The sequence below is a fragment of the Urocampus carinirostris genome, chromosome 8 (assembly GCF_059441175.1).
Source record: "Urocampus carinirostris isolate Australia breed hairy pipefish chromosome 8, RoL_Ucar_1.0, whole genome shotgun sequence".
Classification (NCBI taxonomy): domain Eukaryota; kingdom Metazoa; phylum Chordata; class Actinopteri; order Syngnathiformes; family Syngnathidae; genus Urocampus; species Urocampus carinirostris.
In genome coordinates this window covers 3659016-3731104 of record NC_142356.1, presented here as the reverse complement: position 1 = coordinate 3731104, position 72089 = coordinate 3659016, and the positions used below count along the sequence as shown (strand labels likewise).

Genomic DNA, 72089 nt, shown 5'->3' with positions numbered 1-72089 from the left:
CTCTACAAGAAAACCTGCCTCACTTGCGGCCATGAACTCACTTATGAAAAGATGTAAAGACAACCGAAACCTTTTTCCACTTACTCCTTTATCACTGTTGGCATTTTCTATTAAAAACACTTGAGGAAACCCGGGGAAATGTTCGAGGATTAAAGTGTTTTTTAGTGTCCTCGATAACTATTTTGGGATCATTGTTTATGAGATTAGACATGGCACTCCGAGATGAACATGTAAAAAAGAATTTACATACAAAAATAAGATAAAAAAAAAAGAATACTACGAACTATAAGCAATATTTGCACTTGTGAGTGCTATGAATGTATAAGCTTTTTAAAATATGAATATTCATTCTCACTCCAAATGTCAGCCATTTTTTTCACTGTTTTGTGTGCTTGTTTAGGGTGGTGATGGCCCTGGTGTCTCTGACACTATAAATCCTTGTTTTAAGGCAGTCATGTCCAAAATCAGACCCCAGGGCCAGCTACGGCCCCTGATCAAATTCCCAATGGCCTCGGTCATAGAATTAATAATATACATTTTTACCCCCAGAAATTCACCATTTCACCAGATGATGGCAGTAGCCCTTCAGCCACCTTGCTTATAGCTTTCTGTGAGAAATTTAGACCACCCAATTTCTAACATCCATCCATCCATTATCTGCACCGCTTATCCTCAGTAGGGTCGCAGGGGTGCTGAATCCCATCCCAGCTATCTTCGAGCAAGGGACACCCTGAACTGGTTGCCAACCAGTTGCAGGCACACAGGGACAGACAACTCACTCGCTCATTCACACCTAGGGACAATTTGGACCGGCCAATTTACCTAACATGCATGTTTTTGTAATGTGGGAGGAAACCGGAGCACCCGGAGGAAACCCATGCAAGCGCGGGGAGAACATGCAAACTCCACACAGGAAGGTTTGATCTCACAACCTCAGAACTGTGCCGCACACCCGCTAACCGCTGTGCTGCCCCCATTTCTAACATGCATACTGTAAATTAAAAAAGAACAGTTGACTGTGAGGGCCGCTGCATTCAGGGCAAGTGGAAATGGGAGTATTTTTTTCACTGAAATCCGAAACAACTGCGTCTGCCTAATTTGCCAAGAGACTGCGGAAAGTAGAGAGGAGGCGGACTCGCTATTTACGTGAACACGTGGTGGTGTAACCCTGGGCACAAAGATTTCCGTCTGCTGCAGGGACGTCGAACTTTTGGACTAGCGTGTGATGTCATCCACTCCGCTGTTGCTAAACTACAACACAGCACCCCGAGGCCATCCTGTTAATGTTTTAATATTCAACACAAGGATACTGCTGGAAGTGTAAATTTCCCTCCCGGGATGAAAAAAGTATCTATGTATGTATGTATGTATCTAGACATCTATCTATCTATCTAGACATCTATCACATCCGGTTTATCAGACTACAACTTTAGGGACATTCCAAGCAAAATAAACAGGCAAAGCACTAATTTTTTCGAAAACATTAAAATAAATGTCTTAAAACTGAATCCAACCGTAAGTAATATGGTTTACTGTTGATTAAACTAAAGTATTGTCTCCCTGTTTATTCAACTCCTTTTGTTTACCTTTCAGTGATGCATTCACCCAAAGCTTAAAAAAACGGTAAAATTAATGTTTGTGATTCTTTTTTTCGATTTAGACATACCAATCTTTAAAAAAATATCGCATACTAATAAAAACGAATGACAATCTTGTTTTTTTTTATTCAAACGACTGATAAATCCTGACGCCATTGGAATTATCTTACGTTTTTATTTCTATTTCATTTACCCCGTCGATTGTCTGAATTCCGAGGTACACTAAATCTAAAAGAGCCGTAGCGTCACACCCACTTTAAAATATTAACTGTGTATTGTTTTTCGACTTTTTCATGCAATTTTGTTTAGTTTTGCAATGTTTATTATTTTAAAATCGTTCCAAAAAAACAAACAATAAAAACTTTCTCGTCAGCATTTGATGACGTCAGCAAAGGCAACAAACACACACAAGATGGCGGCGTTGGAAGATGAGTTTGAAGACGCACCAGATGTCGAGCCCTTAGAACCGACATTAAAGAACATCATCGAACAAAAATCTCTGAAATGGATATTTGTGGGTGGAAAAGGTGGTGTCGGTAAAACCACTTGTAGGTAAGCAGAACTTATCTCATCTTAAGCCTCAAATAGTGAGTCACTGTGCGTCTTGCTAGCTGACATCGATTTAAACGAGTTTGTTTCCTTCTTCCTCTTAAATAATCTATAACTGGTGACTTGGTTTAATTTCACTTCATCGTTTTATTTTATTTCTGTAACAATTGCTGTCATGTCATGTACATTCGTACAAGACCTTTAAATAGTGTGGCTACAAAATGCCGGCTAGCATGCTAAGCTAGCGTGACGTCACAATTTTAATGCATTTTAAGTCAGAATTCGAATAGTCGTTATTGTCTTTGATCACAACATAGTTAACATTGTATACAAAAGGTTTAGGCGTGGCACTCCAGGATAAACATGCAATTAAAGACTTCAAGGAATATAAGGATAGCTATGGACTCCGGTGCTTGAACACTCTTGCTGCTGCTGGACCTTTGTGCTGCCTTTGACACTGTGGACCATAATATCTTACTAGAACGGTTGGAAAAATGGATTGGTTCTCACAGGAACTGTCCTTTTATGGTTCAGATCCTACCTCTCAGATAGGACGCACTTTGTCAAATATGGTGAAATGTTACCTGTGGTGTTCCGCAGGGTTCAGTACTTGGCCCCCTTCTTTTCAGCATTGACCTGCTTCCATTAGATGGATGTATAGATACTTTATTCATCCCCGCAGGGAAATTCACATTTCCAGCAGCATCCCTGAGCTGAGAACAATACAATAATAAAGCAAAAAGAATACAATATACAAATACTTAATGTGACGTGCAAATGCCCACTGTAGCGTGTTATATAGAATATCTAAATAGTGCTACACAGAATACATATTGCAATAAAATTCGGTAATATGCATTGTAGGGGGTGTGGTTTAATGTGGGCTTTTACTCTGCCGGGTGATATTATTCGAAAGTATAATATATTTTTTTTTAATTGTGGAAATGTGGAGGCCTGCCTCACTGAGATAAAAGAATGGATGTCACTCAACATCTTAAGCCTTAACTCTGAAAAGACCGAAATGTTATCTATTGGTCCATCTAGATGCCGTGACTTGTTCTCAAAAACTGCTCTCAACATTGACAAATGTAATATCACCCAGCGTGACTCAGTCAACAATTTACGTTTCATATTTGACCCCGATCTGTCCTTTCAAACACACGTAAAGAATATTTCTAGAACAGCTTTTTTCCATCTTAGCAACATTGCTAAAATTCGCCCTATGCTGTCTCAGTCGGATGCGGAGATTACATGACTTGACTATTTACAAGGTAGTGCTTCTGTTTCACAACCGAATGCATCAATTCCCACCCCCCAGTTGTAGTTTGGCTGTCCAGCTGGCTGCTGTCAGAGAGAGCGTCCTCATCATCTCAACTGATCCCGCTCACAACATCTCCGATGCCTTCGACCAGAAGTTCTCCAAGGTGCCTACAAAGGTCAAGGGCTATGACAACCTGTTTGCTATGGTAAGTATGCAGTTAAGTCTGCGAAAGATATGCCAATAGATGAAGTGGCAGCATTATATGTTGCTAGGATAAAATAAGTCTGCATCACAGAGACTTTTGGGGTAGGGATGCACTGAATCTTGTTTTTTTTAGTTGGACGAAAATTGAGAATATTGCAATTTCAGTTTTGGCTGGAACAAAAAACAACCTGGCTTCCACTCGTGGCAGAGTTTCTGCTCAATGTGGCGGTTTATTTTTCATTTTTCACCTGAGGAAAAAATGGGAGGAAGCCAAAACAGGAGCAGCAAGACGTTTTCTCAAAAATTGGTGTGTTCCACTGTATCTGTGTTTTTCTTGGCTGCTAACCGGACTATGGCTAATGTTTACATGCCAACACGACAAGAGCAAATTTACTGTCAAGTCCTGTTTATTTGTGACACTCTTACTCACAAGGAGTCTCAAAGAGCTTTACAGACCACAGATTATTGCAAACCACAGACTATTATGACACCATCCCCTGATCTAAAACCTACATGAGAGTTAAGGTACCGTAGATTATTAAAACTCTTTTTGTATACTGTCTTTTCAATGTCGGCACATGTGGCTTAAAGTCAGGTGCGGCTTATGTATGGACAAAATGTTTTTCCCTTTAAAATGTCCTGGGTATGGCCCTTTTAGTCTGAATTTTACGGTAGTTTAATCTGATGTTATTGCCCGCTCACTCTTATTTTGTATTTATCTATATCAAAGCAGTATGACAATTAAGGCAAGTTGATTTTTAGTCATAACTCCAGTTGGTTCAGATGTTTACTGCCACAATCCGGGTTTGATTCCCATAGCATCCATTACTGAGAAAACGTGGTCAGCAATATTTGCCGACTGACGAATCGTTGCTCAATTTCGGTGATATACTACTCTAAAACCTCAGTACAAGGCGCATCCAAACTTTCAGTGTTCTTTGGGGTAAACAAATAAATGCGGTTCAGCAACCCAGAAACACGTACTTTTATGTGTGACATTTACCGTATTTTCCGCACTATAAGGCGCACCGGGTTATAGGGCGCACCCCGAAAAAATAGTTTTTGGTCCTATTTTTGACATAGATAAGGCGCACCGGATTATAAGGCGCTACAATGGGAACGTGGACAAAACAGTCAGATAGTTCAGTCAAACTTATTACCCCCTTAACATTCCCAAGGCTTGCAAAGACGCAAATACGTGTCGAGAACACGTGCGGATGCGGTGTCCGTACGATGTCACTCAAATACATCGTTCCAAATATCATTCGGAAGGTTAAAGTCTTGGGATTCAAGAAATGCCAACCATTCCTTAGTTTCTATTTTCTTTTTCGCTCGCAACTTTACTGTATATATGACAATAAACACTTGGAATTGAGTTGAGTTTAAAAATAGACACTCCATTCCATCCATTATCTGCACCACTTATCACAGAAACATCGAGTTCAGTCTGAAACAAGATACAGGGATAATATATATAGCCAGAGTAGCTCACCGAAGTCGTTGTGTTCATGATAATGTGCAGCCGTGGTCCTCTTATATCCGTGAGTTTAGTAAATCCAGGAGAATAAAATATTTACAAATACAAAATAGTAAAAAAAATGCTTTCTGTATGCCGTCAGCCACGTGCTATACGCATTCATCTTTTTCGGCCAATTGCAGGCTTTGTTTTGCCGTTTAAGCCAATGCCAGCCTGTAAATGATAAAAAGGATCCTCCCCTTGACCTCCGAATAACTTTAGCCAATAGTGATCCATTCAAATGATGATTGACACATTGGTTAGCCAATGAAACGCCGGTAAATAAATCCCAGCATACACCGTGGACTACTTGGCGTTCGGGGGAAAATCGAGTCGGCGGCTGCAAGTTAGTTGCAAGACTTTGCGAATTAATTTTGTTCCATAAATAAGGCGCACTGTATTATAAGGCACATGGTCAGCTTTTGAAAAAAATAAAGGCTTTATAGTGCGGAAAATACGGTAATCAGTTCGTTCCCAAAGTTCATTGGCTGTACTAAGCTATGCACCGCGAGAGTTTAATTTTGCCAAATATGCAAGTGTGACTTGTGTCACCATTATCACCACCTGTTTTTCTGTCACTATTCACTGTCCTGTCCAGCTAAAATGAACTTCAAGGGAAAGGGGGAAATAGTGTAGTGTAGCTATTTATTTTTTTATTATTATTAACAGCACTTTACTCACAGTATAATTAACTAGCTTGTTTATCATTTTTAATTTCTCAACAAGTACTTTTTTGGTTTCTTATTGTACGAGTGGATTTTTTTAAGCACTTAGATGTCTTTTTTTTGTTAGAATTTATGAAACGAAACACTTAAAACTAGTATCTCGTAATATGACTGTCAATTATTTATTAATTTGTATTGTATATTTTTTAGCAAGTCAGTGTAAATTAGTATGTATGTAACTGCGGTGTAGCCGTCCCACCAAGGATCCACATTCAGGCTGGACTGGATGATGAGGCTTTAATTTTAGTTACGTTAGTAGCACGCTGGAGACTAAAATAAGCGACACAACATACACACACAATGTGGTTAGCACCTTCGCTGGTTTTCAACATCGTTAGCAGCGCACTGGATACTGCTCAAAGCATATCAAACAAACAGTTTTCTTTTCAGTTGACATACAATATAGTTAAAAAAATCAACCTTTACAATAATTTTTACATACATTTTAACAAGATACTTTTAACAAGTGATCTTATAGTGGTTTTAACTTTTACAATGAAATCAACTCGACATATTTTTCAATCTGAATTTGAACCAACATCATCCTTTTTATATATTTGTGAAAACAGAAATAATTACAATAACAAGATGGCGACAGAAACAAAACGAAAATAAATCCAAACAGCTTGACAACATCGATTATATTACTGTGTATGTTGCAAGATTTGTCAGTCGTGTTTTTTTTTAATGTTGTCAATTAAATTTTTGCGGAGCACCAAAAAGTCGTGGTCTACCGTTAGCAGCGCGCTGGAGACTGCTTACAATGTCCGCCTTCAGGTGTTATACAGGTGTTATGCCGAGAAATGCATCCCTGCCGAGATTTGGATCCCCTAGCTACAATAAGCACTTTTACCTCTCACTTTTATATCACTTTTCGGGAATGTGATGGCGAACATATAACTAAAACCACTTTGTCTTGCATTTGTTGGGAATGTAATAGAACTTAAACCATTCCTTCTTTGTATTTGTTCTGAATGTAATCGAACGGTAACGCACACCGTATATAAATCACTTTTGAGCAGGTAACCTGTTTATTTTGCCTTTTTCTACTCAAATCGCTCGTATTGAAACTGTTGTGCACTCTACCATAAAGCTTATTTCAGCATAATAAGCTTTATGGTAGACCATAACAGTTCTTAAAAGTGATTTTTATACGGTGTGCATTACCGTTGGTTTACATTCCCAACAAATGCAAGACGAAGTGGTTTTGGTTATTTGTTCGCCGTTACATTCCCGAAAAGTGAGATAAAAGTGAGATAAAACGAGGTAAAAGTGCTTATAACACCGGTCATAGAATCGGAGGCTAAACTAAACCTTACCCCTTACCAGCAGATGGCACTGTTGGACTCGTCATTGCAGGAGACTTATACACAAACTATACAAACATATTTCAGCAGGATTTTCAACAGAACAAAAGTTATTACACCAGTTACATGTAATTGACTTATTGTCAGGTTAAAAACGATATCCGGATGAAATAAACGTTTAAGTTCCAATCAAACTCGTTTATTAAAGAAAAGGAAGCACATTGAAACAAGGACAAATTGCGTTCTTGAATTGAAATGAAATACTGACTGAAGTGTGCGCCTCCTTTTTATATGGTCTTGTGGATTCTGATTAGAGGACACCATAAGGTTTCTGATTGGTTCAAACTGGAAATGCAGTGTATAATGTTAGTCGCTAGATAGCATGCGAGTATAATAAATGAGCAATAGGGATAGTGAACTCTGTAAAAACCTAAGTTTCTGTGGGGGGCAAAGTAAGCTCCACTTGGAATTTGAAAGTCAAACTCTCCCAGAACAGAACGTACCCAATGGCCTTCAAGTTGTAGTTGTTGTAAAGGAGTTCCGTGCACTTGTTTGATAACAGATAGTAGTCTACCAGTGAGCGCTTGAATTCTAGCTTTTAATGAATGAAAACTTTATTTCGAACTTTAAAATAAAAACAAAAACTCAACAACAAAATAACGTTACATAATATGTTCGAAAAGGGATAGTAAGAAGCAAATTGCTTATATTCCATACCCCTTCATCTTCCCTATTAAGTACATTTTACAGATCCTCTTCTCCTCTTGTGCCTAATATAACAAAGTCTCATGGATATACACATTACATAGGTCAGATATCAATAATTATAATAATAACAATAGTCACATATTTTATACACTAATCTTCGTAGTACCCATCCCTTAAATAGATAGATAGATACTTTATTCATCCCCGCAGGGAAATTCACATTTACAGCAGCATCCCTGAGCTGAGAACAATACAATAATAAAGCAAAAAGAATACAATATACAAATACCCAATGTGACGTGCAAATGCCCACTGTAGCGTGTTACATAGAATATCTAAATAGTGCTACACAGAATACATATTGCAATAAAATTCGGTAATATGCAATGTAGGGGGTGTGGTTTACTGTGGGCTTTTACTCTGCCGGGTAGAGTTAAAGAGCCTCATGGCATGAGGAAGAAAAGATCTCTTCAGTCTGTCCATAGTACAAGACAGTGACAGCAGTCTGTCGCTGAAACTGCTCTTTTGGCTGGAGATAATGCTGTGTAGTGGATGTGATGGATTGTCCATGATTGACCACAGCTTTTCCAGTGCCCGGCTCTCAGCTACTGTTGTCAGGCTGTCCAGCTCTGTGCCCACAACGGAGCTCGCTTTCCTCGCCAGTTTATTGAGACGAGAGGCATCCTTCTTCTTGACGCTGCCTCCCCAACACGCTGTCGCATAGAAGAGGGCGCTTGCCACAACTGTTTCATAGAATATTTTCAGGAGCTTTTTGCAGATTTTGAAGGAGGCCAGCCTTCTGAGGAAGTAAAGTCGGCTTTGCCCTTTCCTACATAGAGCTTCTGTGTTGGCAGTCCAGTCCAGTTTGTTGTCCAGCTGCACACCCAGGTATTTGTAGGTCTGGACAAATTCTACACATTCTCCTTTGATGGTTACAGGAACCGGGTGAGTTCTAGTTCTCCTGAAGTCCACCACCATCTCTCTGGTCTCGGTGGTGTTCAGGTGCAGGTGGTTTGCGTTGCTCCATCGGACAAAGTCCTGAATCAATTTCCTGTACTCCTCCTCCTGCCCATTTCTGATACATCCCACGATCGCAGTGTCGTCGGCAAACTTTTGCACATGGCAGGACTCAGAGTTGTACTTAAAGTCCGATGTATACAGAGTGAATAGAGATCCTGTGCTGCTAACCACAGTGTCCGATGTACAGCCCCCCTGTTTCACATACTGGGGTCTGCATTAGCGTCATAATGCCACTAGTCACCAAACTTCACTGCGGCACCAATGATAATAACAACTATATTAGAAATAATATTTATAATAACAGTTATGATATGATAATAGCAACAATAACAACAAAGTTAACCATAGTTGTAAACGCACTGTTCCCAATCTCCTGTATCACTCATGCCCCATTTTCTTAATCTCTATTCCGCCAGCAATGTTTTTTTTGTATTTAAATTTGAACAAGTGAGTAGTTGGACATTGTTTGATCTCGTCTTGTAAATTGTTCCAAAGTTTGACACCACACACAGACACACACACATACTTTTCCTGGTAGTTCTCACCTTTGGGATTATGAATTTACTACAGCCCCTTAAGTTATAATTTCCCTCTTTCCGAATGAATCATTTTTGGATGTTTTCTGGCACTATGTTTTTGTTGACCTTAAATAGCAGTTGTGCAGTGAAAAAAATACTAAATCAACCAATTTTAATAATTTGGACTGAAGGAATGATATATTAGAACCTTCTTGTCCTGGCCTTGAAGGTGCTTGCTCCTGAGAACAACTTGAAAACTGTATACACGTATAAAGATGGAATTTAGAATAAAAGGCACACTTAGACCATAATTTCCCTTACTTAACTTATTTTCGCAAATTTTTGTTGCTATGTTTTCAGCTTTTTGACAAGTTGTTTCACTTTTTCGGTTGAGGCCCCAAATTTTCATTTCGGTGCGTCCCTACGTTGAAGTCTTTTGACAATCGTGCATAGAAAGATGACATGAACTAAATTCTTCTCGTTGCTTGCGTAGGAAATCGATCCAAGTCTGGGGGTAGCAGAACTGCCCGATGAGTTCTTTGAGGAAGACAACATGCTCAGCATGGGCAAGAAGATGATGCAGGAGGCCATGAGCGCCTTCCCTGGCATTGATGAAGCCATGAGTTATGCAGAGGTTATGAGGTAAGACATTTTCCCAGTGATGCAAACAATCCAAATCCCAACGAATGAATCTCCTTTGCTCGTCTCTTCTACCTCAGGCTAGTGAAGGGAATGAACTTCTCGGTGGTGGTCTTCGACACCGCGCCTACCGGCCACACTCTGCGCCTGCTGAACTTCCCCACCATCGTGGAACGCGGCCTGGGCCGCCTCATGCAGATCAAGAACCAGATCAGTCCGTTCATCTCGCAGGCGAGGAGGCGTGCAAAGCGACTGCCATCGTTTGATGAACGCAACATGAGCTCACTGCTTTCTCTCGTTGCTTCTTCTTAGATGTGCAACATGCTGGGCCTGGGCGACATGAACGCAGACCAGCTGGCATCTAAGCTAGAAGAGACCCTGCCGGTTATTCGCTCAGTGAGTGAGCAGTTCAAAGACCCTGTGAGTCACTTGTGTTTTCTGCAAGAATAATGAGTAGATCATTGTATTTGAAAATGGTGAATACTCGCATATATAGACTAGCTCCTTAGAAAGAAAACAGAATAAAACCAATTGTTTCTCTCAAACTCAGTTTGGGGAGTATTAAAATTTAAATTTCATGGAAATATATTATCCCTAGATGTGCATGTGTGTGTGGATGTTAAGAGGGGACTGTATGAGAGTCTGAACGCAGATTTGAGAAGGAAATTAGATGTTTTTGAGATGAAGTGTTTGAGGAGTATGTTAGGAGTGACAAGATTGGATAGATTGAGAAATGAAATCGTGAGAGAGAACTGGAGTAGTAGTGGAACTGAGCAAGCTTGTGGATGAGAGAGTACTCGGTTGGTTTGGACACATAGAGAGGATGGATGAGGAACGAATGTTGAAGAGGATCTACAGAGCAGAAGTCAATGGAAGGAGACCAAAAGGAAGGCCACGATTGACGTGGATGGATGGTGTTATGAGTGCACTGCAGGAAAGAGGTCGAAATCTAGTGGAAGCTAGAGCTCTTGTTGGTGATAGGAATGAGTGGAGAGGTGTTGTAAAAGGATAGTGAGATGTTTGGACTTGTTCTATGATACTGCAGGGGTAAACCAGCGAAAGCCGTCGGGCCCTGCTGTTGAACAGAAGAGTGTGTTGTGTCACCCTGACCCGAGTGACATGGCCGCTTTCTTGTGTCCCATTTCATCTGGAGGGACGAAAGCATGACCAACTTCGGTGCCGATGTGCCTAACCTGTTTGGGTGTTTGGGCATTTGGGTTGGCCATGGTCCAAAGATTTTTGTGTGTTTTTGCTACTTTTTCCCTTTTTTCTTTTCTTTTTTTGTATGTGTTTGTCTTGCTGTCGGGCACCCCTCTTGAGGGATATGACCCGGGTAGATGGATAGATAGATAGACATGTGCACCAATAGATGTACGATGAACAGTTGTTTCCATCAACATTTTTTTTTTAAATTAAGAGTATATGTAGAACCAAAAATTGAGCCTGTGTTGGAAAGCCGCATTTAAGTTAATTCAATTTTGAAAATGAAAGTTTTGTTTCCCTAATGATTTAGTTTGATGGATATCTGGCTTTTCAGGATAAAATAATGGATATTGAAAGACTAAAACCCAATCCCGTTCCTTCCTCTCTCTTTATCTTCTTACTCCCTCTTCCTTGGCGAGGGCAAGGGAACAATTCCACACAGAATTGAGGCACTTCCTTCTTACCTCTTGGTATTGGCAGGTGGCGTGACGAGGTTAGACACTTGGGCACTCCTGACCTATCTTCATGAAATGGGGGCTTCTACCCTTTATTTTTATTCCCTCTCTCCCACTTACGTGGTGAGCAAAGGGACAATTCCACTTTGAATTAGGAAGGTTCTTCCTGCTAACCACTTCATTCCTTCCCACAATTGCTTCCAGCTGGTCAGAAATAACAAGAGGGCGTGACTAAGGAGTTGATGCCGCACTCCCAACCTATCTTTATTAAAAGAGGGATTATTTCACTTAATCTCACTCTTCCACTACCTTGTTGGAAAAGGAAGAATTCCTGTAGGAATTGGGATGGTACTTCCTGCTTTCCATTTCACTCCTTACAATTCCAATCCAAGACCTACCCAAAGTAAATCTTAAGATGTTTTTGAACTGTTTGTAGAATATGGATGTTTTTGGTCTTTTGAAAGGTAACACTCTGAAGTTTGGTCTCAAATTGAAATAATCACTGCAAGTGCTACTTATATTGAGTAATCTGAGTTGGAACACAGAGAAATAGGTTTTTATTCTCGACGGATACTTTTTTTCTTGATCAAATGCTTGCAGATAAGAGTAGCATGGGCATCTTTGCTGGAAAAATGATGAGACCGTAGCTTGAAGTCTTACCCAGTACCTTGTCAAATTGGGTCACGTTCTAAAAAACTAAACATTGTATTTTACACCTTTTTCTAAAAGTATGTATAGGAGTTTCCAAAGGTGACCATTTGGAGACAACCAGTTCACGGCCCTAAAAACTGTATTCCTGTATTTTATCATGGCAAATTTGTAGACATTGTGAAAGAGTTGTAAATGTTTGACCTATCTTTCCAGAAGTCAATCTAAGATTGTGCTCAATTGCGCGTTTATTTTAGGCTCTGATTTCAATACAGCTCGTAAAATTACGTTAGAAATTTCATTGGCTAACCAATGTGTCTGTAACTATTTCACTCGGTCACTATAGGCTCAAGATTTTTGAAGCTGAAATAGTTCATTACATTTTTTCATAATACCGGCCCTCATAGGTTGTGACAGGCTAAGGACTGTGAAAAAAGCTCACAATTGTCAGAGTAGTGTCAATCAACATTCAGAGGCTAACACCTATTTTGAAAATCATCTGATGAGCAGGGTTGGGTAGGGTTACTTTAACTGGATTACTTTCAATGACTTTTGGATGACTCCAATACCAAATATGCTAATAAAAGACAAAAGAAACTAAATATGAATAAAATGATGACTCACAACACGTGGTAAGCTTTCTCTCCTGGCTTTGATCTCTTCGATCTCCGGCAAAACTAACATAAAATGCGACAGAAACAAAATGAAAATCAATCCAAACAGCTTGCCAACATCATTTTTGCCGTTCCATGTGTTCCGTTACTCCCCAAGGCTGCACAAAATGTAGTCATTTTATTCATATTCAGTTTCTTTTGTCTTTTATTAGCATATTTGGTATTGGAGTAATCCAAAAGTAATCCAGTCAAAGTAACCCTACCAACCCTGCTGATGAGTCTGTTTATTTTTTAAAGGGAGTTATGGAGCCAAACAGACAGATTACAACAAGGAGCGTCAAACGATGCAGGAATGCTTTTAGGCGGATTTTTTTTTAAATCTGTCTGCATTTTCCTGTGTTTTTGAGTTAATATTTTACACGGTTGGATTCACTGGACCATACTGAATGTCACCACACCATATTTTTAGGGATTCATGTCATGAGTAGAATTTTGTGTAAGTTATACCAGCTTTACAGTTTTTGGGTATCTTGTTTCAGACTGATCGTAATTTTTCTATGATGACTATATTTTGAAATGGTCATCATATTTTGAATCCCAAGTCTGTGGCCTAACGTATTTCAGTGCCTGATGACATCGTGAATACACAACTTTGTTTATCAACAGTCTGACGCCCTGCCGATGGAACGTTAAGGGGTTGATATCCCCTAAATCGTTGCAGAGTAATGGGACAGTCTTTGTCCCTTCGTGAGCACTCATAGCAAGATTAAGGGGAAACGTGGAGGGGATGGGGGAGTAATGGGTTTGAGCGTCGATATGTGCTGTTGATGTCATCAACACATTCAAGCTAGTCAGCCTTCTTCAACAGGATTTTACTCATCTAAATATTTTAAACAATCATCAGAAATACATCTCCGCATGCTTTTTTGTCATTTAATCCTTGTGTCATTCTAAGTCAATGTCCTTTTCTGGGCTTACAGGAGCAAACCACCTTCATCTGCGTGTGCATCGCCGAGTTTTTGTCCCTGTACGAGACGGAGCGACTCATTCAAGAGCTGGCCAAATGCCGCATCGATACTCACAACATTGTGGTCAACCAGCTGGTTTTCCCCGACGCCGACAGGCCGTGTAAAATGTGTGAAGCGCGCCACAAGATTCAGTCCAAATATTTGGACCAGGTGAGGTTGGCCGCTAAGTTCCTTTTTGCTCATTAAAAATTATGGACGCAATCAAATGAAAATTTGGGGTAGAAACTGTAAGGTTTTAACATTTATTAAACTGAAATCTGACTCCGAAGACACTTCATGTGTCTTGTCTAAACCCTTACAGTTGGAGCATGTCCAGAAGTCAGAGAAATTATTGAGCCAAGCGCCGAATATAGTCCACATGTTAATTTATTTAGCCAAATCAAAGAGTTGAACAAATCAGGTCTTTTCTGCCAGTGCCAATTTTTACAATCATGTGCAGAAGTTGACGGGGTTTCAGGGTCTTCCCATCTTATCACCCATGCCGATGAAATTTTCACGCCCCATGACCAAGCCTCTGGCTGATTGGTCCGCGGTCGTCGAGGCAAATTTTCCAACCATGATTTGAAGAATGGGAGGAGGGGTGATAGGACGTGCCAGGCACATACTCCCAACACCCCAGGCGAGGTGATCAGTCTTTGTTATCTGCACAGACTGAAACCAAAGACACATTCCTAAGCAAATCTATCTAGACATCCAGACATCTATCTATATAGACATCTACCTATGTATGTAGACATCTAGACATCATCTATCTATCTTCCCTGTGAAGGTACTGGTAAAAAGAAACATTGGGCTCGAAAGTGCTTGAATTCGGCCATTACAAGGTGTACGGATCCTGACCACAACAGAAAGGCTCGTCCTGGTTATTTAATTTTGCACTCGTAAGAAGCAAAATCCCTCAACCGGCATAATGTTTGTCTGTCACAGATGGAGGACCTCTACGAAGAGTTCCACATTGTGAAATTGCCTCTGCTGCCGCATGAAGTCCGAGGTGCTGACAAGGTCAACACCTTCTCCAAGCAGCTTCTGGATCCCTACAAGCCGCCCAACAAGTAATTCGGGGTTGCAGCACCCCTCGAACCGGCCTCCCGCTTGGAGTATACAAACTGGTGGACGTTCAGCGTTGGTACTGCCTGCCTCCCCCATCATGCTTTGCAGCCATTAGACCTTCTCCAACACATTTAACCAGCTAAGTTTCCTCCATATTGAGCATCGTTGACATCATCATTCAGCTCCTACACTCATATCTTTTCTTGTGGAGTTTTTGTCACATTCCCTAAATGAAGACTATTTAAAGAGAAAAAGAAAACCAGAGCTGTTTTGGGTTCTTTCTTTCAACACACTCAATGGTAAATGCTTTTCAAGTCACTGAAGACTTGCCAATGCGGTTCATCTTACCCATTCACACACGCTCTCACACACCGATAGCGGTGACAGCCATGCAAGGCGCTTATTCAAGTCAAGTCATGTTTATTTGTCATGCCCTTAATCACAAAGAGTCTCAAAGGGCTGCACAGATCAAAGACTATTGCAAACTACAAACTATTATGACACCATCCCCTCAACTAAAACCTACATGAGGGCAAGGAAAAACTCCAAAACCTCAGTATGAGTCAAGTCAAGTCATGTTTATTTGTATAGCCCTTAATCACAAAGAGTCTCAAAGGGCTGCACAGATCAAAAACTATTGCAAATTACAGACTTTTATGACACCATCCCCTCAACTAAAACCTACATGAGGGCAAGGAAAAACTCAAAAACCTCAGTTTGAGTCAAGTACAGTCATGTTTATTTGTGACGCCCTTAATCACAAAGAGTCTCAAAGGGCTGCAAAGACCACAAACTATTGCAAACTATTATGACACCATCCCCTGATCTAAAACCTACATGAGGGCAAGGAAAAACTCAAAAACCTCAGTATGAGTCAAGTCACTTTTATTTGTGATGCCCTTAATCACAAAGAGTCTCAAAGGGCTGCACAGAACACAGATTATGGCAAACCACAGACAATTATGACACCATCCCCCCTTCTAAAACCTACATGAGGGCAAAAAATACACTTATTATCAACATATAATATAGGTATGCTATAGAGTAGAAGTGTGTTTTAAGCTTCAATTTAAACATTTCCACTGAGGTTGCAGATCGAATCTCAGGGGGAAGAGCATTCCACAGCTCCGGGGCACAAAATGAGAATGCTCTATGGATTTCACCTTGGCTCTTGGGATCACTCGTAGACCAGCGTTTTCAGAGCGAAGGCTCCCGAGCGGAACATAGGGCGAAATCAAATCTGAAAGATATGAGGGAGCAAGTCCATGCATGATTTGGTATAAAACTAACAGAACCTTAAAATCACATCTTAAGCTAACAGGGAGCCAATGCAGGTGAGCTAAAATCGGGGTCATGTGATCAAACTTTCTTGTCTTACTTGATAGCCTCGCTGCAGCATTTTGTACCAGCTGAAGGCTCTTGATTTTGGACTTCGGGAGACCGGAGAGTAGTGCATTACAGTCATCGAGACGGGAAGTAACAAACGCTGAATTATAATCTCCGCATCGGACTGGGACAGCATGGGACGAAATTTAGCAATGTTGCGAAGATGGAAGAAAGCTGTTCTACTAATATTCTTCACGTGTGTTTGAAGGGACAGATCGGGGTCAAATATGACTGCTTATCTACCGAGACTTACTGTCTGGATAGTTCTGATGAGCTTTTAACCTGGGTTTTATTTTGAAATTCAAAGGCAGATCATGACCAAACAATGCCCCTTTTGAGGTTCAGGCACGGGTCTGAGTTTGTCTGAACTTGATTATTGTGCATTGCTTGTGTGACAGCAGGCCTAGCTTACCGTATTTTCACATTCTTTCCCGTATCTTAAAACGTAGAAAATTCAAACTTTGTGTTGCTCGTAGGTATGACAATACGAGTCACATCTGTAAGATGACTACTATTGATCGATGTCGTATAAAATGCCGGTTTGCTATTAGTTTGTGTTATGGTGCCATGAAGAAACCGATATGCTATTGGCTGAACTCCCTCCTAACAATGCTTTTCTCTTCATTCAGCTTCAATTTTTGTCTTACAATCTTGAATTAGTTTAGCTATGGGTCCCACTACTTGCAGTGATTCAAAGGGAGCTAGATGGATACTTAATTCATCACCGTAGGGAAATTCACACTTCCAGCAGTATCCTTTTGTTGTTTATTAACAGGATGGCCTCGGGGTGCTGTGTTGTAGTTTAGCGACAGCGGAGTGGGTGACGTCACACGCTGGGCCAAAAGTCCGACGTCCCTGCAGCAGGTGGAAATCTTTGTGCCCAGGGTTACACCACCTCGTGTTCACGTAGATAGCGAGTCCGCCTCCTCTCAGGCTTTTGTGTCTCCGTCTGCCCTAACAATGCTGAAGTTCCACGTTAGCGTTTGGGATACTAGACGTGGGCCACGTTTCCGTAAAACACAGCATACTGCACTCCCTGTACGCTTTGATGTTTTTCACCAGCACAGCCAGTTCGTCGGTCTTATTTGGTTGAGAGTTCACATTTACCATGATTACGGACGGTACCGAAGACTTATAACGGCGCTAGACGCTTAGCCTTAGTTACGGCTCTGCATCCACGATAGGGCCCCCTCATCACGCCGGCACGAGAATTCTGCAGGGCAAGGAGTTGATTCCTCGAATAAACTCATTTTTGTGCGTTAAAACCCGTAACGATAGGATAGAAAGTAATCCAAAGTGTAGTTGTCAAACGGGACGAAAAACGCCGAAGATAGAAGCAGACACTTAAAACAATAAATCACAAAAAGAGCAAAATAACACGGAGCTGCTGGAAAGGCTGCCACTCACGGTGGCGCCTATGATGATGATAACCATGGAAACAAAGCTTGCAATTATTGATTGAGTGATTGAAATTTTCATCTTTTCCCTCAATAAATACAAAGAATGCATACACATTGTTACCCTCGCTGAGGAATCGCTCCGTAAACAATTGACGATCGGGACAATTATGACGACTAAGGATGTGATTAAAGCTACAAAGTCCTCTGAAGGGTATTTGTAATCCATTCAAATTTTAAAATCAGTTTTGAATTAAATCCGCCATCTTCCACGTTCTCTGCATTGTTGGGAATTAATATCAAAAAGTACAGTTTACCAAATTGTTCCAATTAGTTATCTGACTCCATTAACCAAACACAACCTACATTCACCCAACAATTTATGCGCGCTCGTTTCTTGAGGGGAAAACATGAACAAGAAAGCCGACATTTTCACACGGAGGCAGATTTGATTTCATCAACAATTTAACTCGGTGTACTCCATTGAAAACGGCCGAATTAGTGTCGTTGGCGTCTGTGGGAAGCCTCTTTCTCAAGTCCTTTAGCTCTCTCCTATTGGCCATCTTCTCCCCGCATGATGGCGTGCCGACTCCTCCCATGGGCGTGCCAAGGAAGCCCCCCTGGTCTTCTCCATCTCGTCGAAGAGCGTCGCGATGTCTGGAATACTCAAAACAACACAGAGCGTTTCCACGTCATCAGGGCCTTTCTGCGTCTGGATGTGCTGATTATCTTATCACCCTTAAGTCCCGTTCCGGCCGTTCCTGTAAACAACATTTTCCACCAGGGTGCCCTGACATCGCACCACAGCCCAGCCAGTGAATATCGTTTGCATTAAATGTAATTTGTATTCGATAATATAAAATCCTTTAGAGTCTCTCATCTCTCATCTCATTAACTACACCGCTTATCCTCAGTAGGGTCGCGGGGGTGCTGGAGCCCATTCCAGCAATCATCGGGCAGTGGGCAGGGGACACCCTGAACTGGTTGCCTTTATAGTCAAATGTATAAAATCCTTCAGCTTCCACCCTCTAACTCCACTGTACCAGCTCAAGTCATATTTAGAATACTATTTCTTTACACGTATATATCACAAAAGTCATTCTCAACATACACTATTTTGTTAATTAACGCGCTAGACGACAATTTCACTTTGGGATTCCCATCTCAGGACAAATGAATTTCGTTACCCTGGGGGTCTAATGTATTTACGTAACGTTCCACCGGATGCTAACGTTAGCATAGCGCTAAATCTCCTGCCTGCTGCTATCAATAAACAGCAGCTTGCACACCCCAACGGAGCTTTTATCGTCGCCGGCGACTTTAATCGGGCATGTTTAAGGACTGTACTTCCCAAATCCTTTCAATACGTGGACTGAGCATTTAGGAAAAAAAACACTGGACCGTGTGTACAGTAATATCAAACATCTAGTTGGATCCGCCCATCTCTGTCTGTCCCTCACCCCCTCATACACCCCCTCCCTCCGGATGAAAACAAAGCCTATACAACAAGGACAGTACAAACATCTTTGTTTTCCTTATATCCTCACTGTAAAATGTGGAACTGGAGTGCCACGTCCAATTTTGTTGTCACAATATATCCCATGTTGTAACAATGACAATAAAGGTATATTCTATTTTATTTTGGAGAATGCATATGTCAGGATTGAGTGTTAATTAAACTTAATTTAACAGCAAGCTTATTTGTGGCCAATCATTGGACTGGCTTAGTGAGCTGGGCAATGGATCCACTTTGACAAGCCCGGTCGGGAAGCGCGCTAACGAGCTGCCGGTGCCGCTTCGTTTGGGGATTTACCCCGGGGCGCACTGACCACTGGACGCTCCGAGGATTAGTGCCAAGACGGGTCCTCTCGGGGACCTCAGAACCACTCGGAGGACGTGAAAGCACAAAGCTAACAACAGCTTCTGCCGACAAAATGAGAGATTAGCGTTCGCTAACTGCTACAGGTGAGATTCCAGGAACTTTCAATGTTTGATGTGGATACTTAGAAGTTCTCGAGTATGTCTCAAGTTTGCCATTTCCTGTTTTCAAGCCGCCCGCCATGACGGTCACCTACACAGCCAGGGTGGCCAACGCTCGCTTCTGCGGTTTCTCCAAGCTGCTTCTGGTGTGGAAAGGAAGCATCTACAAGTTGCTCTACAAGGAGTTTCTGGCTTTTTTCGCCATGTACTCGGCCATCAGTATCACGTACAGGTGATGACCTCCACGGCTTCTGGAGACGTCTTTGGCAGGAAATTATCCCCTGCTGATGACGGATTTAGACGTCGATGGCAGTGAATGAGTCACTTCCTTGTTTTTCTTTTAGATTTTGGCTGCCTGCTGATGAAAAGAGATATTTTGAGAAGCTGGCGATTTACTGCAACCACTATGCCAGTCTCATCCCGATGTCTTTTGTGCTGGGTAAGGCGAGATTTTGATACTCTGAGCCTAGTTTTTTTTACATAACTGGTATAATTTAAAGAATATAACCCGAGTCAGCCCATTTCTCATGCAACAAAGAGGTGCTGATGCATGTTCTTCGATTATTTTAATTCCCTGCTCTCCAGACTTCCCATAAAGACTTTTCTCTCTCAGGCAAACACGAGGGTGCTGATGCGTGTTTTTATCTCTTGGTTGTAATGCTTGTAATTCCCTGCTCTCCGGACATCCCCCAAAAATATCACAAGTGATTGGCTTTATTCTTCAAATGATAAAAACGAGAGTCCGCACTTTTCTCTCTTAAACAAACTTGTAGGTGCTGATTCATGTGTTTATCTCCTCATTTTGATAATTACAATTCCCTGCTCCCTGGATTTCCCCCAAAGAATGTTGAAAACAAATGTTATTTTTCTCATTTTAAAAACATATAATCAGACTCAGCGCGTGTGCAGCACAGTTCTGAGGTCATAAGATCAAATATGCTTTTTTGGAGTTTGCATGTTCTCCCCATGCTTGCGTGGGTTTGCTCCGGGCACTCTGGTTTCCTCCCACATTCCAAAAATATGCACGTCAGGTTAATTGGCCGGTTGAATGAGCGAATGAGTTGTCTGTCCCTGTGTGCCTTGCAACTGGCCGGCAACCAGTTCAGGGTGTCCCCTGCCCACTGCCCGAAGATAGATGGGATGGGCTCCAGCACCCCCGTTACTGAGGATAAACAATGCAGATAATGGATGGATGGAGAACCAGACTCCACTCATTTCTCTCTCGGGCAAACACGGAGAGGCAGATACATGCTTTCAGCTCCCATCCTTGAGATTAATGCAATTCCCTGCTCTCTGGACTCCCCAGAAAGAATATCGCATGTGAATGTTCATGTTTTTTTTATGAATATAGTTGGAGTCCATCCATTTCTCCCTCAGGCAAACACGTCTCTGACCCTAACACGTAGGTGCTGAGGCATGCTTTTATCTACTTATGTTTAGATTCTTGTTATTCCCTGCTTCCTGTACCCCTCCTCCATCCTGCAACTGTTGTATAATTCAGATGCACATGTACCGACAGGGGGCAGGATTACATGAGACCAGTTTTAAAATCGCTACATTGACTCCCCGTCAGTTTCAGGATAGATTTTAAGGTGTTTTTGCCTCTTTGTATTTCAATTATTGTAATTCCTTGCTCTCCAGATTCCCCTAAATCATATTATGTATTGAATAATATATATTATTGCGGCAGCACGGCGGCACAGTGGTAAGCGCGTGTGCGGCACAGTTCGGAAGTCATGAGATCGAACCTCCTGTGTGGAGTTTGCATGTTCTCCCCGTGCTTGCGTGGGTTTCCTCCGGGCACTCCGGTTTCCTCCCGCATTCCAAAAACATGCATGTCAGGTTGATTGGCTGGTCTGAGTTGTCCCAAGGTTTGAATGAGCGAGCGAATATTCTGTCCGTGTGTGCCCAGTGTCCGGTTGAGGGTGTCTCCTGCCCACTGCCCGAAGATAGCTGGGATGGGCTCCAGCACCCCCGTGACCCTACTGAGGATAAGCAGTGCAGATAATGGATGGATGGATATTATTGCTTTGATTGGGTAGCTCCTGGACTACACTCTCCAAAACTGTAATAAAAAAGGACCTTATTTTTGGCAGGCTTCTACGTGACCCTGGTGGTGAACCGCTGGTGGAACCAGTACACCAGCATCCCCCTCCCAGACAGACTGATGTGCGTCCTTTCGGGGGGCCTGCAGGGCGGCGACGAGCGCGGCCGCCTCCTGCGCCGTACCATGATGCGCTACGCCAGCTTGTCGGCTCTGCTCATCCTCCGATCCGTCAGCGCCGCCGTCTACAAGCGTTTCCCCACCGTGGACCACGTGGTGGAGGCTGGTAAGTGCCCGTCCGCCGCTCGCCTCGCCGGCCATTGACTCAATTCTCTCCGCAGGCTTCATGAGCCGGGAGGAGCGCAAGAAGTTCGAAGGTCTACGTTCTCCGTACAATAAGTACTGGATCCCTTGCGTGTGGTTCGGGAACCTGGCCGCAGCTGCACGCAGCGAGGGTCGTATTAAGGATGATCACACGCTTAAGTTGCTGCTGGAGGTGCGTGCTTGTTAAGTTTCCCCTGTGTACTTTTACATGCAGGCGATAATACGATTGGAAACAGAAAATTGCCGAAGATTTAAAGCCATATAAACGCGCGCGGAAATCTAAGGCCTTAGAGCAGGAGTGTCAAACTCAATTGCACAGAGGCCCAAAACTCAACACATTTGGTCGAACAGGATAACTAATAAATAAACTAAAACATCTATCTACCTTGGTCATATCCCTCAAGAGGAGTGACCGACAGCAAGACAAACACGTACAATAACCAAGAAAATAAAAAGGGAAAAAAATAGCAAAAATTCACACAAACATTTTTGGACCATGGCCAACCCAAATGCCCAAGCACCCAAACAAGTTAGGCACCTCGGCACCTAAGTCGGTCATGCTTTCGTCCCTTCAGATGAAACGGGACACGAGAAAGCGGCCATGTCATGCGAGTCAGGGTGACACAACACACTCTTTGGTTAAACAGCAGGGCCCGACAGCTTTCGCTGGTTTACCCCCGCCGCATCATACGGGGGCCCTGCCCATCCCTTAGAACGCGCCTAAACATCTCACTATCCTTTTACAACACCTCTCCACTCATTCCTATCACCAACAAGAGCTCTAGCTTCCACTAGATTTAGACCTCATTCCTGCAGTGGACTTATAACACCATCCATCCACGTCAATGGCGGCCTTCCTCTTGGTCTCCTTCCATTGACTTCTGCTCTGTAGATCCTCTACGACGCAGGCGTCAAACAGGCGGCCTGCGGGCCAGATCAGGCCCGCTAAGGGATTGAATCCGGCCCGCGAGACAACTCAGAGAAGCGCAAGAGAAAAACAAGCTGCCGGTTGAAATATGTCAACCTCTCACAAAGACACTATACTTGTGTTTATTTCTCTTTCTCCCTCTCTTTTCCACCCCTTTTCTTCCACTCTCTCTCTCTGTCTCTTTCACTCTCCGTGTTTCTCTTTTTCTCTTCCTTTGTTGCTCTGTGCTCTTTCTCTCTCTGTGTCTTTTCAACTTCATTTGCTCTAACTTCCTTTTTTTCCTTTTCTCCTTTTCTCTTCTCTTTCTCTCTTCCCACCCTTTGCGCTTTCTTTTCTCTCCTTCAGTTTTTCTATTTCTCTTTGGATTTCTTTCTTCCTCTCCCTTTCTTTTCCCCCTCTCTCACGACTTTTTATCTCTTTTGTTTCTTACGCTCTCTCCCTCTCTCTCTTTGTTTGTCCCGCCCTCTCTTCTTTTCCCTCCCTCTTTCTCTTATTTCTTTCTCTCTCTTTTTCTTTCTCTTTAATCTACTAGTCCGGCCCCCGACAGAATGTTTGTTCTATCGTGTGGCCCCCGAGTTCAAATGAGTTTGACAGCCCTGCTCTACGACATTTGCTCCTCATCCATCCTCTCCATGTGTCCAAACCAACCGAGTACTCTCTTATCCACACGCTTACTCAGTTCCACTACTACTCCAGTTCTGTCTCTCACAATTTCATTTCTCAATCTATCCAATCTTGTCACTCCTAACATACTCCTTAAACACTTCATCTCAAAAACATTTCATTTCCTTCTCAAATCTGCGTTTAGGCTCCAAAACTCTGCACCATACAACACACTCGACACAATCACACTCTCATACATTCCCCTCTTAACATCCATACTCATCACTCTCCTCAGAGCACCCAAAACCTTGCTTTCTTGATTCACTCTGTGCAATACCTCGCACTCCATTCCACCAACATCGCAATTTATGTAAAGTAAATACAAATTTCTTGAACCTAAAAGTATATTGAAAAATTCACCTTTACATGAAAATTGTTGTATTTTTACCTACTCGTAAAATGTAAATTGTTTTATATTTAATTTTTACAACCAGGAGGCGCTAACGCCCCCGTAACGTCAAAAGTTAAATGCCGCCTGATGACGTCGGATTTCGCCTTAGTAATCGGATTACTCGCAAACGCCATAAGGGGCTATAAGGGGTTGATCGTTTGTCTCCAGGCATGTAAACAATTTATAGAGATTGAAATCCAATTCGGTAGTCATTGACTCAGTATTTCGACTCTTTCGAACAGGAGCTGAACACATTCCGGGGGAAGTGCGGGATGCTTTTTCATTACGACATGATCAGCGTTCCGCTGGTTTATACTCAGGTAAGATCCTCTTGCAATCCGTTTTCATTTGAAGTCGACGAGGCTTTTCGATTTGGCGGGAGTCGGCTCATTTGACAGGGCTCCGTACGGGTGCTTGAGTTTTGTTTTCAAGGTCAGGAAAATGCTTGGATTTCCTGGTTGCCATTGCCATGTTTATTAGCAGTAGGGCTATGCATGAGGGGGAAAAGGTGCATGAAAATGACTCCGACATGCCTGCTCTCAGTCATTATGGCGTTGCCATGTGAAGCGTCACCGCCCCCTACTGGTTGCACCCAAGAGGACAGTATGCTCTATTTAGAAAACCGAATATTTTGCCTTGGCTCACTAAGAAGAGTCGGCCTCAGATTTTTTGTTGTTTTAATGATATATTATGATGGGTAGATAGATAGATAGATAGATACTTCATTTATCCAGCAGTATCCTTGTGTTGAAAAATAAAAGGAATAAAATAAAAGATATAGAATACGAAAATACCCAATGTAACGTGCTAATATAGAGTATTTCAATAGTGCTACGGAAAATACACACTGTAATAAGAATAGGGTAATATGCAAATGTGGGGGTGGGATTTAATGTGGGCTTTTACTCCCCCGGGTGGAGTTAAAGAGCCTCATGGCATGAGGAAGAAATGATCCCCTCAGTCTGTCCGTGGAACAAGACTGTGACAGCAGTCTAACAATGCAATACATGAGGGGGGAAAAAGTGCATGAAAATGACTCCGACATGCATGCTCTCAGTCATTACGGCGTTGCCATGTGAAGTGTCACCACCCCCTACTGGTTGCACCCAAGAGGACAGTATACTCTATTTAGAAAACCGACTGTTTTGCCTCGGCTCACTGACCGTTCCTCAGATTTTTTGTTGTCTTAATGATATATTATGACGAATAATCAAACATTAAGCACCAAATTATTTCGAGATTGTGATTCTATATTTCCAGAGGATCTCTGAAAACACATGAAGTATCAATTGAAATATTCACAGATCTACAAAAAGATGTGTAAAATACTAAACAATTTTAGCTTTTTACTCACGGATTAGATTTCAAGTTGAGCAACAAAATTCCTGAAAATGCAAAACCATCATAAACTAAAAATATTAACTTTTCAGTGCTATAAATTATAAAACGCAACTATTTACAATTATATTTTAACAAATTTAGACGCAGATCCTATGATATACGCGCAAAAAAGTAAAATAATATAAGTAAAACAAAAAGCAAAAGATTAGCAGCCGATTGAATGCACTCTGCTTCGGAGCAATCAATATCATTAAAATGAGTCCAAATTTAGCTCATTTTTCTGCTTTTTATACATAATGTATGTACTCTCATTTTTTTTTGTCTTCTGTATTGAACTATTTTTAGAGAATTCTATAGATAATTTTCTGTATTTGTAAACGAGTGTGATGTATTGAAGCTACACGTGCATTGTTGAAGCTAAATGGCAGAATTCCTGTCAGTTTACAGCAGCCCAGTGACCCAAAATGATCGTGTATTGGATCAGCTTGAAATAGTATGTGCTAGCAGCGTAATAGCAACTTTATTTTAGTCATTAAAAAACAAATAAACGTTCTTTCGATCAGCGCTGAATTTTTTTACTTTGCAGGTACTGGAAAAATTGAAAATGTGTCCTTGAAAGTGCTTGAATTTGGCCATGAAAAACCCTGATTTGAACAAGATGGGGTAGCTCAATGTTCTTTTTTTTTTAACTAATTCTCTAAAAAGTTTCCTGTTCTGTCACGTAGGTCGTGACTTTAGCAGTGTACAGTTTTTTCCTGGTGTGCCTGATCGGTCGGCAGTTCCTGGATCCCCTTCAAGGATATCCAGGCCACGACCTGGATCTCTATGTGCCCATTTTCACCCTGCTGCAGTTTTTCTTTTACGCCGGGTGGCTCAAGGTCAGTGACTCTTAACTTTTGATTTGATTTTTTTTTTTTTTTTTTATTTTTCTATCCTTTCGCGATGGCACTCGACGCTGGTTTTGCCAAAGGTCGCCGAGCAGCTGATCAACCCATTCGGGGAAGACGACGACGACTTTGAGACCAACTGGTTGATCGACAGAAATTTCCAGGTTTGCCGTCTTCTAACGATATTTGACCTCTGCCTAAAAAGGATTAACCCATATTTTTCAGACTATAAGGCGCACCTGATTATAAGCCGCGCCTTCACGAATATTCCTTGTTTTTCCGTCATATATAAGGGGCAGCGGACAATAAGGGGCATGAAATTAAAACTACTGTAAGAGCGAGGTTTGCATTTAAAAACACTTCAGAAAATGTTTAAAAAAAACGTTTTTAGTTGTGATATTATTTATTGTATTTGTTTGTGTATAATGCACACATAGACGTAACGCGCACCCCTAATTTTTGATTAAAAATCGTTATAACATTTTGTTTTACCATTTTTCAGCTCAAACTAAGCATTGTAAGGGGCAAACATTAAATATGATAGATAGATAGATACATACTTTATTCATGCCCGTAGGGAAATTCAAACTTCCAGCTTTTATTCCCCCGGGTGGAGTTAAAGAGCCTCATGGCATGAGGAAGAAATGATCTCCTCAGTTTTTCTGTGGAACAAGACTGTGACAGCAGTGTGTTGCTGAAGCTGCTCCTCTATTTGGAGGTGTTGCTGTGTAGTGGATGTCCACCTATAATTCAAAAAATTGATTGACAACGTCAACTACAAACACAATACCAACGTTAAAAAGTCAAATGTATTTATTTAATGTCCTTCAAAACTATTCGTTTCCCTCGCCGTGCTTATTTGTGTTTATGCATATCTTTCAGGATAACTTTGTTTTCCCCGTTCTCTAGGATTTGCCTATTGTAACCATGAATTTTAAAATGTGATAATGAGATAAAATATAATGCCTTTTTGTATGTCATCTATATCTCTCACGGTGTGGTGGATAGAAATCGCCGCTCTCACCACCGTGACCTGGGTTCGATTCCCAATGTTTTGCAATTGTCAGGGTTGGTTACGGGTGCTTGAAATCCTTGAAGAATCAGGAATGTTAAGGTTCGGGAAAATGCTTGAATTTTGGGCAGAGCGCTTGAAGATGCTTGAAATTGTTGCAATTGTCATGTTTCTTGGCAGTCTGACTTTAAAGGTCATGCAATAAATGGAGGAAAATGGGAAGAAATGACGCCGACACGCCTGCTCTGGTGGCTTCTCATTATGGCATTATCATGATAAGCGTCAAAGCCCCCTACTAGTCGCACCCAAGAGGACAGCTCTATGTAGAAAACCGGCCCTTTTGGCTCGGCTCACTGAGAATAGCTCTTTCGGCTCTCAAACCACTCCTCTGAATTTTTTTCTCATTTAATGACATATTATCACTAGAAATTGAACAGCATGCACCAAATTATTAAGTAATTTCATATGTTTTTAATATAAATTAAGATATTCAAGTCTAAAAAAAGGTAAAATACAAAACGATTTTAGCTTTTTACGAATTGAACAGATTTCACCAACAACACAAAATCCCTGAAAATGCACAACAATAAAAAAATGAAAAATATTACCTCTTCAGTGCTTTGAATAAAAGGTATTGGAATCATTGAACAATTGGCCTTGAAAGTGCTTGAAAATGGCCATGTAAAAGGTATATGAAACCTGGATTATGGTCAGCGATATTTTTCGACTGATCAATCATTGCACAAATTATGGTAATACACTACCATAGCACTTTATATATAACAAGCACCCAAACTTGAATATATTTTTTTTAGGATAATAAGACATACTTTGAAATTTCAGGCAAATTTAAGGAGACCAAGAGGAAGGCCTCGATTCACGCGGATGGATAGTGTTATGAGTGCACTGCAGGAAAGTGGTCTAAATCTAGTGGAAGCTAGAGCTCTTGTTGGTGATAGGAATGAGTGGAGAGGTGTTGTGAAAGGATAGTGGGAGGTTTAGACGTGTTCTATGATACGGCAGGGGTAAACCAGTGAAAGCTGTAGGGCCCTGCTGTTGAACAGAAGAGTCTGTTGCGACGGTCACCCCTCTTGAGGGATATGACCAAGGTAGGTAGGTAGATAGATAGATAGATGGATACTTTATTCATCCCCGCAGGGAAATTCAAACTTCCAGCAGCATCCCTGCGCTGGAGAACAAAACAATAATAAAGCAAAAATAATATAATACACAAATACCCAATGTGACGTGTTAATACCCAATGTAGCGTGTTATATAGAGTATCTAGATAGTGCTACACAGAATACACACTGCAATAAAAATACGGTATAATGCAATGTGGGGGGTGTGGTTTAATGTGGGCCTTTACTCCGCCGGGTGGAGTTAAAGAGCCTCATGGCGTGAGGAAGAAAAGATCTCCTCAGTCTGTCCGTGGTACAAGACTGTGACAGCAGTCTGTCGCTGAAGCTGCTCTTCTGTCTGGAGATAATGCTGTGTAGTGGATAAGATGATCATCCAGAAAATACGCTGGAGTGATGGAACTGTTTTCCAAATTTGACCAGAACCCTCATCGCAGGTTTCCATGATGGCGGTAGACGAGATGTACGGCGACGTGCCAACGATTGAGAGAGATCGCTACTGGAACGATTCCAACCCGAGACCGCCCTACACGGCCGCTACACTTTTTGTACTGCGGAAACCCTCCTTCCAAGGGTCCACCTTCGACATGGCGTGAGTTGATAAATGTACCAAATACAGACAAAAAGCTAAAGTCAATGTACAGTACTGTTCGAAATAATAGCAGTGCAATGTGACTGACCAGAATATTTCAGGTTTTAGTATAATTTTTTATTACCTGCTAAACGAGTTACCAGTAGGTACGGTAGTCTCAGAAAACAAACTAGACCCAACATACATAATAGGCACGCCCCGAAGGCTGTGCAATTGGGCCAATAGTAAAAACTGTACTATGCTGTTGACTGTACAAACCCAAAACTATTTGGTATTTCCAAACCAAAGGTGGGATTTAGCAATCCTAATATTTAGCTTCATGACCATAGTTATTTATAACTTCTTCATATTTGTGTGGCGTAGAGTAATCCAACTTGTGGCATTGGTCGGTTGTTATTTCACTCCATGATTACTCATTCATTCACATTTCTTGGTTTTGCTTCACAAACAGCATTTTCAATATCACCCCACAAGTTCTTGATTGGATTGAGATCTGGGGATCGGGCTGACCACTCCATAACATTAATTTTATTGGTTTAGAACCAAGACTGCTTGTTTACTCGCGTGTTTGGGGTCACTGTCTTGTCGAAACATCTGTCTCAAGGGCATAAGGAAACATAACATCTTCAAAGTATCTTGACATACACAAACTGATCCATGATCACTGGTGTGCGAAAAATGGGCCCAACACCAGAGTTGGAGAAACATGCCCGGAGCGTGATACTAGCACCACCATGCTTCACTGTCTTCAATGTGTACCAAGGTTTGAATTCAGTTAAGTTGTTCAGGCTAACTGAATATAATAGCGTGGTGTCAAGCGACTCATTATCAGGACTTTAATTTAACCGTCGCATCATATTTAGCCATTATCAGTTCGATAACTATACGCCTGATATTTCATATACCGTAAATTCCGGACTATAAGCCCTACTTTTTCCCCAAACTTTCAACCCTGCGGCTTATTCAGTGATGCGGCCAATTTATGTCGCCAGAGTACAAAAAGGTAAGATTTAGAACGGTGGAATATATGCGCCGAGGAAGACTGCAACTTCTTGGCCTGACTAGCGGCGAGAAATCTTTCACTAAAACTGTCCGCATGCGAAAGGCAACTTTTTCGCAAGTCTGCCAGTGGATCCTGACAGCGTGGGGCAGCATCAAAAAATCCACCATCACCAACGGGTTCCGAAAAGCCGGTCTGCTGCGTGACGGAGAGGAGGGCACAGAATCAGGAGTGGATGAAAGTTCCAGCGACAGTGACAGCGCGAGTGAGGCCTATTTGACAAAGTTTCTTTCCGACACTGAGGAAGACTACTTTGATGGCTTCAGTTCAAAGGAGGAAGATGAGGACGGTTTACCGGGATTTTTACAAGTACGGTATGTTGCTAGCGTGTTGCTACCATTACTGCCGGGATGAAATTCTATTATTATTATTAAAGCTTTGAAAACTCTCGGTGTACCATCTTTCTTTGTTTATATGTGTAACCCATGTATAATATGTATTTGCAACTGTATATTTTTGTAATGTATTTATTTGTATTTATTTTGGACACTTATTCCGATATGTTTTGTACGGGCGAATTAAAAAGAAGGGGCGGAACAAACGCGGGCTGACGGGAAGTGGGGACCGGTAAAGGTGAGTTTTTGTGGACACGGCGGACAATAGTGGATATATATTTTTCTCACCCTTGCCTTTGGAAATATACACTTTTTTTTTCTTTGGATTACTTTCAACGGGACCCGGACTCTGCAGGTCTGCATCAAACCTTAAGAACTGGTATGATTTTCCGTTCATTTTGCCGGTTGCGATTTTTGGACTGTCTACTTTAATGAAGGATATTCAGTTACAAAAAGCGGGACTGGGTTAATTTTGTGTTTGTGTTATATTTTTTTAATGTAGGCGCATGCGGCTTATATACAGGCGCGGCTTGTGTACGTACAAAAATCGATTTTCCTCTTAAAATGTGGTGGGTGTGGCTTATAATCAGGTGCGCTCTATAGTCCGGAATTTACGGTAATCATTACTTGAATTTGGTCGCTGTGCAGGATTCCCAAAGAGGAGATGCACTTCCAGCCCCTGGAGGACATCGCAGAAAAAACAGAAGAGTCTGCCAGCCGCCACGCCAACATGGCGCTCTTCAATCGGCTCCTGAGCGCCGGCCCCTACCACGCCGGCTTCGTGAGCGGCGCCCTCCGACGCACCTCGGCGCAACTGCAGAGGCTCTACCGATCGCCTAGCGTGGAGCGCCGCGTCGTCGTTGCCGACGGCAACCGCGAAGATTGCGTCAACAACTTGGGTAAAGGCGGCTCCCTGCCGTCCGGTTTGGCCCAGGCGGATAGCGAGCAAATCCTTACCGGTGAAGAAAAAGAGGAAACGTCGCCCTACCCGCCACCTGGGGGCGCTATCATCTCCAAGCCTTCGCTGGGCTTGGCTTTCCACTGCAGCTCTCAGCCCGTCATCAACCAGGTGCAACCGCTTTGGGGCCGGCACAAAACGGCTTGGGGGCCCCAGCGCCTTCGGAGCGTCAGCGTGGGGTCCGAGATGATAGAAACTTGATATTGAGATCGTCAGTTTGTTTTTTCTATGACTGTGTCTGGTGATAACAGCAATTATACAACATTTGACCCTTGGTTATGTGCTATCATTGAGGGAAAGCACTTGAAACAGGGATTTCAAACTCGGTTTTCTGAGACTTTCCAGTCTCGGGCAGGCTGGGTCAGTAAAAGAATGTCAACCCCAAATTTTTAGCTTTGTTTTTCAGTATTATGCTTTATCATTTAGCCCGCATTGATAAGCTACATATTTAATGCATACATACATATAATATTCTACATATGATAATCACGGATCACTAGATATTTTCTAAACACATCACATTTATCCACAAAAAATGGGGGAAACAGATTTTCATGTTCGGCATGGAATGTGTTAACTGGTTTATTTTAACAGTTGAGATTCAGTTTTACACCCGAACCTAATTGCCACGCTATTCAAACTCAACACCCCCCTCTAGCTGCTGTAGAGAGAATTTGGTTTGAATTTATTAAAAAAAAATCATAAATGGATAGAAGCTCACTTCTTTTTTTGACATACTCAGAAATTGATAGCGGGCCAGAATAAATCATGCAACAGACCGGATCCGGCCCGCAGGCTGTATATTTGAAACACCCGCCCCAGAAAATTTCCTTGCTTTGATCACCCCCTTATTTTTAATAATAGTGCTGAAGGCCGATTTTACGGCCAAGCAACTTAGAGATTCCTTCTTCTTTCTTGATAATCACAAGTTTCGTTTCCGTGGTTATCATGTTTTTGCCTCTCCCTTTAGCATCACTGCAGGGCTCAGGACAAATAGTCCAAAAATGTTTTTTTTCTCTGGACAATTTGAAATTCAAAAGCCTTCCTCAGTAATTTTTGGGTCATTTATGATGTTAGCTGGGCTTGTTGATGTTATTTCAGGATTATAACATTTTTGTCGACAAGCAACTTAGAGATTCGTGTGCCTTCTTCGTATTTCTTGATAATCACAAGTTTCGTTTCCATGGTTATCATGTTTTTGCCTCTCCCTTTAGCATCACTTGGGACAAATAGTCCAAAAAATGTTTGTTTTTTTCCTCTGGACAATTTGAAATTCTAAAGCCTTCCTCTATGATTTTTGGGTAATTTATGAGTTTAGCTGGCCCCGATGCTGTTATTTTAGGATTATAAAACTTTTGTTGATAAATATATATCATATCTCATTTTTGGGGGGATAATTCATTATTGCTAGCTAGCTGTGAAGCTGTATTTTATGAATATAGGGTTACCTCCGTCTTGATTTTGACCTCATGGCCTTTTCTTTTTTATCACTATGTCGGATTATAACAACATTATAACAATATTCAACCGTCAAGAGCTGTTTAACAGTTTAACGCACAATGATTCCGACAAACTGAATGAGGATTGTTTGAATTTGATTAAAAATGATAAATAACTGACTTTGATTGATCGGTTGTGACACATGACATCTGGGAGAAAGTTATTTTCTTGAAAAAATGAAAATATACTCACAACGCAACGGGAAAATAGTGGACATCTTTTGCCACTAGGGGGCAGTGAGGACATTACAGGTAAGTGTTAGAATTGTTGACTTTAAAGGAATTGGAATGTCTTTGATTTGAAACTTGCTTTTGCAGGCTGGCGGAGAGAATGAACCAAAATTGGAAGAACGCTTCCTGAAGCATGAAGATGGCTTTTGGGTGGTCCAGGAGGACTGCAAGAACCTTTAACATTCTCACACCAAAGTGAGGAACACAAACATTTAAAAAGGGGCATCTCATTGTGTTTTTTGTTTACTTCAGTATAGTGATGGGAATACATCAATGTGGAAGTGAAACCTTAAATTCGTTTCAAACCCCTAAATCTTAGTCTAAATACTTAAATACAGCCATAAATTCTAGTTTAAAACCCCAACATGGAGCTAACTCCAGCATCACACGGTAGCTGGAAACGCTAATTTCAGTTTAAAAGCCTAATATGAACCCTAAACCATAATTTTGAAACCTTAGATTTCGTAAAAAAAAAAAAAAAAAAAAAATGAAATGATCAAGACACTTTAAAACCCTAACTTAAAGCCCAAAGATAAGTTGAAACCCTCAATTCAATTTAAAACCCAAATATGAAGCTTTAACTCTTATTTGATTCAGTTTAATACTCTTATAGAAACCACAAAGAGTTCAAAACCTTAACATTGCGCCCAAACACGAGTTGGAAACCCTGAATTCAGCTCAAAATTTCCCTTCGGGGATAAATAAATTATCTCTATCTAGAAATATATCTATCGAGGCATCTATCTATCTAGACATGTATCTATCTAGTCATCTATCCAGACATCTATCTATCTAGTCATCCAGACATCTATCTATCTAGACATCCATCTATCTATCCATCTAGACATCTATCTATACATCTACCAAGACATCTAGACATCTATCCATATAGTCATCTAAACATCTATCTAGACATCTATCTATCTAGTCATCTATCTATCTAGACATCCATCTATCATCTAGACATCTATCTATACATCTACCTATCTAGACATCTATCCAGACATGTATCTATCTAGTCATCTATCCATATAGTCATCTAGACATCTATCCATCTAGTCATCTATATCTAGACATCCATCCATCTAGACATCTATCTATCTAGTCATCTAGACATCTATCTAGTCATCTATCTAGACCTTTATCTATCTAGACATCTATCAGACATCTATCTATCCAGACATCTATCTATCTATCTATTGCTAAAATCCGTTCAATACTGTCTCAGTCTGATGCGGAAACAATAATTCATGCATTTGTTACCTCCCGTCTCGATTACTGCAATGCACTACTCTCCGGTCTCCCGAAGTCCAGAATCAAGTCTCTTCAGCTAGTACAAAATGCCGCAGCGAGGCTCTTAACCAGGACAAAAAAGGCTCCCAGTTAGCCAAAGATGTGACTTCAAAGTTCTCTTAGTATTGTACAAAATCATACATGGACTTGCTCCCTCTTATCTTTCAGATCTGATCTGCCACTATGTCCCGGTCCGAAGCCTACGATCTGAGAGTGCTGGTCTTCTGGTGATCCCGAGAGCAAAGAAGTCTTCTGCTGGTTCGAGAGCGTTCTCCATCCGGGCACCGGTGCTGTGGAATGCTCTTCCCCCTGAGATTCGATCTGCAACCTCAGTGGAAATGTTTAAATCTAAACTTAAAACTCACTTCTACTCCATTGCATACGAATAACCTACTCCTCTTGTCGGTTGAAAATAGTTTGTGTAATATAGTGTAACAATCTGTGAAGCCCTTTGAGACTCTTCGTGATTTAGGGCGTCACAAATAAAAATGACTTGACTTGACTTGACATCTATCTAGCTATCTATCCAGAGATCTATCTATCTAGTCATCTAACCATCTAGACAACTATCTATCTAGTCATCTATCCAGAGATCTATCTATCTAGACATCTATCAATATCTAGACATCCATCTATCTTTCTATTCAGACATCGATCTCTCTATCTAAAACCCTAATTTGAAGCATAGACTACTACTTGATTAGAAACACTAAATTAATTTTAAAACCCAATTATCAATCTTTAAAACTAATTCAAAAGCTTGAATTCAGTTTAAAACCCTAATAGAAACCATAAAGACAATTTAAAAGCCTAACATGGAGCCCAAACCCTAATCCGAAAACCTAAAATCAACCTAATTCCTTTTTTAAAAACCCAAATATTAAGCCGAAACCATAATTCCAAAACCTTAAATTCGGTTAACAACCGGGGAGACAGTTTAAAACCCTACATGGAGCCTAAAACCTAGTCAGAAACCCTAAAGTCAGTCCAAAATTCGACCCAAACCTTTTTTTTCTCTTTCTTTCTCTCTCTTTTTCTTTCTTTTTCCCCTTCTCTCTCTCTCTTTCTCCTTCTCTCTTTCCCCTTCTCTCTCTTTCCCCTTTGCTCTCTCACTCTCTCTTTCTCCTCTCTCTCCCTCTTTCCCCTTCTCTCTCTCTCTTTCTCCTCTCTCTCTCTTTCCCTTTCTCTCTCTCTCTCTCCCCTTCTCTCGCTTTCCCCTTTTCTCTCTCTCGCTTTCCCATTCTCTCTCTCTCTCTCTCTCGAGATCTTCTCTCTCTCTCTCTCTCTCGAGATCTTCTCTCTCTCTCTCTCTCTCTCTCTCTCTCTCTCGATCTTCTCTCTTTAATCTACTAGATAATGTTTGTTCTATCGTATGGCCCCCGAGTTCAAATGAGTTTGACACCCCTGTTCTAAATGATTTTATCTGTTTTTCAGTGTTAACAATTCAGTGTTAATTTTGCTTAATTTTACCCCCCTTTTACGTCATTTATAGGAATACATAATAATCGGTAATATATGGATTAAACAACCTGAAGAGCCGTATATAGAGCTAACTCTTTTTGGTGAGCCCAGCCATAAAAGCCTGTTCTCTGAAAAACAGTCGGAATTCACATCTCTACAACGGACCATTCGAGTCGATTGTTATTTTATTAGATTGTTTACTGTTTTTGCACTTCAAATATAGGATAAATATGTTGCTGGTGAGTTGCAGTACCCGTTATTTTCTATTTTACTGACTGGAATTCTGCTCAGAGAATTTTAAATTCTTTGACACACAACAATTTCTTTTAAAAGTAACAGAAATAGTTACTTTCCCTGGTCACTGTTTACTCTTAATATAGAGCAATTCAGTTACTTTTTGGAAGAAGGAGTGAGTAACTATAACTTATTACATTTTTAAAGTCATGACATGATTAATGCTCAGAAAGAAAATGCAAATGAGGGCTGAGTTGCGGAAAAAGTGAGGCACCCGTGGCTGTTGACATTCATGGTTGCAGCAGCAACCCACTTGTGTCATTCGTGAACGAAACAGCTTTATGAGCCGACTCTTAGAAGTGGAAGAAGGGAACAAACTCCCCAACAATTACGAGCCGGTTCCCTGTAATTTTCCACGGGTCTGAGCGTTCACTTAAAGTCGGTGAGCAACGCTTGAAACAACAGTGAGCAACCGTAATCCCAAGTGTGGCAAGATGATTAATTATCAAACATGTCCAAAACTTGACATCAAGTTACATTTTTTTCATAATATTTACATTTTTGGGGGCTTATTTATTCGGTTGTAAGATACAGAACTGTATTTAATCACATTTTTAAGTGGAGGTACAATGTTGGAAACAAGATTCACTTGATAGAATTGGAAATTATTTGAATGCAACACAAACTTTTTCTTCTTTTTTCTGTGTTTTTTTTTCTACTTCTTTTTTAATTCCTTTAAAAAAAATCTCATTGTGTTTATTTTTTCCGAGCTGTTACTATTTTCTTTTTGTTCTCCATTTACTTTTTCCTACATTTCTTTCTTTTCTTTCTCTCTAGCTTTTTTCTAAATTTTTGTTTCTTTTTTTCTCAGCTTTTCACTACTTTTTCATTTTGGTATTTTTTTCTTTTTTGTTCTATTCCCCCCTTCTTTTAAGTCATTTTGTGCATAATTTTACATCATATTTGGTCATGTTGGGATTAAAGAAGCAAAAACAACCCGAAGAGCCGTTTAGGACCCAAAAGAGCCGGTTCCTTTTCGTGAGCCGAGCCGAAGAAGCCGGTTCTCGACAAACTCTACTAACTTTACTCAACTTCGTTCTACTTGGACTCGACTTCAAAATACCGCATTTAGAACACAACGTCGGGGGAACCCATGTATTTTTACCTTCATGCACTGTAACTTTGACTTAAGTCGCTTCTTAATAAGTAATTTCGAGCCCTGATTTTTGTGCGCTGGCTCGATTTTCTTGTGCGCTGAGAATGTGCGAGCAGTGCACGATTGCGCACGCGCGCAGCTTAGAGGGAACACTGTCCGAGACGCCTTTTTTCTCTCGTGATTGGTCAAAATGCATTTTTGGGGGGATTCCGTATTCTTGACTTTAACATTATTGAGCAATGAAAAAAGTTAAAATGTTTTTTTCACTTTATCTTTTATTAATATTTTTTTTAGTGTTAATGTGTTTTTATAAAAATGTAAAGTTTCTTCTTTTACTTTTATTTCTCTTTTCCATTGTATTATTCCAATTTTTGTCGTTTTTTTCTTTATATTTCCCTTTTTATGCCATGCTGTGCATAATGTTACATAATAATCGGTAATGTATAGATAAAGAGCCGTTCGGGACCCGTAAGAGTCGGCTTTATTCAACTGACTCAAATACTGCACAGAAATATCAAATTCTATGAGACAAAACAACTTTCTGTTTAAAGAAAGGGAAATAGTTACTTTCTCTGGTAACTAGTTACTCTTAATATAGAGCAATTCAGTGAAAAACTATTAATAATGAATTTTTTTAAAGTACTTGCCCAACAATGGTGATGACTAACATTTAATTGGAAACTCTTGTTTTTTTTTTCCCCATCAAATCTCATCTCATCTTATCAGCCGTACCGCTTATCCTCATTAGGGTCGTGGGGGGGCTGGAGCCCATCCCAGCCATCTCCGGGCAGTGGGCAGGGGACACCCTGAACTGGTTGCCAGCCAATCGCAGGGCACACAGGGACAGAAAACTCATTCGCTTATTCACACCTAGGGACAATTCAGACCGGCCAATTCACCTGAAATGCATGTTTTTGGAACGTGGGAGGAAACCGGAGTGCCCGGAGGAAACCCACGCAAGCCCGGGGAGAACATACAAACTCCGCACAGGAAGTCTGGAGCTGGATTTGAACCCACGACAGGTTCCCATGACATGAACTGTGCCGCACAAGCGCTAACCACTGCACCGCCGTCCTGCCTTCCCATCAAATCGTTTTTCATCAAATCGTCTGCATTGATACAGCGCTTTTCAAGTCAATGAAGACCTCCCAAAGCGCTTTACCATGTGCTTCACACTTACCCATTCACACACACACTCACACACCAATAGCAGCCCCATTATTTTTAACAGTCTCGATAGAGGATTGGTTATGGCCATGCAACTCAGCAACGGTAGTGATGTAGTTCTCAATAATCACAAGCTTCATTTCTATGGTTATCATGTTTTTGCTTCTACCTTTAGCATCACTGCAGATTTAGGGACCCACGGCCCATGAATACAGTACAAAAACAGCAGTACTGTAAGGGATAGAAATGAAGCACTGTTGGAAGTAGTTCTGCCAATAGCAGATCTGCGTTTTCTTGATGAGGGCAGGAAAATCTAAAAAAAACCCAGACTAGCAAGAACTAACACAATTCCTTACACTTCACATTTTGTCAACAACCTAAAGAAGAACATAAAACTGTAAAGAACCATTTTGACTATTGTACTGATGTACTTACAATTTAGGCCAGTCTACAACCACTACCTTGTAAATATATCTATCCCAATATGTCTTAAATCTCTTGAGACTCAAGCTCTCGGTAACCCAAAATGGGATGTACACGCCAGATCTTTAGAGGATAATGGATCTGCCAAGTATCAGATCTTGGTATCAGAGAGCGTTGAAATAGGCCATTTGAGAGAAAAGTTGTTGACATTGAAGGGGACATCTGTCGGTGGGGACGAAACCAATGATTTCCCTGTATTGGTGGGGACACGTCCCCTCCGTCCATGTCCAGACTACGCCCTTGCTCTTTCTCAATATCCTGTTCCAGCTAAATCGGAGTCATTCGGTCCCTCCTCTTGCCGATAATGACAAAAATACAAACGCGGAGGAGGATTCCAAAGAAGGGAGTGTCAAAGTGCCTTTTTTTTCCTCTAAAATTCCAAAAACTAAGAGGAAACAAAAAAATCGATTACAAGTACTTTTCATCGGAGTAATCAACACAGGCCAAAAGATCATTGGCTGCTCTCTCTCCAGTCTAGCAGACTTGGTAGCCATAGCAGAGCTATTGAAATTCATTACAAGTACTCTTCATCAGAGTAATCAACACAGCCCAAAAGATCATTTGCTGCTCTCTGCCCAGTCTAGCAGACTTGGTAGCCATAGCAGAGCCATTGAAATTGATCACAAGTACTTTTCATCGGAGTAATCAACACAGCCCTAAAGATAATTGGATGCTTTCTGCTCAGTCTAGCAGACTTGGCAGCCATAGCAGAGCCATCGAAATTGATGACAAGTACTCTTCATCAGAGTAATCAACACAGCCCAATAGATCATCGGCTACTCTCTGACCAGTCTAGACGACTTGGTAGCCATAGCAGAGCCATTGAAATAGATTACAAGTACTCTTCATCAGAGTAATCAACACAGCACAAAAGATAGTTGGCTGCTCTCTGCCCAGTCTAGAAGACTCTGAGTCATAGCAGAGCCATTGAAATTGATTACAAGTACTCTTCATCGGAGTAATCAACACATCCCAAAAGATCATTGGCTGCTCTCTGCCCAGTCTAGCAGACTTGGCAGCCATAGCAGAGCCATTGAAATTGATTTCAAGTACTCTTCATCGGAGTAATCAACACATCCCAAAAGATCATTGGCTGCTTTCTAGCTCTATCTCTATCTCTCTCTCTTTCTCTAATATATATATGTCTCTCTATCTCCCTCTTTCTATATATCTCTCTCTCTATCTATATCTATCTTATATGACCTGTTTTAACTGAGAGTGCCATGTCCAATCTCATTGCATACAATGTTTCATGACAGTAAAGAATTTTCTCATCTGAAAGAATTTCCATTTTGGATTTTTGTACCAAAGAAAGCGCTGCAGAAAAAGAAGAAGAAGAAGAAAAGCATCCTTAGTGCTCATCTGTGAAGGGGGTGGGGTCCGCAGCCGCAGGGTGGATGAATTAAGTCGGCCCCTTGGCCCAAAACCTCGGACCCGTCATTTTTCCTTTCTTGCCAGTCCGAGCATCACCGGGGGTCTTCTTGATGGAAGCTGACAGGACCGTCCGTCTGCCCGGAGCTCATAGCCCCGCCCCTCCCGTTAAGACCCCCTCTCGTGGACCCCTCCCTCCGTTTCTTCCCCGGCTCTGCCGGCAGACCCATTTAATAGCCGACCCGGTTGACTTTGCTTTGGAGGTCAGCGACTCCGCTGTGGGCTTCTCGTCCAGTCAGAAGGGCATCTTGCGAGTGGATCCCATAAATGGAGACGCAAAATGAAATTTTGGAGAAAGATTCCTTCACAGAAAAGGAAACCTGCTGGGTCTAAAACGACCACTTACGTGTGGGAGAGCTAAAAAAAATATTAGCTAATCGTAGAAGGAAATTAAGGCAAAGACCTTTTGAATTTTCTAGACAACTGCAGTTGGAGAAGGGAGTTTTCGACTCCCTGGCCAAAAACTCCTTTTGAAAAACTTCCCCCTCTGCGCTGTGTTTTATTGAAGTCACAAGGGTGGAAAAGTACTGAGACAAACAGGAGAAGAAACTCCCTCAGACACCCCCCCCCCCCCAATGACAGCCCCCCACCCCCAACACTTTTAAACAAAGACAGGAAAACTCAGAGACACCAAAAAGGGCCATGCAATTTTATTAAAAATACACACTTTGGAGCAAATACGTTTAAGCCTACTTTACAAAACCGCGTGGGATAATTTGCGGAAACAGAACAAGGAAATTTACGAGGGTCGTTTCGAATTTAAAGACATCAAAGTTACACTGATAAAGGGTCGATGAGGCGTCCCTTTGACATAATTTTCAAATTTTAAGTAGATAAAACAAAATGTGAAAGAGGAAAGAGCAAGACAAAGGAAAAGTGAGAAAGGAAGAGGGGAAAAATGAGAAAAATAGGGAAGGAGTGAGAGAAAAATGAGATCAGAGACTAAAAGAGAAAGAATAAAAGAAAGAAAATGAGAATAAAATTGAAGAAAAAGATAAAAAAATGGAAGAAAGAAAGTACAATAAGAATGAAAGAAAGAATGGAAGAGAGAAAAAGATGGTAAGAATGAAAGATAGAAGGATAATGAGAACATGAAATGTGTTGCTGACACAGTAACCAGCTGTAACTGAACAACAACATGAAAGGAAGACAATACTTGATATCTTGGAACACCAACATTTACTTTACAAAACATGTAAGAAAGAGGTCCTGTGGAGTTTGCATGTTCTCCCCATGCTTGCTTGGGTTTCCTCCAGACACTCCGGTTTCCTCCCCCATTCCAAAAACATGCATGTCAGGTTCATTGGCTGTGTGCCCTGCGATTGGCTGGCAGCCAGTTCAGGGTGTCCCCTGCCCACTGCCCGAGGACAGCTGGGATGGGCTCCAGCACCCCCGCGACCCTACTGAGGATAATGGATGGATAGTTCTACTGTATATTTACTATTATCGCTTTATCTTTCTAATGCACAGGTGTCAAACAGGCGGCCCGCGGGCCAGATCAGGCCCGCTAAGGGATTGAATCCGGCCCGCGAGACAACACTCAGAGAAGCGCAAGAGAAAAACAACCTGCAGGTTGAAATATGTCCACTTGATGTTGCCAAAGAAAGGTGCCTTGAACAAAGACACCTTACTTGTATTTATTTCTCTCTGTCTCCCTCTCTGTCTCTCTCTCTCTCCCCTTTTCTGTCTCTGTCTCTCTCTCTCTCCAATTTTCTCTGTCTCTCTCTCTCTCACCCCTTTTCTCTCTCTCTCTGTCTCTTTCTTGCTCTCTGTCTCTCTCCCTCTCTCTCTTTCTCTCTCTCTCTCACCCCTTTTCTGTCTCTCTGTCTCTCTCTCACCCCTTTTCTCTCTCTCTGTCTCCCTCTCTCCCCTTTTCTCTCTCTCTCACTCTCACCCCTTTTCTCTCTCTCCGTCTCTCTCTCTCCCCTTTTCTCTCTCTCTCTGTTTCTCTCTCTCACCCCTTTTTTCTCTCTCTCTCTCACCCCTTTTTTCTCTGTCTCTTTCACTCTGTCTCTTTTTCTCTTCCTCTGTGTCTTTTAACCTCTTTTACTCCAACTTCCTTTTTTTTCCATTTTCTCTCTTTTCCTTTTTCATACCCTTTGCGCTTTTCCTCTTTTCTCTCCTTCTGTCTTTCTATTTCTCTTTGGATTTCTTTCTTCCTCTCCCTTTCTTTTCCCCCTGTCTCACGACTTTTTATCTTTTGTTTCTCACGCTCTCTCTCCCTCTCTCTCTTTTTATTTCTTTGTCCCACCATCTCTCCTTTACCTTCCCTATTTTTATCTCTCCTTTTTTTTCTCTTTAATCTACTAGTCCGGCCCCCGACAGAATGGTTATTCTATCGTGTGGCCCCTGAGTCAAAATGAGTTTGACACCCCTGTTCTAATGGAGCATTTTTGTTTGGAGGATCGGAATTTGCCCTAATCTGGGTGCTCGACACCCCCAAAACTATGACCCCTGGTGGCACCTGATGGTCCTTTGATCCATTGTGATTTCCTAGGACGAACCCGGGAAGTCTTCAAGGGCGGAGGAGCTCTGTTTCCGGCAGTTCTCAAGTGAAAAAAATGTCCCGGCAGCGAGTCACTTTGCGGCACACGCCTTCTAGCTTCCGGTTGCGCAATCCGATCGGTGAATCGGAGGAGCGACGCGTTGGCCTGGATTGACGAGGGCGGGGCCGGCCACGCCCGAGCTTGTTGCCGTGGGCAACGACAGGAGTAATGGCGTGAGACTCGTACGTCGGCGAGGAACTGGTTGGACTGCCGCCCACGGGCGCAAACGCGGCGCTGTTGAGAAATACAATTGATTCCATTTATCTATCCATTATCTGCACCGCTTATCCTCAGTAGGGTCCCGGGGGTGCTGGAGCCCATCCCAGCTATATTAAATAATCAGAACCTATCTGGCCCTATGTGAAAAAGTCATTGCCCCCTGAAACCCGAAAGCGTGTTGGGCCACCTTTACCACCGATAACAGGAATCGATCCTTTACAACAGGGTGTGAAACAGGCAGCCTGCGGGCCGGATCAGGTCCACTAAGGGATTGTATCCGGCCCACGAGACGGGATTGAGAGAAGCGCGGGAGAAAAACGAGCTGCAGTTCACTTGATCAATGTTCCCTGTAACTTTCCTTTCGGGTCTGAGCGTTCACACAAAGTCGGTGAGTAACGCTTGAAACAACAGTGAGCAACGGCAATCCCAAGTGTGGCAACTAAGTCATGATCAAACATGTCCAAAATTTGACATCAAGTTACATTTTGCTGAGTTTCCGGCAATGCAAAATGATTTTTCACTTTTGAATGAGTTGACTCATGTATTATTGCAAAGCTTGTACGGCCTACAAACGTCGTTTGTTTGTACAACAATTCTTTCTCAAGATTTCCTTTTTTTTTTCCTGGTATCTTTTGTCGCATAATACATTTTTGGGGGCTTATTTCGTCGGTTGCACAATACGGAACTGTATTCAATCACATTTTTGAGTGGAAGTACAATGTTGGCAACAAGATTGACTTGGTATAATTGGAAATTTTTTGAATGCAACACAAACTTTTTCTTCTTTTTCTGTTTTTTTTCTATTTTTTTTAATTCCTTTAAAAAAATCTCATTGTGTTTATTTTTTCCGAGCTGTTACTTTTTTTCTTTTTGTTCTCTATTTACTTTTTTTCCTTTGTTTCTTTCTTTTATTTTTTTCTGTCTTTTTCAGAATTTTTCTTTCTTTTTTTTCCTCAGCTTTTCACTACCTTTTCATTTTGGTATTTTTTTCTTTTTTGTTCTATTTCCCCCCCCCCCCTTCTTTTAAGTCATTTTGTGCACAATTTTACATCATATTTGGTCGTGTAGGGATGAAAGAAGCAAAAACAACCCGAAGAGCCGTTTAGGACCCGAAAGAGCCGGTTCCTTTTCGTGAGCCGAGCTGAAGAAGCCGGTTCTCGACAAACTCTACTAACTTTACTCAACTTCGTTCGACTTCGACTCGACTTCAAAATACCGCATTTGGGACACAACGTCGGGGGAACCCGTGTATTTTTATCTTCATGCACTGTAACTTTGACTTAAGTCGCTTCTTAATAAGTCATTTTGAGCCCTGATTTTTGTGCGCTGGCTCGATTTTCTTATGCGCTGAGAATGTGCCAGCAATTGCACACGCGCGCAGCTTAGAGGGAACATTGCACTTGATGTTGCCAAAGCCAGGTGCCTCTCAATAAGACGCTGTACTTGTATTTCTTTCTTTTTCTCTCTCTCTCTTCCTCCCTTTTTCTCTTAATCTCTATTAAGGTTTTAAAATGAATTTAGGATGTCCTACTACGGTTAAAATAAGGGCTTGGGGTTTCTACTGTTTTTCTGGTTTCTGTTAAAGTTTTAAATTGAATTTAAGGATTTGGGCTCAATATTGGGTTTTTAAAGTGAATTTGGGATTTCCAACTAGGGTTTAAAACTAGGGCTTAGGCTACATGTTAAGGTTTTCAACCCTCTTTCCGGTTTCTATTCAGGTTTCTAATTCAATTTAAGGATTCAAACTAGGTTTTGGGCTTCATATTAAGGTTTTAAGGTGAATGGAGGCTTTCCAACTATGGTTAAAACAAGGGTTTGGGCTACAACTTACGTTTTTTACTGTTTTTCCGGTTTCTATTAAGGTTTCTAATTCAATTTAAGGATTCAAACTAGGTTTTGGGCTTGATATTCAGGTTTTAAAGTGAATGGAGGCTTTCCAACTATGGTTAAAACAAGGGTTTGGGCTACAACTTACGGTTTTTACTGTTTTTTTCCGGTTTCTATTACGGTTTTTAATTTAATAGAGGTTTTAGGCTTCATATTAGGGCTTTGAGGTGATTTGTGGGTTACTAACTAGGTTTTAAGCTCGATATTAGGGTTTTTAAGTAAATTTAGGATTTCATACTACGGTTAAAACAAGGGCTTGGGCTACATGTTACGGTTTTTACAGTTTTTCCGGTTTCTATTACGGTTTTTAATTTAATACAGTGTTTAGGCTTCATATTAGGGCTTTGAGGTGATTTGTGGGTTACTAACTAGGTTTTAAGCTCGATATTAGGGTTTTAAAGTAAATTTAGGATTTCATACTACGGTTAAAACAAGGGCTTGGGCTACATGTTACGGTTTTTCCAGTTTCTATTAAGGTTTTTAATTTAATATAGGTTTTAGGCTTCATTTTAGGGCTTTGAGGTGATTTGTGGGTTACTAACTAGGTTTTAAGCTCGATATTGGGGTTTTTAAGTAAATTTAGGATTTCCAACTAGGGTAAAACAAGGGCTTGGGCTACATGCTACGGTTTTTACTGTTTTTTTTTTTTTTGGGTTTCTACTAAGGTTTTGAACTGAATTTAACGATTTGTGCTCAATATTGGGATTTTAAAGTGCATTCAGGATTTCAAACTAGGGTTTAAAGCTAGGGCTTTGGCTACATGTTAAGGTTTTCAACAGCCTTTTCAGTTTGTAATTTAATTTAAGGATTGGAGCTATAGGATTTAGGCTTCATATTAGGGCTTTGAGGTGAGTTGTGGGTTCCTAACAAGGTTTTAAGCTTGATATTAGGGTTTTTAAGTAAACAAGAGCTGGGGATTCATGTTACGGTGTCTACTGTTTTTTTTTTTGTTTCTATTAAGGTTTCTAATTCAATTTAAGGATTCAAACTAGGTTTTAGGCTTCATGTTATGGCTTTGAGGTGAGTTGTGGGTTCCTAACTAGGTTTTATGCTCAAAATGAGAATTTTACATGTCTCTTTGGTTTCTATTGGGGTTTCCAATATAATTTAAGAATTCAAACTGGGTTTTGGGCTTCATATGAGGGCTTTAAGGTGAATTGTGTATAAAATGTTGGAGGGCAGAACAGAAGCCCGACTGTTTTTATTTATATTTGGCAGTCTGCCGACACCTTGAGTGACGTCACACGCCCGGCTAGACATCCCATGCCGCCCACCTGCTTGTCTGTTTCGGGAAACGTTTCGCTCCTCTTTTCCCCCCCTATGTCCTCATCGACGTCCCAGACAAGATTCCCTCTTTAGCGTCGGCCGCTCGACAAAAAAAGTGTCTTCACCGAAGAAAAATCTTTCCACATGTGCGAGACAGGTCGTGTCCCGAAATCCGCCCGGGGCCCAATCGAAGCCGGTAAAAAGTTCGCCCATTTTCTTGTCTCGTCACGTCTCGCTGGGGAGGTGACGTCATCGTCTCCCGAAAAAAAATAAACACGACAATCAACAAGTCCGGATTTAAAACTGGAGTCTGGAAAAAAACAACTTGGGGGGAAAAAAAAGCAGAAATACGGCCAGAGTTTCCAAGGAAGCCCGTCTGCACTTTTAGACGGCGCTCGTAAAAACAAAAATAAGTTTGCTGCGGTCACGTGATCACAACACGGAACCTTTACGCACGTCTGTTGTTCCAAAACAATTTTAATGAGGACACCAGTTTAAATAGGAAACTTTTAAAAAAAAAACACATTTTAATGGCGGTTTTGGTGACAGAGTAAAAAAAAAACAAAGTTTTTAACGTTTTCAGAGACAAATCGTAGCTGCCCCCCTTCTAATCAAGTCATCCGCCCTGACTCAAGTGAAACTCCTCAACAAATCTAAACAAACTGAATGAAAGGACAAAAAAGGGAGGAATTTTGGGGAATTTGTCGTGTGATCACCCAAAACGATTAAATAAACTATTAAAAATGTAGCGTTTACCAAATTATTCGAATGAGTTATCTGACTCCATTAACCAAACATAAACTTCATTCATCCAACAATGCATGCTCTTTTCTTTGTGGAAAAATGAACAATAGACCAGCATTTCCACACAGGGGCAGATTTATTTCCTTAAAGTATTTAACTAAGTGAATTCCACCGAATTAGCTATCTAGACATCTATCTATCTCTATCAGGACATCTATCCATCTATATCTATCTATCTATCTATCTATCTATCTATCTATCTAGACATCTATATCTCTCTTGCTCTCTCGCTCTCTCTCTCTCTGTCTCTATATCTCTATATCTCTATCTAGACATCTACCTAGACATCTATCTCTAGCTAGACATCTATCTCTATCTATCTCTATTTATCTAGACATCTATCTATCTAGACATCTATTCAGCTTTTCTTTATGGAAAAATGTACAAGAGACCGGCATTTCCACACAGGGGTAGATTTATTTCCTTAAAGTATTTAACTAAGTGAATTCCACCAAATTAGCTATCTATCTCTATCTAGACATCTCTCTCTCTCTCTCTCTCTCTCTCTCTCTCTCTCTCTCTCTCTCTCTCTCTCTCTCTCTCTATAGACATCTATCTCTAGCTAGACATCTATCTCTATCTATCTATCTTTATCTCTATTTATCTAGACATCCATCTATCTAGACATCTATCCAGCTTTTCTTTATAGAAAAATGTACAAGAGACCGGCATTTCCACACGGGGGCAGATTTATTTTCTTAAAGTATTTAACTAAGTGAATTCCATCGAATTAGCCAAATTATTTTCGCTCGAGGCTTCATCGAGCCTCTTTTTAAATTGTTCCTCACGCTCGATCTCCTGTCTCTTAAGTTCTTTTCACAAGCTGGGGTGTTGGCTCCTCCCATGGGACATGCTGACTCCTCCCATGGGGCGTGCCGACTCCTCCCACGGGGCGGGCAAGATGCCAGCTTCACCACCTCCTCGCCGAAGGGCGCCGCGATGTCTAAAAAACTCACAATAACACCAAGCGTTTATCAAAACAAGGACTAATGTCCTTCGTCAGCACCCTGTTATCAAAATTCCCCAGCCAAAACACTCCGCACTTGGAACGGCGCGACCTGTCATCGAACTTAAGCCTCCTCTGTGAAAAATCTTCATTGCATTCAATAAATGTAACTTGTAAAAAATTGTATAAAATCCCTTATAGTCAAATAAATACAATTATAAAATCCTTCAACTTTTAACACAGAGCTCAAACTTTGAATAAAAAAAATATTCTTAATGATGACTTCAGTGTCGAAGGAAAAAACACCCTGTAAATAGAGCAGATGAGGAGATTGAGGACAACAAAGATGCCCGGGACACCGAAAATTGCTTGTTGTTGCACGGCAGCTGAGTGGAGTTTGCATGTTCTCCCCGTGCTTGTGTGGGTTTCCTCCCACTTTCCAAAACATGCATTGGGAGGTCCAGACGGTCCCTGGGTGTGAATTAGCGAGTGAGGTATCGGTTTGGCAACCTGTCCAGGGTGTCCTCTGCCTACTGCTCCAGCACCCCCGCGGCCCTACTGAGGATAATCAATGCATATAACGGATGAGTGGAATGGCTGGTCATCGTCTTCATTTGTAACCAAACTGGGCTCTTCTCTGCTTCTCCACAGTTGTTTCCGGGGAACAATTGAGCCCCCGCTTGTGAAGATTAAAATTGGATACTATTGAGCACTTCATTTGTTTCAAGAGAGAAGAATTAAACACCGATTCTTGAGTGTCACACTGAGAGAGGTGACATCTTTCTAGACGTCTATCTATCTATCCATCTAGAAATCTATCTATCTAGACATCTATCTAGACATCTCGACATCTATCTAGACATCTATCTAGATATCTATCTATCTAGACATCTATCTATCTATCTAGACATCTATTTATCTAACTATCTAGACATCCACCTATCTAGACATCTATCCTACTAGACACCTCGACATCTATCTAGACATCTATCTAGATATCTATCTATCTAGACATCTATCTACCTAGATATCTATCTAGACATCTATCCATCAATCCATCTAGACATCTATCTATCTAGACATCTATTTATCTAACTATCTAGACATCCACCTATCCAGACATCTATCTATCTAGACATCTCAACATCTATCTAGACATCTATCTAGATATCTATCTAGACATCTATCTACCTAGATATCTACCTAGACATCTATCTATCTATCTAAACATCCATCTATCTATCTATCTAGATATCTATCTATCTCTATCTGTATCTAGACATATATCTCTCTAGACATCTATCTCTTTATCTCTCTATCTCTATATCCATCTAGACATCTATATCTATCTATCCATCTAGACATCTATCCATCTAGACATCTATCTATCTAGACATATATCTATCTCTTTATCTCTCTATCTCTATATCCATCTAGACATCTATATCTATCTATCCATCTAGACATCTATCTACCTAGATATCTATCTAGACATCTATCCATCTATCCATCTAGACATCTATCTATCTAGACATCTATTTATCTAACTATCTAGACATCCACCTATCTAGACATCCATCTATCTATCTAGACATCTCAACATCTATCTAGACATCTACCTAGATATCTATCTATCTAGACATCTATCTACCTAGATATCTACCTAGACATCTATCTATCTATCTAGACATCCACCTATCCAGACATCTATCTATCTAGACATCTCAACATCTATCTAGACATCTATCTAGATATCTATCTATCTAGACATCTATCTACCTAGTTATCTACCTAGACATCTATCTATCTATCTAGACATCCATCTATCTATCTAGACATCTATCTATCTCTATCTGTATCTAGACATATATCTCTCTAGACATCTATCTCTTTATCTCTCTATCTCTATATCCATCTAGACATCTATATCTATCTATCCATCTAGACATCTATCCATCTAGACATCTATCTATCTAGACATATATCTATCTCTTTATCTCTCTATCTCTATATCCATCTAGACATCTATATCTATCTATCCATCTAGACATCTATCTACCTAGATATCTATCTAGACATCTATCCATCTATCCATCTAGACATCTATCTATCTAGACATCTATTTATCTAACTATCTAGACATCCACCTATCTAGACATCCATCTATCTATCTAGACATCTCAACATCTATCTAGACATCTACCTAGATATCTATCTATCTAGACATCTATCTACCTAGATATCTACCTAGACATCTATCTATCTATCTAGACATCCACCTATCCAGACATCTATCTATCTAGACATCTCAACATCTATCTAGACATCTATCTAGATATCTATCTAGACATCTATCTACCTAGATATCTACCTAGACATCTATCTATCTATCTAAACATCCATCTATCTATCTATCTAGACATCTATCTATCTCTATCTGTATCTAGACATATATCTCTCTAGACATCTATCTCTTTATCTCTCTATCTCTATATCCATCTAGACATCTATATCTATCTATCCATCTAGACATCTATCCATCTAGACATCTATCTATGTAATCTAATCTAATCTATACTATGAGAGTACTTGGATCGGATAGATACTATGGTCCTAGGATTGATACTTTGCTTCCCCACTAATTTCTTAAAAGTCTCAATTTTCTAGAAGCAAAATTCCACGCACTTCCAAATAAAGCTTTTAGTTGTCTTGTTGACATCGATTACAGTATTTTTTATTGTCGTTTCGTTGATGCTTTTTGGTTTGACTTTCTTTTGTTCTGAAACAGTTGTAATAGATTTTTTTTGTTTGTTTTTTACATGAATAAAGTTTGAATTGTTTTATTCAATAAAAAAAAAATGGTGACTAAAATGTTTGTGTTGTGCTTATTCTAATTATAAAGTAACTCGAGGGGTTTTATTATTCAAATATAATGGCATTTCCAATTAGCAAATAATTTAATTAGTATTCATGGGCAAAGTAGTATTTCCCTCACATGACTCAGGTACTGTTTTGGCCAGCAGAGAGGGCCTTGCGGGCCCTGATGGCCCACCACGAGTTTTATTATGTACACCATGGAAAAATCTATTTGAATAAATATATTTTATATTTAAGAGACGGAAGGAAAGTAAAAGTGTTACGTTATTTGCGCTTGTTGTTGTAAAGAAAAGCAAAAGTCGTTTCAAAGACGAGTCAGAACCGCACACAAATATTTGAGTCATTTATTATTTTTGTCGCAATGGCCTGAGTGTGTTCCGAAGGCAAAAAAAATGACTCAAGTTGAATCCCACGCATGCACGCACCCATGAACTCACAAATGACTCACGTTCACACGCACCATTTTGCGGAATGCGAAAAATGCCCGACTTGCCAATTATGCTGCCAAAACAATGGAGAAGAACTCCTTAATAGTTGCTGTAAGAGGTGATAATGGTTGTATATTGTTTGGTGGGACAATTATTTGGCTCTTTGGAGCAAAAGTTAGGGTTTTGGTTGAAACTACGGGAGCAGACGGACTGACAACAGGGGACTGACGGGACTACCTGCATTTTGCACATAAGGTTGCAGGGACGATCCGCACTCCAGTCAGTACAAACTATGTCTATCTTGTTGAAGTTAGGTGTCAAGACCAGAACGGAGACAGGACCCACTTGCGTAGCGTTTCTCACAAGTTTTATTGGAAGAAAGAGAAAGGGTTGCGCCCACGATCCGGTGATTGCTGGACGCGGGAAGCAGGTCGCTCTGAACGCGGAAGTGGGACTTCCGTGGCGGGCGATGGCGGTGTCGGGGACAGAAAAGCGGGTCGGGAGAGCAAAAACGTGGTCGGGGTCTGAAACGAGTCGTAAGCCAGGAAAGGAGAGTTAGTATGTCTAAAAAAAACACAAAAGGGGTTAGTATTTCAAAAAAACACAAAGGGGTTATTATGTTAAAAATGTGAAAAAAAAAACCCCACAAAGGAGTCATTATGTCGGAAATGTGAAAAAAAAACACAAAGGGGTTAGTATGTCGAAAATGTCGAAAAATGGACAAAATGGGTTCAAGGAGTTAGTATGTGTAATATCGTAAAAAAAACACAAAGGGGTTAGTATGTTGAAAATGTCGGAAAAACACAAAAGGGTTGGTATGTCGAAAATTTGGAAAAAACACAAAGAGGTTAGTATGTCGAAAATTTGGAAAAAACACAAAGGGGTTAGTATGTCGAAAATTTCAAAAAAACACAAAGGGGTTAGTATGTCGAAAATTTGGAAAAAACACAAAGAGGTTAGTATGTCGAAAATTTGGAAAAAACACAAAGAGGTTAGTATGTCGAAAATTTGGAAAAAACACAAAGGGGTTAGTATGTCGAAAATTTCAAAAAAACACAAAGGGGTTAGTATGTCGAAAATTTGGAAAAAACACAAAGAGGTTAGTATGTCGAAAATTTGGAAAAAACACAAAGGGGTTAGTATGTCGAAAATTTCAAAAAAACACAAAGGGGTTAGTATGTCGAAAATTTGGAAAAAACACAAAGAGGTTAGTATGTCGAAAATTTGGAAAAAACACAAAGAGGTTAGTATGTCGAAAATTTGGAAGAAACAAAGGGGTTAGATGTCAAAAATATCGAAAAATGGACAAAATGGGTTATGTCAATATAGTTAAAAAAAAAAAGGCGCAAGGGGTTACCATGTCGAAAATCTTAAAAAAAACACAAACGGTATGTCAGAAGTGTCGACAAAACACAAAAGAGTTAGTATGTGTAATATCGTAAAAAAAACACAAAGGGGTTAGTATGTAGAAAATGTTAAAAAAAACACACAAAGGGGTTAGTATGTCAGAAATGCCAAAAAAAACACAAAGGAGTTAGTATGTGTAATATTGTAAAAAAAACACAAAGGGGTTAGTATGTAGAAAATGTAAAAAAAAAAAACCCAAAGGTTAGTTGGTTGAAAATGTGAAAAAAACACAAAGGGGTTAGTATGTCGAAAATAGAGTTAGTATGTCGAAAATGTTAAAAATAACACAAAGGGGTTAGTATGTCAGAAATGTTGAAAAAACACAAAGGAGTTAGTATGTGAAGTATCGTAAAAACACAAAGGGGTTAGTATGTTGAAAATGGAAAAACAAAACACAAAGGGGTTAGTATGTCGAAAATGTCGGAAAAACACAAAGGGTTACTATGTCGAAAATTTGGAAAAAACAAAGGGGTTAGTTTGTCAAAAATATCGAAAAACGGACAAAACGGGTTATTATGTCGATATAGTTAAAAAAAAAGGTGCAAGGGGTTAGTATGTCGAAAATGTGAAAAAAAAACACAAAGGAGTTAGTATGTCAAATATGTGAAAAAAAAACAAAGGGGTTAGTATGTCGAAAATGTGAAAAAACACAAAAGTATGTCAAAAATGTCGAAAAATGGACAAAATGGGTTAATTTGTCGAAATAATTGAAAAAAAAGGCGCAAGAGGTTAGTATGTCGAAAATATCAAAAAAACACAAAGGGGGTTTAGTATGACGAAAAAACACAAAATCGGTTAGTATGTCAAAAATTTGGAAAAAAACACAAAGGGGTTAGTATGTGTAATATCATAAAAAAACACAAAGGGGTTAGTATGTCAAAAACGTAAAAAAAAAAAAACACAAAGGGGTTAGTATGTCGAAAATGTGAAAAAAACACAAAGGGGTTAGTATGTCGAAAATGTGAAAAAAACACAAAGGGGTTAGTATGTCGAAAATGTGAAAAAAACACAAAGGGGTTAGTATGTCGAAAATGTGAAAAAACACAAAGGGGTTAGTATGTCGAAAATGTGAAAAAAACACAAAGGGGTTAGTATGTCGAAAATGTCGAAAAACACATGTCGAAAAAACACAAAGGGGTTAGTATGTCGAAAATGTGAAAAAAACACAAAGGGGTTAGTATGTCGAAAATGTGAAAAAAACACAAAGGGGTTAGTATGTCGAAAATGTGAAAAAAACACAAAGGGGTTAGTATGTCGAAAATGTCGAAAAAACACAAAGGGGTTAGTATGTCGAAAATTTCAAAAAAACACAAAGGGGTTAGTATGTCGAAAATGTCGAAAAAACACATGACGAAAAAACACGAAATGGGTTAGTATGTCGAAAAACACAAAAGGGTTAGTATGTTGAAAATTTTGAAAAAACACAAAGGGGTTAGTATGTCGAAAATATCGAAAAAACACAAAGGGGTTAGTATGTCGAAAATATCGAAAAAACACAAAGGGGTTAGTATGTCGAAAATGTGAAAAAAACACAAAGGGGTTAGTATGTCGAAAATGTGAAAAAAACACAAAGGGGTTAGTATGTCGAAAATGTGAAAAAAACACAAAGGAGTTAGTATGTCAAATATGTGAAAAAAAAACAAAGGGGTTAGTATGTCGAAAATGTGAAAAAACACAAAAGTATGTCAAAAATGTCGAAAAATGGACAAAATGGGTTAATTTGTCGAAATAATTGAAAAAAAAGGCGCAAGAGGTTAGTATGTCGAAAATATCAAAAAAACACAAAGGGGGTTTAGTATGACGAAAAAACACAAAATCGGTTAGTATGTCAAAAATTTGGAAAAAAACACAAAGGGGTTAGTATGTGTAATATAATAAAAAAACACAAAGGGGTTAGTATGTCAAAAACGTAAAAAAAAAAAAACACAAAGGGGTTAGTATGTCGAAAATGTGAAAAAAACACAAAGGGGTTAGTATGTCGAAAATGTGAAAAAAACACAAAGGGGTTAGTATGTCGAAAATGTCGAAAAAACACAAAGGGGTTAGTATGTCGAAAATATCGAAAAAACACAAAGGGGTTAGTATGTCGAAAATATCGAAAAAACACAAAGGGGTTAGTATGTCGAAAATGTGAAAAAAACACAAAGGGGTTAGTATGTCGAAAATTTGGAAAAAACAAAGGGGTTAGTATGTCAGAACTGTCGAAAAAACACAGGAGTTAGTATGTGTAATATCGTAAAAAAAACACAAAGGGGTTAGTATGTCGAAAATGTGAAAAAAACACAAAGGGGTTAGTATGTCGAAAATGTCGAAAAAACACAAAGGGGTTAGTATGTCGAAAATTTGGAAAAAACAAAGGGGTTAGTATGTCAGAACTGTCGAAAAAACACAGGAGTTAGTATGTGTAATATCGTAAAAAAAACACAAAGGGGTTAGTATGTCGAAAATGTGAAAAAAACACAAAGGGGTTAGTATGTCGAAAATGTCGAAAAAACACAAAGGGGTTAGTATGTCGAAAATTTCAAAAAAACACAAAGGGGTTAGTATGTCGAAAATGTCGAAAAAACACATGACGAAAAAACACGAAATGGGTTAGTATGTCGAAAAACACAAAAGGGTTAGTATGTTGAAAATTTTGAAAAAACACAAAGGGGTTAGTATGTCGAAAATATCGAAAAAACACAAAGGGGTTAGTATGTCGAAAATATCGAAAAAACACAAAGGGGTTAGTATGTCGAAAATGTGAAAAAAACACAAAGGGGTTAGTATGTCGAAAATGTGAAAAAAACACAAAGGGGTTAGTATGTCGAAAATGTGAAAAAAACACAAAGGAGTTAGTATGTCAAATATGTGAAAAAAAAACAAAGGGGTTAGTATGTCGAAAATGTGAAAAAACACAAAAGTATGTCAAAAATGTCGAAAAATGGACAAAATGGGTTAATTTGTCGAAATAATTGAAAAAAAAGGCGCAAGAGGTTAGTATGTCGAAAATATCAAAAAAACACAAAGGGGGTTTAGTATGACGAAAAAACACAAAATCGGTTAGTATGTCAAAAATTTGGAAAAAAACACAAAGGGGTTAGTATGTGTAATATCATAAAAAAACACAAAGGGGTTAGTATGTCAAAAACGTAAAAAAAAAAAAACACAAAGGGGTTAGTATGTCGAAAATGTGAAAAAAACACAAAGGGGTTAGTATGTCGAAAATGTGAAAAAAACACAAAGGGGTTAGTATGTCGAAAATGTGAAAAAAACACAAAGGGGTTAGTATGTCGAAAATGTGAAAAAACACAAAGGGGTTAGTATGTCGAAAATGTGAAAAAAACACAAAGGGGTTAGTATGTCGAAAATGTGAAAAAACACAAAGGGGTTAGTATGTCGAAAATGTGAAAAAAACACAAAGGGGTTAGTATGTCGAAAATGTCGAAAAACACATGTCGAAAAAACACAAAGGGGTTAGTATGTCGAAAATGTGAAAAAAACACAAAGGGGTTAGTATGTCGAAAATGTGAAAAAAACACAAAGGGGTTAGTATGTCGAAAATGTGAAAAAAACACAAAGGGGTTAGTATGTCGAAAATGTCGAAAAAACACAAAGGGGTTAGTATGTCGAAAATTTCAAAAAAACACAAAGGGGTTAGTATGTCGAAAATGTCGAAAAAACACATGACGAAAAAACACGAAATGGGTTAGTATGTCGAAAAACACAAAAGGGTTAGTATGTTGAAAATTTTGAAAAAACACAAAGGGGTTAGTATGTCGAAAATATCGAAAAAACACAAAGGGGTTAGTATGTCGAAAATATCGAAAAAACACAAAGGGGTTAGTATGTCGAAAATGTGAAAAAAACACAAAGGGGTTAGTATGTCGAAAATGTCGAAAAACACATGTCGAAAAAACACAAAGGGGTTAGTATGTCGAAAATGTGAAAAAAACACAAAGGGGTTAGTATGTCGAAAATGTGAAAAAAACACAAAGGGGTTAGTATGTCGAAAATGTGAAAAAAACACAAAGGGGTTAGTATGTCGAAAATTTCAAAAAAACACAAAGGGGTTAGTATGTCGAAAATGTCGAAAAAACACATGACGAAAAAACACGAAATGGGTTAGTATGTCGAAAAACACAAAAGGGTTAGTATGTTGAAAATTTTGAAAAAACACAAAGGGGTTAGTATGTCGAAAATATCGAAAAAACACAAAGGGGTTAGTATGTCGAAAATATCGAAAAAACACAAAGGGGTTAGTATGTCGAAAATGTGAAAAAAACACAAAGGGGTTAGTATGTCGAAAATGTGAAAAAAACACAAAGGGGTTAGTATGTCGAAAATGTGAAAAAAACACAAAGGGGTTAGTATGTCGAAAATGTGAAAAAAACACAAAGGGGTTAGTATGTCGAAAATGTCGAAAAAACACAAAGGGGTTAGTATGTCGAAAATTTCAAAAAAACACAAAGGGGTTAGTATGTCGAAAATGTCGAAAAAACACATGACGAAAAAACACGAAATGGGTTAGTATGTCGAAAAACACAAAAGGGTTAGTATGTTGAAAATTTTGAAAAAACACAAAGGGGTTAGTATGTCGAAAATATCGAAAAAACACAAAGGGGTTAGTATGTCGAAAATATCGAAAAAACACAAAGGGGTTAGTATGTCGAAAATGTGAAAAAAACACAAAGGGGTTAGTATGTCGAAAATGTGAAAAAAACACAAAGGGGTTAGTATGTCGAAAATGTGAAAAAAACACAAAGGGGTTAGTATGTCGAAAATGTGAAAAAAAAACAAAGGGGTTAGTATGTCGAAAATGTGAAAAAACACAAAAGTATGTCAAAAATGTCGAAAAATGGACAAAATGGGTTAATTTGTCGAAATAATTGAAAAAAAAGGCGCAAGAGGTTAGTATGTCGAAAATATCAAAAAAACACAAAGGGGGTTTAGTATGACGAAAAAACACAAAATCGGTTAGTATGTCAAAAATTTGGAAAAAAACACAAAGGGGTTAGTATGTGTAATATCATAAAAAAACACAAAGGGGTTAGTATGTCAAAAACGTAAAAAAAAAAAAACACAAAGGGGTTAGTATGTCGAAAATGTGAAAAAAACACAAAGGGGTTAGTATGTCGAAAATGTGAAAAAAACACAAAGGGGTTAGTATGTCGAAAATGTGAAAAAAACACAAAGGGGTTAGTATGTCGAAAATGTGAAAAAAACACAAAGGGGTTAGTATGTCGAAAATGTGAAAAAACACAAAGGGGTTAGTATGTCGAAAATGTGAAAAAAACACAAAGGGGTTAGTATGTCGAAAATGTCGAAAAACACATGTCGAAAAAACACAAAGGGGTTAGTATGTCGAAAATGTGAAAAAACACAAAGGGGTTAGTATGTCGAAAATGTCGAAAAACACATGTCGAAAAAACACAAAGGGGTTAGTATGTCGAAAATGTGAAAAAAACACAAAGGGGTTAGTATGTCGAAAATGTGAAAAAAACACAAAGGGGTTAGTATGTCGAAAATGTGAAAAAAACACAAAGGGGTTAGTATGTCGAAAATGTCGAAAAAACACAAAGGGGTTAGTATGTCGAAAATTTCAAAAAAACACAAAGGGGTTAGTATGTCGAAAATGTCGAAAAAACACATGACGAAAAAACACGAAATGGGTTAGTATGTCGAAAAACACAAAAGGGTTAGTATGTTGAAAATTTTGAAAAAACACAAAGGGGTTAGTATGTCGAAAATATCGAAAAAACACAAAGGGGTTAGTATGTCGAAAATATCGAAAAAACACAAAGGGGTTAGTATGTCGAAAATGTGAAAAAAACACAAAGGGGTTAGTATGTCGAAAATGTGAAAAAAACACAAAGGGGTTAGTATGTCGAAAATGTGAAAAAAACACAAAGGAGTTAGTATGTCAAATATGTGAAAAAAAAACAAAGGGGTTAGTATGTCGAAAATGTGAAAAAACACAAAAGTATGTCAAAAATGTCGAAAAATGGACAAAATGGGTTAATTTGTCGAAATAATTGAAAAAAAAGGCGCAAGAGGTTAGTATGTCGAAAATATCAAAAAAACACAAAGGGGGTTTAGTATGACGAAAAAACACAAAATCGGTTAGTATGTCAAAAATTTGGAAAAAAACACAAAGGGGTTAGTATGTGTAATATCATAAAAAAACACAAAGGGGTTAGTATGTCAAAAACGTAAAAAAAAAAAAACACAAAGGGGTTAGTATGTCGAAAATGTGAAAAAAACACAAAGGGGTTAGTATGTCGAAAATGTGAAAAAAACACAAAGGGGTTAGTATGTCGAAAATGTGAAAAAAACACAAAGGGGTTAGTATGTCGAAAATGTGAAAAAAACACAAAGGGGTTAGTATGTCGAAAATGTGAAAAAACACAAAGGGGTTAGTATGTCGAAAATGTGAAAAAAACACAAAGGGGTTAGTATGTCGAAAATGTCGAAAAACACATGTCGAAAAAACACAAAGGGGTTAGTATGTCGAAAATGTGAAAAAAACACAAAGGGGTTAGTATGTCGAAAATGTGAAAAAAACACAAAGGGGTTAGTATGTCGAAAATGTGAAAAAAACACAAAGGGGTTAGTATGTCGAAAATGTCGAAAAAACACAAAGGGGTTAGTATGTCGAAAATTTCAAAAAAACACAAAGGGGTTAGTATGTCGAAAATGTCGAAAAAACACATGACGAAAAAACACGAAATGGGTTAGTATGTCGAAAAACACAAAAGGGTTAGTATGTTGAAAATTTTGAAAAAACACAAAGGGGTTAGTATGTCGAAAATGTGAAAAAAACACAAAGGGGTTAGTATGTCGAAAATGTGAAAAAAACACAAAGGGGTTAGTATGTCGAAAATGTGAAAAAAACACAAAGGGGTTAGTATGTCGAAAATATCGAAAAAACACAAAGGGGTTAGTATGTCGAAAATGTCGAAAAACACATGTCGAAAAAACACAAAGGGGTTAGTATGTCGAAAATGTGAAAAAAACACAAAGGGGTTAGTATGTCGAAAATGTGAAAAAAACACAAAGGGGTTAGTATGTCGAAAATGTGAAAAAAACACAAAGGGGTTAGTATGTCGAAAATGTCGAAAAAACACAAAGGGGTTAGTATGTCGAAAATTTCAAAAAAACACAAAGGGGTTAGTATGTCGAAAATGTCGAAAAAACACATGACGAAAAAACACGAAATGGGTTAGTATGTCGAAAAACACAAAAGGGTTAGTATGTTGAAAATTTTGAAAAAACACAAAGGGGTTAGTATGTCGAAAATATCGAAAAAACACAAAGGGGTTAGTATGTCGAAAATATCGAAAAAACACAAAGGGGTTAGTATGTCGAAAATGTGAAAAAAACACAAAGGGGTTAGTATGTCGAAAATGTGAAAAAAACACAAAGGGGTTAGTATGTCGAAAATGTGAAAAAAACACAAAGGAGTTAGTATGTCAAATATGTGAAAAAAAAACAAAGGGGTTAGTATGTCGAAAATGTGAAAAAACACAAAAGTATGTCAAAAATGTCGAAAAATGGACAAAATGGGTTAATTTGTCGAAATAATTGAAAAAAAAGGCGCAAGAGGTTAGTATGTCGAAAATATCAAAAAAACACAAAGGGGGTTTAGTATGACGAAAAAACACAAAATCGGTTAGTATGTCAAAAATTTGGAAAAAAACACAAAGGGGTTAGTATGTGTAATATCATAAAAAAACACAAAGGGGTTAGTATGTCAAAAACGTAAAAAAAAAAAAACACAAAGGGGTTAGTATGTCGAAAATGTGAAAAAAACACAAAGGGGTTAGTATGTCGAAAATGTGAAAAAAACACAAAGGGGTTAGTATGTCGAAAATGTGAAAAAAACACAAAGGGGTTAGTATGTCGAAAATGTGAAAAAAACACAAAGGGGTTAGTATGTCGAAAATGTGAAAAAACACAAAGGGGTTAGTATGTCGAAAATGTGAAAAAAACACAAAGGGGTTAGTATGTCGAAAATGTGAAAAAAACACAAAGGGGTTAGTATGTCGAAAATGTGAAAAAACACAAAGGGGTTAGTATGTCGAAAATGTGAAAAAAACACAAAGGGGTTAGTATGTCGAAAATGTCGAAAAACACATGTCGAAAAAACACAAAGGGGTTAGTATGTCGAAAATGTGAAAAAAACACAAAGGGGTTAGTATGTCGAAAATGTGAAAAAAACACAAAGGGGTTAGTATGTCGAAAATGTGAAAAAAACACAAAGGGGTTAGTATGTCGAAAATGTGAAAAAAACACAAAGGGGTTAGTATGTCGAAAATGTGAAAAAAACACAAAGGGGTTAGTATGTCGAAAATGTGAAAAAAACACAAAGGGGTTAGTATGTCGAAAATGTGAAAAAACACAAAGGGGTTAGTATGTCGAAAATGTCGAAAAACACATGTCGAAAAAACACAAAGGGGTTAGTATGTCGAAAATGTGAAAAAAACACAAAGGGGTTAGTATGTCGAAAATGTGAAAAAAACACAAAGGGGTTAGTATGTCGAAAATGTCGAAAAAACACAAAGGGGTTAGTATGTCGAAAATTTCAAAAAAACACAAAGGGGTTAGTATGTCGAAAATGTCGAAAAAACACATGACGAAAAAACACGAAATGGGTTAGTATGTCGAAAAACACAAAAGGGTTAGTATGTTGAAAATTTTGAAAAAACACAAAGGGGTTAGTATGTCGAAAATATCGAAAAAACACAAAGGGGTTAGTATGTCGAAAATATCGAAAAAACACAAAGGGGTTAGTATGTCGAAAATGTGAAAAAAACACAAAGGGGTTAGTATGTCGAAAATGTGAAAAAAACACAAAGGGGTTAGTATGTCGAAAATGTGAAAAAAACACAAAGGAGTTAGTATGTCAAATATGTGAAAAAAAAACAAAGGGGTTAGTATGTCGAAAATGTGAAAAAACACAAAAGTATGTCAAAAATGTCGAAAAATGGACAAAATGGGTTAATTTGTCGAAATAATTGAAAAAAAAGGCGCAAGAGGTTAGTATGTCGAAAATATCAAAAAAACACAAAGGGGGTTTAGTATGACGAAAAAACACAAAATCGGTTAGTATGTCAAAAATTTGGAAAAAAACACAAAGGGGTTAGTATGTGTAATATCATAAAAAAACACAAAGGGGTTAGTATGTCAAAAACGTAAAAAAAAAAAAACACAAAGGGGTTAGTATGTCGAAAATGTGAAAAAAACACAAAGGGGTTAGTATGTCGAAAATGTGAAAAAAACACAAAGGGGTTAGTATGTCGAAAATGTGAAAAAAACACAAAGGGGTTAGTATGTCGAAAATGTGAAAAAAACACAAAGGGGTTAGTATGTCGAAAATGTGAAAAAACACAAAGGGGTTAGTATGTCGAAAATGTGAAAAAAACACAAAGGGGTTAGTATGTCGAAAATGTCGAAAAACACATGTCGAAAAAACACAAAGGGGTTAGTATGTCGAAAATGTGAAAAAAACACAAAGGGGTTAGTATGTCGAAAATGTGAAAAAAACACAAAGGGGTTAGTATGTCGAAAATGTGAAAAAAACACAAAGGGGTTAGTATGTCGAAAATGTGAAAAAAACACAAAGGGGTTAGTATGTCGAAAATGTGAAAAAAACACAAAGGGGTTAGTATGTCGAAAATGTGAAAAAAACACAAAGGGGTTAGTATGTCGAAAATGTGAAAAAACACAAAGGGGTTAGTATGTCGAAAATGTCGAAAAACACATGTCGAAAAAACACAAAGGGGTTAGTATGTCGAAAATGTGAAAAAAACACAAAGGGGTTAGTATGTCGAAAATGTGAAAAAAACACAAAGGGGTTAGTATGTCGAAAATGTGAAAAAAACACAAAGGGGTTAGTATGTCGAAAATGTCGAAAAAACACAAAGGGGTTAGTATGTCGAAAATTTCAAAAAAACACAAAGGGGTTAGTATGTCGAAAATGTCGAAAAACACATGTCGAAAAAACACAAAGGGGTTAGTATGTCGAAAATGTGAAAAAAACACAAAGGGGTTAGTATGTCGAAAATGTGAAAAAAACACAAAGGGGTTAGTATGTCGAAAATGTGAAAAAAACACAAAGGGGTTAGTATGTCGAAAATGTCGAAAAACACATGTCGAAAAAACACAAAGGGGTTAGTATGTCGAAAATGTGAAAAAAACACAAAGGGGTTAGTATGTCGAAAATGTGAAAAAAACACAAAGGGGTTAGTATGTCGAAAATGTGAAAAAAACACAAAGGGGTTAGTATGTCGAAAATGTCGAAAAAACACAAAGGGGTTAGTATGTCGAAAATTTCAAAAAAACACAAAGGGGTTAGTATGTCGAAAATGTCGAAAAAACACATGACGAAAAAACACGAAATGGGTTAATATGTCGAAAAACACAAAAGGGTTAGTATGTTGAAAATTTTGAAAAAACACAAAGGGGTTAGTATGTCGAAAATATCGAAAAAACACAAAGGGGTTAGTATGTCGAAAATATCGAAAAAACACAAAGGGGTTAGTATGTCGAAAATGTGAAAAAAACACAAAGGGGTTAGTATGTCGAAAATGTGAAAAAAACACAAAGGGGTTAGTATGTCGAAAATGTGAAAAAAACACAAAGGAGTTAGTATGTCAAATATGTGAAAAAAAAACAAAGGGGTTAGTATGTCGAAAATGTGAAAAAACACAAAAGTATGTCAAAAATGTCGAAAAATGGACAAAATGGGTTAATTTGTCGAAATAATTGAAAAAAAAGGCGCAAGAGGTTAGTATGTCGAAAATATCAAAAAAACACAAAGGGGGTTTAGTATGACGAAAAAACACAAAATCGGTTAGTATGTCAAAAATTTGGAAAAAAACACAAAGGGGTTAGTATGTGTAATATCATAAAAAAACACAAAGGGGTTAGTATGTCAAAAACGTAAAAAAAAAAAAACACAAAGGGGTTAGTATGTCGAAAATGTGAAAAAAACACAAAGGGGTTAGTATGTCGAAAATGTGAAAAAAACACAAAGGGGTTAGTATGTCGAAAATGTGAAAAAAACACAAAGGGGTTAGTATGTCGAAAATGTGAAAAAAACACAAAGGGGTTAGTATGTCGAAAATGTGAAAAAACACAAAGGGGTTAGTATGTCGAAAATGTGAAAAAAACACAAAGGGGTTAGTATGTCGAAAATGTCGAAAAACACATGTCGAAAAAACACAAAGGGGTTAGTATGTCGAAAATGTGAAAAAAACACAAAGGGGTTAGTATGTCGAAAATGTGAAAAAAACACAAAGGGGTTAGTATGTCGAAAATGTGAAAAAAACACAAAGGGGTTAGTATGTCGAAAATGTGAAAAAAACACAAAGGGGTTAGTATGTCGAAAATGTGAAAAAAACACAAAGGGGTTAGTATGTCGAAAATGTGAAAAAAACACAAAGGGGTTAGTATGTCGAAAATGTGAAAAAACACAAAGGGGTTAGTATGTCGAAAATGTCGAAAAACACATGTCGAAAAAACACAAAGGGGTTAGTATGTCGAAAATGTGAAAAAAACACAAAGGGGTTAGTATGTCGAAAATGTGAAAAAAACACAAAGGGGTTAGTATGTCGAAAATGTCGAAAAAACACAAAGGGGTTAGTATGTCGAAAATTTCAAAAAAACACAAAGGGGTTAGTATGTCGAAAATGTCGAAAAAACACATGACGAAAAAACACGAAATGGGTTAGTATGTCGAAAAACACAAAAGGGTTAGTATGTTGAAAATTTTGAAAAAACACAAAGGGGTTAGTATGTCGAAAATATCGAAAAAACACAAAGGGGTTAGTATGTCGAAAATATCGAAAAAACACAAAGGGGTTAGTATGTCGAAAATGTGAAAAAAACACAAAGGGGTTAGTATGTCGAAAATGTGAAAAAAACACAAAGGGGTTAGTATGTCGAAAATGTGAAAAAAACACAAAGGAGTTAGTATGTCAAATATGTGAAAAAAAAACAAAGGGGTTAGTATGTCGAAAATGTGAAAAAACACAAAAGTATGTCAAAAATGTCGAAAAATGGACAAAATGGGTTAATTTGTCGAAATAATTGAAAAAAAAGGCGCAAGAGGTTAGTATGTCGAAAATATCAAAAAAACACAAAGGGGGTTTAGTATGACGAAAAAACACAAAATCGGTTAGTATGTCAAAAATTTGGAAAAAAACACAAAGGGGTTAGTATGTGTAATATCATAAAAAAACACAAAGGGGTTAGTATGTCAAAAACGTAAAAAAAAAAAAACACAAAGGGGTTAGTATGTCGAAAATGTGAAAAAAACACAAAGGGGTTAGTATGTCGAAAATGTGAAAAAAACACAAAGGGGTTAGTATGTCGAAAATGTGAAAAAACACAAAGGGGTTAGTATGTCGAAAATGTGAAAAAAACACAAAGGGGTTAGTATGTCGAAAATGTCGAAAAACACATGTCGAAAAAACACAAAGGGGTTAGTATGTCGAAAATGTGAAAAAAACACAAAGGGGTTAGTATGTCGAAAATGTGAAAAAAACACAAAGGGGTTAGTATGTCGAAAATGTGAAAAAAACACAAAGGGGTTAGTATGTCGAAAATGTGAAAAAAACACAAAGGGGTTAGTATGTCGAAAATGTGAAAAAAACACAAAGGGGTTAGTATGTCGAAAATGTGAAAAAAACACAAAGGGGTTAGTATGTCGAAAATGTGAAAAAACACAAAGGGGTTAGTATGTCGAAAATGTCGAAAAACACATGTCGAAAAAACACAAAGGGGTTAGTATGTCGAAAATGTGAAAAAAACACAAAGGGGTTAGTATGTCGAAAATGTGAAAAAAACACAAAGGGGTTAGTATGTCGAAAATGTGAAAAAAACACAAAGGGGTTAGTATGTCGAAAATGTCGAAAAAACACAAAGGGGTTAGTATGTCGAAAATTTCAAAAAAACACAAAGGGGTTAGTATGTCGAAAATGTCGAAAAACACATGTCGAAAAAACACAAAGGGGTTAGTATGTCGAAAATGTGAAAAAAACACAAAGGGGTTAGTATGTCGAAAATGTGAAAAAAACACAAAGGGGTTAGTATGTCGAAAATGTGAAAAAAACACAAAGGGGTTAGTATGTCGAAAATGTGAAAAAAACACAAAGGGGTTAGTATGTCGAAAATGTGAAAAAAACACAAAGGGGTTAGTATGTCGAAAATGTGAAAAAAACACAAAGGGGTTAGTATGTCGAAAATGTGAAAAAACACAAAGGGGTTAGTATGTCGAAAATGTCGAAAAACACATGTCGAAAAAACACAAAGGGGTTAGTATGTCGAAAATGTGAAAAAAACACAAAGGGGTTAGTATGTCGAAAATGTGAAAAAAACACAAAGGGGTTAGTATGTCGAAAATGTGAAAAAACACAAAGGGGTTAGTATGTCGAAAATGTCGAAAAACACATGTCGAAAAAACACAAAGGGGTTAGTATGTCGAAAATTTGGAAAAAACAAAGGGGTTAGTATGTCAGAACTGTCGAAAAAACACAGGAGTTAGTATGTGTAATATCGTAAAAAAAACACAAAGGGGTTAGTATGTCGAAAATGTGAAAAAAACACAAAGGGGTTAGTATGTCGAAAATGTCGAAAAAACACAAAGGGGTTAGTATGTCGAAAATTTGGAAAAAACAAAGGGGTTAGTATGTCAGAACTGTCGAAAAAACACATGACGAAAAAACACGAAATGGGTTAGTATGTCGAAAAACACAAAAGGGTTAGTATGTTGAAAATTTTGAAAAAACACAAAGGGGTTAGTATGTCGAAAATATCGAAAAAACACAAAGGGGTTAGTATGTCGAAAATATCGAAAAAACACAAAGGGGTTAGTATGTCGAAAATGTGAAAAAAACACAAAGGGGTTAGTATGTCGAAAATGTGAAAAAAACACAAAAGTATGTCAAAAATGTCGAAAAATGGACAAAATGGGTTAATTTGTCGAAATAATTGAAAAAAAAGGCGCAAGAGGTTAGTATGTCGAAAATATCAAAAAAACACAAAGGGGGTTTAGTATGACGAAAAAACACAAAATCGGTTAGTATGTCAAAAATTTGGAAAAAAACACAAAGGGGTTAGTATGTGTAATATCATAAAAAAACACAAAGGGGTTAGTATGTCAAAAACGTAAAAAAAAAAAAACACAAAGGGGTTAGTATGTCGAAAATGTGAAAAAAACACAAAGGGGTTAGTATGTCGAAAATGTGAAAAAAACACAAAGGGGTTAGTATGTCGAAAATGTGAAAAAAACACAAAGGGGTTAGTATGTCGAAAATGTGAAAAAAACACAAAGGGGTTAGTATGTCGAAAATGTGAAAAAACACAAAGGGGTTAGTATGTCGAAAATGTGAAAAAAACACAAAGGGGTTAGTATGTCGAAAATGTCGAAAAACACATGTCGAAAAAACACAAAGGGGTTAGTATGTCGAAAATGTGAAAAAAACACAAAGGGGTTAGTATGTCGAAAATGTGAAAAAAACACAAAGGGGTTAGTATGTCGAAAATGTGAAAAAAACACAAAGGGGTTAGTATGTCGAAAATGTGAAAAAAACACAAAGGGGTTAGTATGTCGAAAATGTGAAAAAAACACAAAGGGGTTAGTATGTCGAAAATGTGAAAAAAACACAAAGGGGTTAGTATGTCGAAAATGTGAAAAAACACAAAGGGGTTAGTATGTCGAAAATGTCGAAAAACACATGTCGAAAAAACACAAAGGGGTTAGTATGTCGAAAATGTGAAAAAAACACAAAGGGGTTAGTATGTCGAAAATGTGAAAAAAACACAAAGGGGTTAGTATGTCGAAAATGTGAAAAAAACACAAAGGGGTTAGTATGTCGAAAATGTCGAAAAAACACAAAGGGGTTAGTATGTCGAAAATTTCAAAAAAACACAAAGGGGTTAGTATGTCGAAAATGTCGAAAAAACACATGACGAAAAAACACGAAATGGGTTAGTATGTCGAAAAACACAAAAGGGTTAGTATGTTGAAAATTTTGAAAAAACACAAAGGGGTTAGTATGTCGAAAATATCGAAAAAACACAAAGGGGTTAGTATGTCGAAAATATCGAAAAAACACAAAGGGGTTAGTATGTCGAAAATGTGAAAAAAACACAAAGGGGTTAGTATGTCGAAAATGTGAAAAAAACACAAAGGGGTTAGTATGTCGAAAATGTGAAAAAAACACAAAGGAGTTAGTATGTCAAATATGTGAAAAAAAAACAAAGGGGTTAGTATGTCGAAAATGTGAAAAAACACAAAAGTATGTCAAAAATGTCGAAAAATGGACAAAATGGGTTAATTTGTCGAAATAATTGAAAAAAAAGGCGCAAGAGGTTAGTATGTCGAAAATATCAAAAAAACACAAAGGGGGTTTAGTATGACGAAAAAACACAAAATCGGTTAGTATGTCAAAAATTTGGAAAAAAACACAAAGGGGTTAGTATGTGTAATATCATAAAAAAACACAAAGGGGTTAGTATGTCAAAAACGTAAAAAAAAAAAAACACAAAGGGGTTAGTATGTCGAAAATGTGAAAAAAACACAAAGGGGTTAGTATGTCGAAAATGTGAAAAAAACACAAAGGGGTTAGTATGTCGAAAATGTGAAAAAAACACAAAGGGGTTAGTATGTCGAAAATGTGAAAAAAACACAAAGGGGTTAGTATGTCGAAAATGTGAAAAAACACAAAGGGGTTAGTATGTCGAAAATGTGAAAAAAACACAAAGGGGTTAGTATGTCGAAAATGTCGAAAAACACATGTCGAAAAAACACAAAGGGGTTAGTATGTCGAAAATGTGAAAAAAACACAAAGGGGTTAGTATGTCGAAAATGTGAAAAAAACACAAAGGGGTTAGTATGTCGAAAATGTGAAAAAAACACAAAGGGGTTAGTATGTCGAAAATGTCGAAAAAACACAAAGGGGTTAGTATGTCGAAAATTTCAAAAAAACACAAAGGGGTTAGTATGTCGAAAATGTCGAAAAAACACATGACGAAAAAACACGAAATGGGTTAGTATGTCGAAAAACACAAAAGGGTTAGTATGTTGAAAATTTTGAAAAAACACAAAGGGGTTAGTATGTCGAAAATGTGAAAAAAACACAAAGGGGTTAGTATGTCGAAAATGTGAAAAAAACACAAAGGGGTTAGTATGTCGAAAATGTGAAAAAAACACAAAGGGGTTAGTATGTCGAAAATATCGAAAAAACACAAAGGGGTTAGTATGTCGAAAATGTCGAAAAACACATGTCGAAAAAACACAAAGGGGTTAGTATGTCGAAAATGTGAAAAAAACACAAAGGGGTTAGTATGTCGAAAATGTGAAAAAAACACAAAGGGGTTAGTATGTCGAAAATGTCGAAAAAACACAAAGGGGTTAGTATGTCGAAAATTTCAAAAAAACACAAAGGGGTTAGTATGTCGAAAATGTCGAAAAAACACATGACGAAAAAACACGAAATGGGTTAGTATGTCGAAAAACACAAAAGGGTTAGTATGTTGAAAATTTTGAAAAAACACAAAGGGGTTAGTATGTCGAAAATATCGAAAAAACACAAAGGGGTTAGTATGTCGAAAATATCGAAAAAACACAAAGGGGTTAGTATGTCGAAAATGTGAAAAAAACACAAAGGGGTTAGTATGTCGAAAATGTGAAAAAAACACAAAGGGGTTAGTATGTCGAAAATGTGAAAAAAACACAAAGGAGTTAGTATGTCAAATATGTGAAAAAAAAACAAAGGGGTTAGTATGTCGAAAATGTGAAAAAACACAAAAGTATGTCAAAAATGTCGAAAAATGGACAAAATGGGTTAATTTGTCGAAATAATTGAAAAAAAAGGCGCAAGAGGTTAGTATGTCGAAAATATCAAAAAAACACAAAGGGGGTTTAGTATGACGAAAAAACACAAAATCGGTTAGTATGTCAAAAATTTGGAAAAAAACACAAAGGGGTTAGTATGTGTAATATCATAAAAAAACACAAAGGGGTTAGTATGTCAAAAACGTAAAAAAAAAAAAACACAAAGGGGTTAGTATGTCGAAAATGTGAAAAAAACACAAAGGGGTTAGTATGTCGAAAATGTGAAAAAAACACAAAGGGGTTAGTATGTCGAAAATGTGAAAAAAACACAAAGGGGTTAGTATGTCGAAAATGTGAAAAAAACACAAAGGGGTTAGTATGTCGAAAATGTGAAAAAACACAAAGGGGTTAGTATGTCGAAAATGTGAAAAAAACACAAAGGGGTTAGTATGTCGAAAATGTGAAAAAAACACAAAGGGGTTAGTATGTCGAAAATGTGAAAAAACACAAAGGGGTTAGTATGTCGAAAATGTGAAAAAAACACAAAGGGGTTAGTATGTCGAAAATGTCGAAAAACACATGTCGAAAAAACACAAAGGGGTTAGTATGTCGAAAATGTGAAAAAAACACAAAGGGGTTAGTATGTCGAAAATGTGAAAAAAACACAAAGGGGTTAGTATGTCGAAAATGTGAAAAAAACACAAAGGGGTTAGTATGTCGAAAATGTGAAAAAAACACAAAGGGGTTAGTATGTCGAAAATGTGAAAAAAACACAAAGGGGTTAGTATGTCGAAAATGTGAAAAAAACACAAAGGGGTTAGTATGTCGAAAATGTGAAAAAACACAAAGGGGTTAGTATGTCGAAAATGTCGAAAAACACATGTCGAAAAAACACAAAGGGGTTAGTATGTCGAAAATGTGAAAAAAACACAAAGGGGTTAGTATGTCGAAAATGTGAAAAAAACACAAAGGGGTTAGTATGTCGAAAATGTCGAAAAAACACAAAGGGGTTAGTATGTCGAAAATTTCAAAAAAACACAAAGGGGTTAGTATGTCGAAAATGTCGAAAAAACACATGACGAAAAAACACGAAATGGGTTAGTATGTCGAAAAACACAAAAGGGTTAGTATGTTGAAAATTTTGAAAAAACACAAAGGGGTTAGTATGTCGAAAATATCGAAAAAACACAAAGGGGTTAGTATGTCGAAAATATCGAAAAAACACAAAGGGGTTAGTATGTCGAAAATGTGAAAAAAACACAAAGGGGTTAGTATGTCGAAAATGTGAAAAAAACACAAAGGGGTTAGTATGTCGAAAATGTGAAAAAAACACAAAGGAGTTAGTATGTCAAATATGTGAAAAAAAAACAAAGGGGTTAGTATGTCGAAAATGTGAAAAAACACAAAAGTATGTCAAAAATGTCGAAAAATGGACAAAATGGGTTAATTTGTCGAAATAATTGAAAAAAAAGGCGCAAGAGGTTAGTATGTCGAAAATATCAAAAAAACACAAAGGGGGTTTAGTATGACGAAAAAACACAAAATCGGTTAGTATGTCAAAAATTTGGAAAAAAACACAAAGGGGTTAGTATGTGTAATATCATAAAAAAACACAAAGGGGTTAGTATGTCAAAAACGTAAAAAAAAAAAAACACAAAGGGGTTAGTATGTCGAAAATGTGAAAAAAACACAAAGGGGTTAGTATGTCGAAAATGTGAAAAAAACACAAAGGGGTTAGTATGTCGAAAATGTGAAAAAAACACAAAGGGGTTAGTATGTCGAAAATGTGAAAAAAACACAAAGGGGTTAGTATGTCGAAAATGTGAAAAAACACAAAGGGGTTAGTATGTCGAAAATGTGAAAAAAACACAAAGGGGTTAGTATGTCGAAAATGTCGAAAAACACATGTCGAAAAAACACAAAGGGGTTAGTATGTCGAAAATGTGAAAAAAACACAAAGGGGTTAGTATGTCGAAAATGTGAAAAAAACACAAAGGGGTTAGTATGTCGAAAATGTGAAAAAAACACAAAGGGGTTAGTATGTCGAAAATGTGAAAAAAACACAAAGGGGTTAGTATGTCGAAAATGTGAAAAAAACACAAAGGGGTTAGTATGTCGAAAATGTGAAAAAAACACAAAGGGGTTAGTATGTCGAAAATGTGAAAAAACACAAAGGGGTTAGTATGTCGAAAATGTCGAAAAACACATGTCGAAAAAACACAAAGGGGTTAGTATGTCGAAAATGTGAAAAAAACACAAAGGGGTTAGTATGTCGAAAATGTGAAAAAAACACAAAGGGGTTAGTATGTCGAAAATGTGAAAAAAACACAAAGGGGTTAGTATGTCGAAAATGTGAAAAAACACAAAGGGGTTAGTATGTCGAAAATGTGAAAAAAACACAAAGGGGTTAGTATGTCGAAAATGTCGAAAAACACATGTCGAAAAAACACAA

The 72089-nt window shown here is 38.7% G+C and overlaps 3 protein-coding genes across 4 annotated transcripts in view; all 3 read left to right on the top strand.

The window, feature by feature from the left end:
- The window catches only part of xpa (xeroderma pigmentosum, complementation group A), a 4058-nt gene extending 3810 nt beyond the window's left edge, over positions 1-248 (top strand). The window contains exon 4 of the mRNA XM_088342982.1: positions 1-248. This exon is cut by the window's left edge and continues 98 nt beyond it. Coding sequence (XP_088199108.1) covers positions 1-57 — 57 coding nt within the window. The 3' untranslated portion in view covers positions 58-248.
- A 1737-nt stretch (positions 249-1985) lies between these two features.
- Positions 1986-15305, top strand: get3 (guided entry of tail-anchored proteins factor 3, ATPase). Its single transcript, XM_088341384.1, has 7 exons — positions 1986-2150; positions 3466-3613; positions 9900-10048; positions 10126-10276; positions 10358-10465; positions 13946-14143; positions 14921-15305. Exons 1-7 carry the CDS (start codon positions 2011-2013, stop codon positions 15047-15049), a joined length of 1023 nt encoding a protein of 340 aa, XP_088197510.1. The 5' UTR covers positions 1986-2010; the 3' UTR covers positions 15050-15305.
- Positions 15306-19733: 4428 nt separating this feature from the next.
- Positions 19734-33057, top strand: best2 (bestrophin 2). 2 transcript variants are annotated; one of them, XM_088341383.1, is made up of 10 exons: positions 19734-19791; positions 19878-20038; positions 20151-20245; positions 21903-22136; positions 22192-22346; positions 24399-24476; positions 26223-26375; positions 26468-26548; positions 28973-29127; positions 31171-33057. In XM_088341383.1, exons 2-10 carry the CDS (start codon positions 19887-19889, stop codon positions 31679-31681), a joined length of 1614 nt encoding a protein of 537 aa, XP_088197509.1. In that variant the 5' UTR covers positions 19734-19791; positions 19878-19886; the 3' UTR covers positions 31682-33057. The 2 variants fall into 2 exon arrangements, with proteins under 2 accessions (XP_088197509.1, XP_088197508.1); XM_088341382.1 differs by lacking the exon at positions 19734-19791 and having other exon boundaries at positions 19823-20038.
- Positions 33058-72089: the final 39032 nt, after the last annotated feature.

Coding starts and splice junctions, on each gene's coding strand:
- get3 (XM_088341384.1), top strand. CDS start 2,011: ATGGCGGCGTTGGAAGATGAGTTTGAAGACGCACCAGATGTCGAGCCC. Junction 10,466..13,945: donor GTGAGCAGTTCAAAGACCCT/GTGAGTCACTTG, acceptor CTGGGCTTACAG/GAGCAAACCACCTTCATCTG. Junction 14,144..14,920: donor AGTCCAAATATTTGGACCAG/GTGAGGTTGGCC, acceptor TGTCTGTCACAG/ATGGAGGACCTCTACGAAGA.
- best2 (XM_088341383.1), top strand. CDS start 19,887: ATGACGGTCACCTACACAGCCAGGGTGGCCAACGCTCGCTTCTGCGGT. Junction 24,477..26,222: donor TTCCGCTGGTTTATACTCAG/GTAAGATCCTCT, acceptor TCTGTCACGTAG/GTCGTGACTTTAGCAGTGTA. Junction 29,128..31,170: donor GGGTCCACCTTCGACATGGC/GTGAGTTGATAA, acceptor GTCGCTGTGCAG/GATTCCCAAAGAGGAGATGC.